Source organism: Equus caballus, chromosome 17 (genome assembly GCF_041296265.1).
Source record: "Equus caballus isolate H_3958 breed thoroughbred chromosome 17, TB-T2T, whole genome shotgun sequence".
Taxonomy (NCBI): domain Eukaryota; kingdom Metazoa; phylum Chordata; class Mammalia; order Perissodactyla; family Equidae; genus Equus; species Equus caballus.
Window position 1 is genome coordinate 93696634 of NC_091700.1, and position 72089 is coordinate 93768722.

At 35.8% G+C, this 72089-nt stretch overlaps 1 long non-coding RNA gene across 1 annotated transcript; it reads right to left on the reverse strand.

Annotated features, from left to right (window-relative positions):
- Positions 1–11197: 11197 nt before the first annotated feature.
- LOC138918566 (uncharacterized) lies at positions 11198–34336 on the reverse strand. The gene is made up of 4 exons (XR_011428082.1): positions 34130–34336; positions 29540–29639; positions 22176–22293; positions 11198–16608 (listed from the first exon to the last, which is right to left on the reverse strand). It is a non-coding gene; the product is annotated as an uncharacterized lncRNA (long non-coding RNA).
- Between the last annotated feature and the right edge of the window lie 37753 nt (positions 34337–72089).

A 72089-nucleotide genomic window follows, 5' to 3' on the forward strand; every position in this document is an offset into this window, starting at 1 on the left:
TTTTTTTTTAATTTGGTGGAGATAACTGGTTTTTCTGGGACAACTCTATTCTGGTAATTTTTGTCCCAATAGCATGCAATGGCAGGACAAGAAGAGACAAACGCTGGGTTCTTCATGTCCTTTATTTCCTCTCAAATGTTGAGCTGATTAATACTCAGACAGATCGATGATGCTCTCATTTCTCTTTCTCAAAGTGGGTATTTTTCTATTATATGGGCATCCTGAGATGAACATGGAAGTTCCCATTATTCCCTGGACTCACTAGCCTGTACTTCTAGAACAGAACGTAGACCTATGGCCCTTTCCTTACTCCTCTGGAGCAGAAATCAGAAACAAATTAAATGCACTGTCTACTTCCTCTTTGCTCATGTATAATTTGGAGAAAAGGATTGTACTAATCTGTTATTTTGGAGACATATATATCCATATATGTGTCTGTCTCTCAAGAGAGAACTAAGCGACAGGACTCACCTTCAATAAAAACAATTTCCATGATCCTGTAACACCTCAGTTGCCAGGAAAAGGAAAAATAACATAGTGTATCAAGTGCCAGAATTTTTGGCAAATTTTTATTCTACCAGCACTCCCCTCCCAATTTGGTTACTTAGAGAGTGAATTTATGAGGAAGAGTGGCCAAAGGACTCTGATTAGAGACACCCAGACAGGAAACCTTGACCGAAGGTGCTCATTAAAAGTGTAAAGTCTCCATTTGGGTAAAGAATGTAGACTGCCAAAACGATCATTAAAAAATTATCAGAAAATAAAATTACATAACTTTCTGGTGTTTTGAAAATGACATATTTTATATCAGAGTTTTCCAAAATAAACCTAATTCCATTTACTTCCTTTCTTACCAACACTTCTTTATTTATTAACTATGTCTTTGTTTGGTTTTACACTTGCTGTACTTCTCTAAATTCAACCTTGATTTTGTAAAAACACCATACAGAATTAGGCCAATTGCTTCAGTGCTCTCTACCTTAACTCATTTCTATTTTTGATTTCCAAGTATTCTTTGATAATTAATAAAGAATTTTAGAACAAATTCTAAACCAATGTTTATTAAGTGTCTACTTTATGTTAAGTACTTTTCTAGCTGGTGGGGCAGAGACAGTAAAAAAAAGAAAAACACAAGGTTATCACCTTCACCAGCTTTCCCCGTAGCTGAGGGAAACAGAATCATATTCTGTCAGATGGTATTAATTGCTATTAAGGAAAAGAAAACATTTACCGGGTATAGGTCATGCCAAGGTCGAGCCAGTAGGAAATGAGAGAGCAAGTCATATGGTCAAAGTTGAAAGAACATTCCATGCAGAGGGAACATCAAGTGCAAAGTACTAGGTGAGCTGATGCTTGAGAGACAGCAAAGAAGCTGACATGTCTTGAACAGAGAGAGGAGAGGGCAAGGAGGCTCAGAAACATGGCCAGAGTCATTATCCCTAGAGGGTAAGTATGCAGAGAAGGGTGCTAGTCCTAAAAGAAAAACTTGGCAGACCTCTATATAAAACCAAACATAAATAAAAACTAGAAATATGGGTAAACCAGAGAATTCAGTATCTGAAAGGAATGGCAGAGGTTTAGGCATCTAAATTTGCATAACAGAATAGTTTACATTACATACATTTAATGACCACAATTGTTTGACGTAGAGTATTATAATTTTCATCTTATAGCTGAAGGGCTACAAAATTTAACTGGTGTCATGAGGCACCATCTAAGTAATAACTACTGTGGTGTCCTTCCCAGCACCACCTCCATGGACCAATTCCTAAGGACTGGCCAGGCAGGTGCAACAAGAGACAGGGACCAATACATTCTTGTCTTTTTAGTTCATAATTCTAGGTCTGAGTATAAGACAGACAAACTTTGGACAGACACGTATTCCACGTTATTTCTTTTTTCTGTTAACATTTCATATGCTAGAGTGGGTGAGACGGATAGAAAGTGAGGCCACAATAGGGAGAGAGCCAAGTCTAGGCAAAGAATATCTGCCACTAGGGCCAGGAGCCATGATGAGTACCAATAAGTACCTGGAAAGACCTGGACAGAATTCAAGTGAGAACTGATGTTCCCCTGTGCTTAGAAGACGTATACCACACGCCCATCTTTGGAATTGCTCTCTGGGGATGGAGCACTAATAGCAGCCAACATGCCAGCCGATCATCATCCTACAGGAGTGGGACTCTACTCTCCTACACCACAAGGCTTTATTTAACATTCATCTGAGCCTCACAGCACAAACAGCTTCCCTTTCAAATCCGGGACAATGGAGAGTGCACAGAACAGAGTGGTAGCCTGCACACCTGGAGGCTTACTGGTGGAGAAAAGGGGAAATCCTCTGAGTGGCCAAGTTGAAACGAAATGGAAGCAGCTCAAAGTTCAAGCTTCCTCCCATCCCTACTCTGTGCCCGTTTGCTATAAACGTGGTAGACTTGAAATGTTACCTACAGTTTCCAAACCTTCTGGTCTATCCATTATGCCACTTGACTCCAATGATAAATTAATAATTTTAAAAGTGATAATAGAGATACAGAATATTTTCTCCACAAAAATTATACCTCTCTTTTAACTGGTTTTATCTTTATACTTTCTAACATGTATAACAATAGTAAAATAATAATAACAACAATAAACAGACTTTATTAAGCATGTGATATGTTAGGTACTAACATTTGTAAATATTTTACACAAATTCCTCATTTAATCACACATCATACAACTCCTCCCCTCACTTTCTATGCCTCAGTCACCTTAGGCTGCATCCAGTTCTTAGAAGGTGCTCAGCTCCTTTCTGCCACAGGATGAAAACTTGGCAACACAGTCTCCCTCCTTGAAAGAATACTTCTGTCAAGTTCTTCACATGTCTTTCTTGTATCCTTCTGACTTTAGTTAGTCAAATCAAAGTCACCTAATCAGGAGGCCCCTTCTGATGTCTAAAAATAGTCTCCTCCATTCTGATCACTCTATATAACATCACTCTATTTTACATAATATTTCACTGTCTCTTTGTCTAAAGATCTGTCTTACAGATAGTAGGTAAAATCATGTTTTTACCTACTATCTGTCTGTCTATATCATTTAGCTTACTCCACTGGAACAGAAATATCTAGAGAGCAGGAACAAGTATATTTTGTAGCCAGCAGAGAAATGCCATTCAAAGCCACAATGAGATACCACATCATATGCACTAGGATGGCTAGAATCAAAAGGAGAGACAATATCAAGTATTGGTGAGGAAGTGAGAAATTAGATCCCTCCCACACTGCTGGTGGGAAAGTCAAATGGCACAGCTGTTTTGGAATATGTCTGGTAGTTCCTCAAAAAAGTTGTATAGAGTAATCATGTAATTCTGAAATTTCATTCACAGATTTATACCCAAGAGGAATGAAAACCTATATCCACACAAAATGTGTGCAGGAATGTTTACAGCAGCATTATTCATAGCAGCCAAAAAACAGAAATGACCAAATGTTCATCAAGTGATGAATGGATAAATGAATGTGATATTCCATACAATGACATCGTATTTGGCAATTTAAAAGATACTGATACAAGTTACAGCACAGATAGACCTTGAAAAACTTATTGTAAGTGAAAGAAGTCAGTCACAAACATCACAAATTGTATGATTTAGAAATGTCCAGAATAGGCAAAGCCATAGAAACAGGAAGTAGAATCAAAGTTTCCTGGTGCTGGGGTGGGAGTGGGTTGGTGGATATGGCTGTTATTTTGAGGGTAATGAAAATGTCCTAAAATTGATTATTGTGAGGGTTGCACAAAGCTGTGAATATACTAAAAAACACTTAACTGCACATAAAATGAGTGAATTGTATGGTATGTAAATTATATCTCCATAAAGATACAATGGAAAAAGGGATGCAGAGGGTAAGTGGACTTTATTCTCAAGTCTTTTGCCCAAAGATAGAAGAATTTTCCATTTCTCTTTTGTATTTTGGGCTTCTCAAGGCGAGTTCCTTTCAAGGTGAGGAATCAGCAAAATGATCTGAAATGTAGTTAGTGGGAAGATTCTGGTTAAAGCATAATTAACTACTTCCTCATTTAATTTCAAAATGATGAATTAAAAATGACGTTTTTAAAGCAAGACATAGGTACATTATTTTGCATCATGTCCATCAATTTTCACGATTTCTTTAGATCACTGTTTATCTGCTTTCATCAAGGCAAGTCAGAATCTCTAGACTTCTATCCTACGGGGGCAAGTCCTCACTGTCCTGCAACCAAGTGCAAGCGGACACGCTGTGCTCCGTCTGCTGGTTGGTTTCACGGACATCTTGAACTGCTTTCGAACGCTTGGAGTCAAAGCTCTGAATGCCCTTTGTGGAATTATGTTGCCCTTGATTTTTACAACCTTGTGTATTTTAACGGAAATTTAATCCATATGTTTTCGGTTCATTTACATTTAAATCATCAAAACATGAATCCTTTAGAGTGATTTGATATCCATGAAGACTATTCAGACTTTCTGATAATCCTTTAGAGCATTTAGAAAAAAAAGAAACTGGGAAGTTTTGGTTTTCCCAGAGTAAAGGAAAATGGTGGAGAGTTCACTTTCAGCATGTTCTAAACTTGTACAAACAAGTTCTGTCATCTGTAAAAGGTAGAGAGACAAGGAAGGTGCTGACGCTATGCTCATATAAGTAAAAGTACTGCAGCCTTCTATGCAACATAGAGCACGTGTAATTCAGAGCACATTTTACAGCACTCATGGGCTTTAGACCTTTTCATCCTAATGGAAAGTTCTGGAAGTATTAATTCGCATTACTGTGGATGCTGCTGCTTGTCTTTTATGCCTCCATATTTGAATGCGTTACTACGTACTCAACATTATTAAGCATTTTATTGCAGTGTATTTGAAACGTGTTCAGTAATCATCTTAAATTTATTTTTCACATGGGGTGTAAATTTATTTTTTACGTGAGGTGTAAAAATAGTTGCCATGCATTTTATATATCACTGGTTCCATAAAAATGCTTTTTCCACTGGGTTGTATTTATAGTAGGTAAAATTAGTGCTAGTATTATAAAAGAAAAAAGAGTTGTTTTCAAATACTATATTTTAAAAGTGGTTTCAGCCTCTATTTTTTTCACAGTTTTGCTCCTGATTAAATATATATTACAGATACATTAAGCAACTCTTAACATCTCAAATTTTCTTCCTTTCCTCATTTTTCCAAAATGAAACCTTTAATCCTGTATTTACTTACTTTGGTCCATATGGATTGGTTACTATCATTTCATTCATAGTGTCCATTTGAAGATCAATTTCCCTTTTTAAAAAAGTTACTTGATCTGACAGTTAATGGACTAGTTTTGTACAACTATTTTTTTCTACAGAGATGATATATGGAGAGTTCCATGTGATAAAAGTTTATTTTCCTGAGGTATCCTCTTAGGTATTTTCTTGTTGAATAGCACCCAGAATGAACAGAGCTTCTGAATATATGTTTATCTTTGTATAATTTAAATTCCATGTGTAAAAAGGCAAATGGACTTTCATTTTTTTTTTTAGATAATTGAAGTATACATTGAATGTTCAAATGGATTAGATAGACATGAGTTTGACCCAAGTTGAAATCTATCTAATTTTCATGAAGTGTTTTCTTTGCAGTACTATTAGAGATGCTCCTTTTAATGAAAAGGACTTTTACTACTTGCAAATTATCAATAAGCTGAACATGCACACCAGTTAACCTTTGCCCTTATCTATGTACGACTAGAAAACATCACAACTGTTTCTCAAAAATGCACAGAAACCTTACACTGTGAATAAGAATCAACGCCCTATCATAGTCTAAAAGAGTAATTACTTCAACCCAAGAAGTTAGATCATTTTAATATTTTTTTAAGTGTGATAAAACCTATGATCATAGAAATGCATGGGATATCAAAGCTGGCATTATTTTTAGTTATCATAATCCACCAAAATTCTTCCTCGTATTTTAGAATGAAGAAGCCAGTCCATTGTCTTTAAACTGATAAGCCCCTAAGATATATTAGGAGGGTTTCGTTGAAACAACCATTTTTAATTCTTTAGTTGCTCAAGTGTGGCTTTTTTCATCATCGCACAAGATACTGATGCAATGGATATTTATTTGTATTCACTGGTTTTCTACTTTATTTTTGTACCACAAGAGCATGAACTGTCATAATAATGCAGTGAGGTGAGATTGAACGTCTGGATTCTTTTGGTCACTTTTTCTTTCTAAGTAGAATTTACAGTGTGAATCCTCAATTGAGTTGCTTAGGCTCAAAAAAACTGTTGACAAGGCATGTGGCCTTTGGGGAATATATCTTTCAATGTGCTATTTATTTTCGTTTAATGGCTAATGATGCTTCTGGATTTCTTCCTTTCAAAGGAAAGCACTCAATGCTGTTTGTCTGCTATTGAGAATAAAATACTGTGGTCATTTGAATGAGAAACATCTCTTAAATTCTTCACTGTTTGTCCATGTTTGGTAAAAGATAATTTGATATCATGTGTAGAAAAAATTATTTGAAAATGTTTACATGGACCTTAGTTGGTAGAAATTTTATAATGAGGAGGACAACTTAATTTTTAAGCTAAATAAGTATTTCTTTCAGTCCAAATGGTAACATTTACCAGTTACTGTGTATGCACGCAGATAAAGGTGAGACAATAACCTAAAATTATTTTAGATTCAAGATTTTTTTCAGAAAACATTATGCCCAAAAGTGGTTGAAAATGTTCCTTTTCCTTCTCTCCCTATATCTTTCTTTTTTCTTCTCCAAACATTTATTGATCAAATGCATACAGGATTATAATGTGAGAGATGAAGCCCATGCCTCTTTCTGAAGCCACTGAACAGTTATTCTTTAATTAAACTTTAATTTTACATTAATTAATTAAACAGTTAAACTTTAATTTTAAAACTGGCATTTCATTAACTTGTCTAAACTTCTATTGTGTACAATGAACAAATAATGTTTACTGGCTTTATATAAATAAATATTTATAAAATGGAAAATGCACATTTCATTTTATTTGAAGTGTTATCTCACTTAGAGATACCTGAAGAATGTTTTATTATTATATAACTACATAAATATTTATAAAGTTTTAACCTTTTGTTAATGTTTTTCTTAAGCTCAATATTAAACCAAAAGATACTTTTTGCATTATCTTTATTGTGGTATATTGGGAGCAAATTAATAAGAATAATGTCTTTATTTTACCAAAACCATTTATGTCCATATTTAAGAGCTTATCTAGCAATGAATTCTTAAACTGCTCTGTAGAAATAAGCTATTTAATTCTAACAGTTTTGCCTCTTCTGGCCATGCTTACACGAATGGATCTATATTTTCTGCAAGCTATTTGCAAATGTGCAAGCCATCTGCAGCTGAATGATTAGTGGAATGCAGGAATATGTAACCTGCATTTGGTCCCCATCAGCCATTTATTTCTGTTTTATTGTTTTAATTATAAAGGCTAATCTTCACTGTGACTGTTATACAGCATTTGCATGTTAAAAAGTAGCCTTAAATATTCATGTACTTTTAAATTGCACTATAGTTTTGAAAGATATTAATCTGCGATTAATTTGGGGTGTCACTTCCTGTTGTTGGGTTTTTGCTGCATAGTGGTACTGAAACTGGAAGTTACATTTCAATGTTAACTGACTGTTACATGACAAGTAAACAAGTTTAATTGTGTTATTCACCTCATTGACTTTAATGAGTCAATAATAGATGTAATAGGCACCTCAGGACCAGATGGCATAGGGTAAAAAGTCCCCATGAATACCATTTTTTCATCTCAAGTATCTGATAAATATGTTAACTTCCTGCGTTATGGCAATTGTTGAAATTTCTTAGCAGCTGGCCAGACACCCTACACTGCAGGGGCCATCGTGTGCTGTTTATAGCTTAAGTCTCAGCTTTATATTCATGGAGAGAGTGAGATTGAAAAAAAAACTGCCCTCTTTCTGAGCTGTAATACAATATCATAATTGAATAGTTGTATAAAATTATTCTATTCAATTAAACAAAAGTTTGGGGAATTACTCTGAAAAGGATCATATGATCAATCTGAGAGATAAGAGGAGCCTTCAGAAATGTTAAAATGTCAATTTCACAGGCATATTGTTAATCTTTTTTAACAATTTTTTCACCTGTCCTTTGTTACTTTCCTTAACACACACACATACATGCACGTGCACACAGAGTATAACTTGATGTTAACTGGGGAAGTAACAGTAGCATATATTGTGGAGGGGACCATCTTTAACTTGGAACAGTGGATTCGTCTTTATTCTTTATGTCTGCAGTCTGCTCGATGAATAGTACTTAGAGTTGTTCCTTTCTTCTTATGCTTAATAAAATTCTTTTTTTAAAATAAAAATTCCAAATAGTTTCCCCACATGTAATATCTAAAATCTCCTTCTCGAGTTAATGTTGAACTACTGCCTTGGCAACCAAGGAAATGTTTTCAATAGTTTTATATTCTATTATGTTTGTGGAAAGGCAAATAAATGTTCACCTTATCACCTTACTATTCTATCAAAATAGAATCCCTATTTCTTCTGACAAAACTTTAGAACATAGAAATGGCTCTAATTCATAGTCAGGAATTTACAGCACATGGAATATTACTGAGGTAAAATGAGAACAACCTATTTAGCTCTCTCCAGCTTACTTTAATCACTGAAGTTTATGCCATTTCCCTGTGTGTTTAATACTTAAAATTTTAATTGCAGCTCAGCACTATGCTGTCTAGGACACTTCACTCTTGAGCTGAATTGACAGCAAAATGGCAGTGGCTGATGCAGTGGCCATCAAAGAAAGGGCATCTTTGAGCATTTTGTGTATGAGAAAACACCTTTATATTAGTTGCTATCCTCTTTATTGCTGAATGAGGCTTTTTTCTCTTAGTTATGGTAGATTGCTGCTGTTTTTCATAAGAACATAAAAAAAAAGTTCTATTGTCCATAATTTACAATTTCACATTTGGCCCTAGAGAATAAAATTGAAGTCCTGGAAATGGCAGAATAGATAATTGAGAAAAGTTCCCTTCCTGTGAAAAATGAGAAAAATTAGATAATATTTTTTAATCTCTAAGAATATTTTGGGAAATTTTCAAGATGCAACATAACTGAACCGCATTTGGAACCTTTAAACCCTCCAGGGTCACCAGGTGATGCTGGACGATAATGTCGAGGTTTTGATAAAACAAGCAGAGTTTTGACAGTTCTCCGGTATTGTGAGACAAAAATATACGTTCAGGAAGCACTGAATATTGAGACAGTCTGACAAGGCAATCTAAATTTAGTTTGGGATCCTAAAATAGCTCTCCTAGTAAAGGAAGGGGAACAAGATATAGGAGCAGCTCCAGTGCTGACCAAGACCCTAGGGTTGCTTGAAAGAAGATAACATTGACCTGCCTTTCTCCCAAGGCTCCTGAAATGGAACAAAAATAATCATTCAAAGGGAAAATAAAACGTTTCCTTATATCTCAAGCTATTTCTCAATTTTTTATTAACAAAGTACTCTACCAGTTAAAGGGCAAAAACAGTTTTTTAAAACAGAAAAAAATAGAGCGAATGAAGACACATAACAGACATGTCACACATATAAATTTTGAAGTAACCATGTTTAGTATTTTCAACAAATAAAATTAATTAAGCATTAAGAATTTCCACAGAAAACTAGTAACTGTATAAAAAGGAACCAAAAGGAACGTATATAGCTTAACAATACAATAGGTGCAATTTAAAATACAGTAAATGCATTTGTCAGTGGAGTAGACACAACTAAAGAGAGAATGAGTACACTGGAATATCTGAGAATACAGCTCCCCAAGAAAGAACACACGGAGTAAAACATAGAAATTATAAAAAGATTTCAGAGACATAAGAATACAGTAGAAAAGGTTAATTATACATATAATTGGAGCTACTAGATGCAAGGAAACTGAGAATACAATAGTATATTTTAAAAATAATGATAGAAAATTTTGAAAACTAATGATAGTTATCAGGACACTAGTGTAAAAGCATTACAACCTCCAAGCAGATACACACACACAGTACATCATAGGAAAACTGCTAAAAAGCAGCAATTATGACAAAAGTCTTGAAAGCATCCATAAAAATTAAAGCACATTATATTCAAAGGAGAATAATAGACCAAGATCTTATTTCTAATCTAAAACAATGGCAGCTACAAGATAATGCAATCATATTTTCAAAGTGTTCCAAACAGACAAAAAAAAGTCAACCTGAAGTCCCATGCCCATTTAAAATATACTTGAAAAATATCTACACAAATAGAGAAATCATCACCAGTAGAACTATACCAAAAGATCTTTAAAGAAACATGTTCTTCAAAGTGGCCCAATATGGAAACTCAAAGACAAATAATGTGAGGAAGAGAAAAACTTATAAAAATGTAGGTACATTTATAAAAGGATATTGATTATTTTAAACAAAAATAAGAATGTAATTTTTAAAATATGCATATTAGCAAAATTTGGGCTAATAATAGCATATAAATCTGGAAATGGAAGTGTATTTAAATTGTTCTGAGTCCACATGGAATATTTACAAAAATTGACCCTTTTCTAAACCAGTGATCCTCAAGCACTGGAAATTTTTGCTCCTACCAGGGGACAGTTGGCAATGTCTGAAGACATTTTGAGTATCCTGCCTTGGTGGGGAATAGTGTGCTACTGGCATCTAATGGGTAATGCTCAGGGATACCATGAAACATACCACCACACACAAAACCACCTCCAGAAAAAAGAATTTTATCCAAAACGTCAATAGTGCCATAGTTGAAAATCCCTCTTCTAGACCATAAATCAAGTTGTCGTCAAATTCCAAAAAGTTGAAATTATACAGAATATACATTATTAAGTGTGTAATTAAACTTGAGAAAATAACACAAAGATAATTGAAAAATTCCCACTTGTTTGGAAATTATCCACTATCATACTTTTCAACAATCTATGGGGCAAAGAAAGGATATTGATAAGAACTGAAAATATTTAGAATTAAATATTGTTTAAAATTTAGATTTCCAAACTTGGGACACACAAAATAAGTTGCGTTTAAAGGAAAATTTTATAGTATTTTATGCATATAATTGAGAAAAATACGGAATTAACCAATTAATATTCAGAAGTTAAAAATGGAACAACAAATTAACTCAAAGAAAATAGAAAACACAAGCTAATAAAAAAAACCTTGATAGAATAGAAAAAATGTATGAATTAAAATCCATTTATCATAAAAAAAATCACAGCAAACTAGGAAACGAAAGGAGTTTCTTTTATGTGATAGACTGTCTACAACTGAGGATCAAGAAGTACTGGAAAGATGGTTTGATATAAGGAAGGAGGCCCAAATAACCAATACCAGAATTAGAAAATAAGACGCCATCACACACGCTATAGGTATTTTAAAAATGCCATATTGTGACAAACTTTAAAGAAATAAATCTAAAAATTTATGTGAAATGTGTAAATTCCCAGAAAACTAATAGCACGGTATCAATGCTAGTTTTATATTTTTGATAATCATACTGTGGTTTTGTAAGAGAATGTCCTTGTTTTTAGCAAAACCAAATTGAAATATTTAGTGATGAAGGGGTATGAGCTGTGCTGCAGTGGAGGAAGAATAACATGTATATGTGTGCATCAGCAAGTTTATCAAAATAAGACAAAAGATTGACAAGAACAAATATGTTGCAATTGGAAAACTTATCACTGATAGTGGGAGTGCACATTGCTATAAACACTTGGAACAATATGGAAAGACATCTACTAATACTGAGAATATGCATAACTTGATCAAGCAGTTTCACAACAAATTCAACATACATGTGTACACAAGTAACCCAAAAGACATGTCTGTTCCTGGTAACGTTATTTGTAACAGCTAAACACTAACTTGAAACGACTCAAGTCTATCAGGAGTAGAATGGCTAAATAGTTGGTGGTACACTGTAACATGGGATTATATATAGCAATGAAAGTAAAGGAACTATTGTTACATAAAATAACATGGATGAAAAGATGTAAACACAAAGGATTTCCTACTTTACTATCCTATCTATATGAATTTGAAAAACAGATAAACGTGGTCTATAGAGATAGAAGCCTGCAGAGAGGTGACTTTGATGGGTAGGGACCACTAATGATCCAGCAGTCACAAGGGGGCTTCTAGAGTGTTTCTGATGTTCCATGACTGGAACTGGGATGGTAGTTTCGGAGTTGCATTCAGTTTGAAATAATTAATTAAGCTATACAATCCTGTTTTGTGTATGTTTCTGTTCTGTCATTTTAAATAGAAAACTTTTGGAAATGGAAACAAAAATATGTACACAATTGGAATCAGACTTCTGAGCTACCTAATTGTAATTGACCCTGTGAATTTATCCTCTTTCGACTTTACTGAAAGCTAATCTCATCTAAACATTTAGTCACAATGCTTGTTTGTCTCTAGCAGACGCTCAAGATTCCTTCATCATGATCCTACTCCCTGACTGTTAAAGGTTTGAATTCAAAACCAAGAATCTCAAGGAGGCTGATTAGGCCATGCTTTCTGGGCCTGCATTATTCAAAGGGAGTGTGTTCCCTGTGTCTTTGGGCTTCTCTTCTCTTCCTTCAAAAAGCCCTGCTATTTAATGTTCAAATCATTTCAGAATGAAAACAGACTCAGCCAGCTGGTTCTATTTCTCTTTGCATACTCTCCTCCTTCTTCCTAAAAGTCAGCTAGACACTAAGACAAACTGGATCCTTGGTTTGGGGAAGTAAGGGGTTCTTGTTTACATTCTCTCTCTCTCCCTTCTCTTACATTCTTCCTTTCATTCTATCTCTAAGCTCCTATGTCTCCCCTCCACTCCTTTTCTCTGCCTTCCTGAAATAGTGCACAATTTGGTTTGATCTTAGAGATATTTTACTACTTTGGTTCAAGTCAACTTAGTCCTAATTATTTCTGTAAAAAATATCCTAGACAGGTTTGGGATTTGGGACTTACACGTTCTTACTTTGCATACCTTGCATATGTTCTACCCTTGAGGGACCAGAGGAGAAAAAGGTCATGGTAAAGCCAGAATACAGGTGCTCCTCTGTTCCTTCCTATAAGTACCGGCATAGCTTTCCCGTGTTGTGCTGAGGCTGACCTGCACTGATTTCCCTTACTGATGCTGGACTGAAATTGCTCAGGTCAGTTTGAAGAGCAGTCCTCTGCTGCAGGAACTCTAATCATTGGTTTTCCTAGTTCCAGTTACGAGCAAAATATCTTTTGTAAATTTCAAGAGAGTCCCTTGCCCATATATCGGATGACTAACTTAAAAACACTCTTCTCTAAAAATACTTATAGAAATCCAAAATTTAAGCAGTTACCTGCATTAATGAGCCTGAGCCTAAAATCTAACACTTATTAAATTCTGATGGTCAGTAAAGACAGCATTCCCTTCATTCATTAATTAATTTTTCATGTGCAACCATATTGACTTTGTCCTGAAATAAGCACTTTTCAAAGAACTTTGAATTGACTTTCGAGGATCCCTGGATCTTTTTAATGTTGCCCTTCCAGCTAGCATCACTGGCGTAAGAATCTGTAAACTCTACAGACTTGTCAATATGACAGAATGTGTTTTATTTTGAGGAGTGATGCTTATCCTTCTTTTTGGCGTTAGACCCAGAATGAATCTATTCTGTGCCTACGAAATTCAGGCAGATGTTCACATGAACTATAGTGTCCTGTGGTTACTTCACTATTTGGGATGCCTTTAAAATGTAACTGTGAGTGTTCTCAAAATGGTTTGAGAATTTTCTTCTTCAGCTTTTATAGGAAATAGCGATGGTAAAGTAGGATGAAGATATACATTTAAATAATGAGAAACTTTTTAACACATAAAAATAATTTGGTGGCCTCTCAGGGCAATATCTTAGACTTCAGTAAAAATAGATAATAAAATTTTAGGATGACAGTAATTTCGGAAGGAAGAAAAATAGGAAACAAAAAAATTCCAAAACAAAGTTTTACTTGGCAATGTACAATTCTCAGAAAATGCTCATTTCTATGAAATCACTACTACAGACTTCATTATGGGAGTAAATGGGAAGAAAACAGGTGAAAATAAAATTGTGACTTTTGCCTCTACCTTAGGAGAATGTTAAACTCCATTCAAGAAAAAGAAATAAAAACAAGTCTAAATGAACTTGTACTGCAGGCTGCTGTCTACAAAATAAACGATAAAATAAAAATGAAAAAATACCATCATTTCTTACCAAGTTGAAACTTATAATTCCTTTATAACTAAGCATTTATCCAAGGCAGGGAACCCTAAGAAGGAAGAGCATGGAGTAGTATTTGATTTTTCACATTTATATTTATAACAATTAAGACTATAATTTTTACTGCAGATTATGATAAAAAACCAATACCCATAATTACACTGCTAATATTATAGAATAATCTACCTTGTTCCATAAAGAACTACCAAAGGAAACAAAGCCATGTTGGAAGTCCCTTAAGGAACATAAACAGCATTGTAAACAGTATGTATACTTATGATTTTTTTTAAAAAAATCAACTATATATTACAACTATTCACAGATATAAATGTATATTCAGGAATTTTCTAAATGATTTGAAAATTAGTTTCAAAAGGTATTATGTAAGTAAAGCTTATGAAAAAATGTATATTAAAAAAGTTACTTAAAGGAGGGGAGGGTCACAAGTGGGTAGAGAAAGAGAGCAATGTTTCCAATGGGATATGTAATCCGTAAATCTGAGGGGTAGACAGTGAGCTATGCATCGGAAGTGTTCATTACAGGAACTACCCATCAATTCTTCAGCGGAGAGCACTGACAGTTTGTGCTCTAAGGGTCTTTGAATCTCTTCCTGCAAAATCATCACCTCTGTCCCTACCCAACCTTTCTCCACTGTCTCCACCAACAGCGCTATACTCAGCAGGTGTAAGAGTTGGAAAGTTGCAGAATTCTTTGTCTGAGTCATACTCATGCAACTTGGTGAGAGTATAGCACAATTTTCCAGTTTTAACATATTTTGAATAAAATGATATTGATTTAGAGCTTTGTAAGAGTTCTTCTGAAAAATATTCAAAGGCAGATTTCTTTTTAGGATTAGGGATAAGTTTTATATAAAATCATTTACTACACTTTAAAAACAATATGAGGGGGACGGCCTGGTGGCACAGCAGTTAAGTGTGCACGTTCTGCTTCGCAGGCCCTGGGTTCGCCGGTTCGGATCCCAGGTGCGGACATGGCACTGCTTGGCAAGCCATGCTGTGGCAGGAGTCCCACATATAAAGTAGAGGAAGATGGGCACGGATGCTAGCTCAGGGCCAGTCTTCCTCAGCAAAAAGAGGAGGACTGGCAGTAGTTAGTTCAGGGCTAATCTTCCTCAAAAAAAAAAAACAAAAAAACCCAACAGTACGAAGTTATACTATTAGCCAAAGAAATAAGATAAATGTGTGTGACTCGGGAGCATTTGGATGGGCTTTAGAACTTTGCAGGAAGGATGTGATTTTAAAAATGTAAATAAAAATTCAGCAGCAGGGTGATGGCACACGAGTTCTGCCATGGATGCACGCCAGTGTCCTGCACTTCATGTGTGTGTGGCATGCTGACACCAGCAAAACTTCAAAGCTGCCTAAAGGGTAACGTGGGTTTGGAATCATTCTATTCTTGCCACATGAATCTCCACTTTAAAACCAAAACTTTCACACAGGAAACCAAACATTTATACTTAACATTTTTGTTCCTTTTATTGCATTTTGGGGGAGCATTACCTCAGTTTATGTAGATTTATATAGTACATTAAATGCTGTAAATTACCATAAAATGAAACAACACATCACATAGTGATGTCGGAACCATAAATCATTACTATTTCCTGCTGCAAACAGATGTTCTTATTTTTAGACCCGTGTCAAGATTCATTTTGTTCTTCCAGATTGTTGAGCCAAACTTTAAATTTTCTTGTTATCAGAATGAACTATTATATTCACGCTGTCATTTATAAGCTGAGCAAAATGAGTTGCTCAGGCATTCAAGGTAAATCAAATTGCATACATCACTCTTCCACAATTGGCTTCCAATACGTCGGAATTTAAATCAGTAAAGATGAAACTGTGATAGACTTTAAATGATGATCTTATTTGACATCATTAAGTAAAGATGACATTTTAACTTCTATTGAAAGATCATTATATATGATTTAAGCAGTGACGGTTTTGCCAGAGGTATCACAGTTTTTGTCCACAAAATCTGGCTTGGTGTCTCTTTGTCTTTGGGAATGGTACGTCATTGATCAGAAAAGGGAGGCACTGGAGAATCAGATGTGTATGTTGCTGTTTACTCTTTCAACGCTTCAGTGTGTTTTTCTCACTATCCGTTCCTTTACCTTCTTCTTATAAAATTGGATCTTCATTTATATGACTCACTCCTGAGGGGAGCAATTGGCAGATTTGTAAATAGATAAAAGACTTTATGCCTCCAGGGAGAGGCTGGGTAGATGAGAAGGATGTATTTGCAAAACCTCAAAGGTGTTTGTTTAAAGATCCCTCTGAGGAAAAGCAGAAATCAACAGAAGTTCTGTGAAGGAAAACCAAAGGAACAATTGAGGCAGGAAAATAGGTTGGAAGCTTGTAACACCATATCAAAAAAAATGAATTTCACTTGTAAGAAGACAAACGTCTGCTGCAAAATAATCTACAGGCAGATAACTCAGCACAGAGTTTAATTGGGGTATTTTCAGTTTTCATTTTTGTGTTTTCCATGTTGATGAATATGAGATTAAGTGGAGTGTGTTTGAGAGAATAAGTATTTAATTCATAATCTACTCTAAGTAGAAAGATAATGTTTAAAATCTAATTCAGGTATTAATCCAAAAATGTAATATTTTTATTGTGTTCAGAGTAATAATTACTATGAAATAATTTATAAGGAAGTTTGTAAGGCAAAACGATGAAAAGGTACATCTTTCAATTGTCAAACCTATGGTCAGAAACTTCAGTTTTAGATGCAAACATGAGTTTTAAAATGTTAGTAAATATTTTGCAAAAATTTTTCGATTTTCCCCTCCCTCACTTCTAACATCATTTCTCTTTTCTGTCTCTACGCCCTTATACTTTTCTTCTCACTTTCTCCCCAATTTTTCTTTTTTCTGCTTTCTTCCTGGCTCCCTAATTTCTCTCTCTATTTTGCTACATGAGATAATCCTGTAACATACTTTTCAGATGGCAGAGTTAAAAGCTAATGCACTTTCTTCTACCTTTATACCAAAATAACAGAAGAAACGTTTCCCAGATAATTGTTGAAATTTATAAACTGAGTAACTAGGGACAAATTCTTACAAGTGGTATGGCAACAATGGATGGGTCAGATGTGTGTCAAATGTTTGTCAGCAGAGAACTGCATTATGATGATTAGAAACTCATAAAACAAAGGAAAAGTTGAATTTCAAAAGTATCAACCATTATTAGTATGATTATTAGCAATAGTGGCTCATATCAATTATTATTATTCAGAGAATAAGCCCTGACAATAATATATGTCGCATAAAGATGTTACATCTTAGAAGAAATGAAAGGCCATTATTCAATTTAACTTACTGTATGAAAATCTATTATCTTGAGATTTATATATAATAGAAGTCAAACAGAAGAATTCATCAAGAACCAGTTTGAATATGATTGAGTTTGTTTCCACTGCCATTGAAAATTATTCAAAGAGACTTCCAAGAAATATATTTGCATCACCTCGAAATAAAACATGCTTACAAACTAAATTCTTCTAGAATCATTAATTCTTTCAGCTTACCATAGAGTCCTAAATGCCCGGGAACAGCGCGTTAGTTACTGAAAGGAACTGATAAGCCCGCCCAATGTAACTAAGTTGCAACAAAGAAGTACTTTTAATCTTGTGATTCTACGTTGTGTTTTGTATAGAGCATGACATTAAAAAAATAATACTCATTTTGTTTACTTGGATGAAATGTTGAAGCTGTTATTTTTCCTGGATATTTCAAGGATAAGTGTATTAATTACACAAAAAGGAACTCAGAAATTGATCAAGTGAAGGGTAAAATAAAATAATGAAGGGTGTGGTTTTCCTCACCTATCCTAAAAATACTTTTATCCCCTGAGTGAGTGTTGAGTTCTGTGTATTGTGCAACTTCTTTTCACACTTTCTCTTCCTGTTTACATGAAACTCACCACAGCATCAAGAAACAGGCAAGTACTCATCTTCAGTTTCAAAAAGATAAAATTATGTAGACATTCAATTTGACACAATTATGTCCAAGAATGCATGCCAAAAATATCTTTGTGTTATATGAATATTAAAACAGAATAAAACATTGTTGATAATTGTAGCCAGAGCACCACCAATTGAGCATACTCCTTAATTTTCAGGTAGAGACGCCTTATTTTGTAAAAATTGGCAGTATTGACATGAAGAGATTCCTTGTTTCAAAACATGTAGTTAGTTCATAGAATCTATAAATAAAAAATATTTATCAGGTACTTACTGACATGATTGTTGCCTTCAAGGAGCATATAATTTGATTGAGATGACAACAATAACAAACAAGGAACACAGCTCAATACAAAAGAATGTGTTATGAAATGCTGCACGGCACCAGCACAGACTGAAATTTGCAGCTGCTCATGGAGAGGTGAAGAAGATCAGATGATCATGGAAGAGAGAAGACATGAAATGTCTATCAAAAGTTCGATAGGATCTGATGAGGAAGAGAGGCAAGTGAAAGTACAAGGGCAGAGGAAGTCGAACTCATTGTGTCAGACATTTGTTGGGACCACTGACTTGGTAAGTGAGAAATGACGAGATCACGGGAGTCTTAACTATACTTTTTACAAGTTTATAAACAACTTAAAAAAATTATTATAGGATTAGTGGAGTGGTTTTTACCCCTACATTGAGTGGGATAGGCATTTTAAATCTTCGATTTACCAGTTAGTGAGAACAAGATTATCATGATCTCAACCAGTATGTGAAGAATTGTATGATTTCCATAACCGATCTATACATGGAGGAACATAGAAGAAATGATGATCTTCAATCTCCTTAGATTACCAGTAAATATACAAATATAAAGGGCACTTAAGTAGCCTATTTCAAAAGTCACTTTTGTAATTCTGTTCTTCCTTGGTATTTATAGTTTTCAAGTACCTTGCACTTCTTACGCAGGATTGGATCACCACAAAGCTAAGCACTCTGGAGACGAATTGCAAATATGGAAATCAATTCTTGAAAAAAAATCACGTTTAAAGTGGTATTATTGGAAAGTAGTGGAAAAAAATGGGTTTGGTTTGTGAATCATTTTCATTTTGAAAATGTAACCTTTGATTTTTAGCTTCACACTCTGGGATTTCTTAGAAATTTTATCAATTCAAAGTAACAATAATCAATTGACTAGCTACTGAACTGTGCTCAGACCTGGTATTTTCTCTTCATTTTCTTATATATCTTACGTTAATGATGAGTTACTCTTAATTAATGTAAGTTACAGTGATTTATTTGAAATCAATGAGAGTATTCTGAATTATGAAAGGGATATTTTAGCATTTCATTAAAACAATATAAATAATAGAACTATATATTTCTTATCTTAGATTCCTTTTAATCAGTTGCTGTTCTTATTCTTTCTGAAACTTCTGGACTGAATGTGTACATAAAAACAGTCTAAATTCTTTCCTCTCTGACTACAGTAGGAAAACGCTCACTGCTACTTGTTCTTCCTTTTTACGTGTAGCATAAATATCCCCAGCTCACACAGACTGTGTATACAAACTTTAGTATCACTATTAGCGCATGCTTTTCATTTTAGCTCACAAAATCTGTACTTGGATTTCTTTCCCTTCCCCAAATACGCTCAGTTATTTCTAGGAGTCCAAGTGTATTGTGACCAGTTTGTCACCCATTTATGTCACTGCTGTGAATACTAGGTATGCCAAATGATGCTACGTTCAGTTCTCATTATGATGAAGGTGTATTGTAGTCAATGAGAAGCATGGGCTAAGTACTTCCTCCCAGCTGTATGCTTCACTGTGAGTCATCTTTAACATAATTTATTCAGTTCTAGCTCTTCCCAATAAAAACTAAATAATAATAGTATAATCAATAAGTCCAATGATTTTAAAGTGAATGGATACTACCATCTTGCTCCTACACACACATAAATACATATACTTAGCCCTTCCTTATCCCTAGACACTGTTTCAATATCATACACTATCCTACCAATCTTTTTACTCCATGAAGATGAGAACATTTCCCCAAGCAAAGGAATTTAAATTAGACACCAGTGTGGAAGTTACTAGCCCCAAAACCCAAACACTAATTTAAACTATGTTAGGAATCATACTTTTTACTGATTGAACTCAAATATCTAGAGGTGGTTACAGCTTTTTGAAAGTGAATTAACACCTTTTGAACCATTGGTTAAATCTGTCAAGTTACAAATGTTCTTCATACTTGAGTAAAATTATATCCCATGCCAATTTTATGACCTGTGTAACTCACCTGTTCTTTGTTCTATGTTATATACCCAGTCTAAACAGCAGGCATGACTATGGTCTGCTTGTTTTTACAATATCCAACCTGGAACTGGACTTCAGAACCTACCCAGTCTCACTTTGACAAAGCTATTGTGGAACAGTGTGGTATTCACCTTACATTTCGTTGAATTCATTCAAGAATTATTTATTGATCTTCTATTATATTTGAACTATTATAGTTGAGGCACTGTTTCATTTTGGTCCCACTGTATCTATGTTCTTCAAGTTTCACTTTGAGCCAAAGACATATAACATCAGAACATCATGGGGAAAGTAGAGAAAGACATTCATTCATCAATCATTCATCCCTTCCACAAATATTTGTTGAATAATCACTCTTGGTCAGGCACATTATATGTTCTCCACATGATTAAAGGCACTTACATATTTTGAGAACAGAAAGAACATGAGGAGAAGAATCCTGGGAGACAGTGAAGTAACAGGATTACAAGTAATCGAAGCACTATTTCCCAAAAATATAAGACTGCCTTGTAGTCCTCCTGATTCATTCATGAGTTCTCAATGATGGAGTGGATGGATGAAACAGGTACAATTCGTATCCCAATTGTACCCATTTTATAGGTGAACAAACCAAGATTTAGTGTGTTTTTGTAATTTTACAAAAGGCTAGTATGGCAGTGGCGCTCCAATGTGAACCAAGTTTATCTCACTTCAGAGAATTCTACCAGAACTAACGAACATATGAATGAATGACTAAAAAGAAATGCTTCTGTACTGGACATATCAGATAATAAATACATTCACACCTTTTAGATATTCCAGAACAGAGGTTAGTAAACTTTTTTCTGCAAAGGATCAGATAATATTTTAAGCACTATGGTCTATGCTGTCTTTGTGACAATTAATCAACCCTGTGGTAACCACTCAATTCTGACTTTTTAGCAGGAAAGTAGGCATACACAATCAGGACATAAATGAGTGTAGTTGTGTCTCAATAAAAAATTAGCTCTCAAATACAGGTGACTCACAAGATGAATTTAGGAAACACCCAGTTTGTTAAGGAGGAAAACTATGTTAAGAGTGTATTGTTAAATATTCTGTATGATACAGGTTGCCATGGGAGCCCAGAGCAGGTGCCTGTAAATGAGACAGCCCTTCCATTTTCAGGACTTCCTTCAATAGGTTCAAAGGGACTCTATCTCCTTAAAATATGTGATTCAGGTCTTTTGCTCGTAAATTTTTGGAAAAAATGGTTGTGTACACTTCTGGCACTCACTTGTCCAAACTAATGAGAATTTTATAATTTTGAGTGTTTTTTGTCTTCTCAGATCAAAAGTAATTCAAGTTGTAAGTATTTCTATGTTATTCCAGCCCAAATGTTGAACAAGCATCACTTTCTAAAGTGAATAGACTTACAATACAATATTCCACATCAAGAAATTTGGCAAAGCTCAAACTGTTTTGAGACTACATAATAATCTACTGTGGTTCAGGATCTGACCATATATGAACACTTAGTTTGTGAGATGTCAAGAGTACTAATATAGCCCTGGAAACTGTTGGGATGGTGGCCTTGTGACAATAAGACCAAAGAGTACTTACCCTATATGAAGCACTCACCTTTGAGGTCCATCAGTTATAAATAGCACAGTTGTTGTTTCAGTAGCTGGCCGACAGCCAAGAGAGAGGAAAACAGATTGCAGTGAACCACAGGAAGACGATCAAGGTGGGCAGAAGGCTATCCAATATGAAAGAGTCAAAGAAACATAAACAAGGACATTTAAGAGATGAACGCAGGAGGAAAAAGCAGGAGAAAAATCTTACGTGGTTACTATTCTATTAGGTTTCTCTGCAATTACAATATCTTTTCGACTACACAACCATCTCTCATACTTATTTAGAAAACTAACAGGAAGAATTAGATCAAGTAAACTACGAAGCAAATAGTAATCATATAACATGATTTGGCAATGAATCCCACCTTCCCTTTTTGGAATAGTAGCTCAGGGATGTAGAAGGACAGAAAGGAAACAGACAACCAGACATACAGCGGATCCGGGGGCACAGGAAACGCTTACTCAGTGCACATATGTTGCTGAATTTAGGGGACATCTTTAAAAAGTAGCTGAGTCTTCCCAACATATAACAGTGGCAACTCTAATAGGGATACCAGCATAGACAATATATAATTATGCTTCTTGAAAACTGCTGTTTTAATCATCTATTTTATCAAAAACAAAGCAAAAGGACTGTATTACACTTAAAGGCATAAATTTAATTAAACTTTCTTTGAAGTCTTTTTATAGTTTAAACTTGTACAATGCACAATAAATTTTTGAGAAATAAAAATATTTTGACTTGTCTCTACAAACAAATAGAAACCAACGTGTTGTAGATATAGCTTAGTTAATATTTATCCCAAAATTAAATATTTTAAGATCAATCTATTAACAGCTATCTTTGTGTACAAAGTACAGTACTAGATGCTCTGGAGATATATGAAGAAATCTAAAGACATCCTTCAGAGAATTTATAATATAGTGGATTAGTATGTTTCCACCTTCAAACAATAACAAAGTAATCAAATGTATAACTTCGTTGATTCTGTGCTCCATTTGTGTATTGGGTCCTTTTCCTACGAGTGTAAGAATTAACCCGGGCAACTCCAAAGAGAATGGTAACAACTTAGAGGATGTTTCTGGTTCAGAGACAATTTTTAAAATTCATAATACTTAGCACTTTAACAATTGAGATGGTTTCATTCACAACTTAGAAGAATAACAATTCAGAAGATAATTTTTTAGAGATTTCCAGAACAATATAATTCATTTTCCTCTACTTGGAAAATAATTTATTTTCCTGTTGTGTAATAATATTGAGGTATTACTGTAACTGATCAAAACAATGCATGGTGCTGTAGATACAAACTAATTTTTGCTTCTGAAGTATTTTCAAATGTATTGTGTCATCTGTAAATAGTGCAAAATACTCACTTTATAGTTTAGAAATAAATGTGCTAATATTAATTGTTCTACTCACATTTATAGAATAAATAAAAAAGAAAAATCATACGATTATATAAATAGATGCAGAAAAAGCATTTGACGAAAACCAGCACTCATTCGTGATAAAACCACTCAGTAAAGTTGGAATAGAGGGAATCTTCCTCAACTTGATGAAGAATGTCTACAAAAAACCCTACAGCTTATGTCACATTTACTGGTGAGAAACTCAAAGTATTTCTTCTAATATCAGGCACAGGTAAGGATGTCCCCTCTCACCTCTCCTTTGTACTAGAAGTTCTAGCCAATGCAATGAGCCATAAAGGAAATAAAAATTATAGGAATGAAGAAATAAACTGCCTTTGTTCATAGATAACACGATAGTCTATGTAGAAAACCTGAAAGCAGCAACAAAAATCTCCTGGAACCAATAAGTGATTATAGCCAGGTTGAGGAATACAAGAATACAAGTTTAGTATACAAAAGTCAATCACTATCCCATATGCCAGCAATGGACAAGTGGAACATGAAATTGAAAACACAATAACATGCTCATCAGCACTCCTCAAAAAAAGACCAAAATAACCTTAAGTATAAATCTAACAAAATATGTACAAGATCTATGTGAGGGAAACTACAAAACTCTGATTAATGAAATCAAAGAAGAACTGCATAAATGGAGAGCTATTGCATGTTCACGGACAGGAAGACTCAATGTTGTCAAGATGTCAGCTCATCCCAACTTGATCTGTAAACTCCATGCAATACCAATCAAAGTCCCAGCAACTTATTTTGTGGATACTGACAAAGTGATCCTAAATCTTATATAGAGAGGCAAAAGACCAGAATAGCCAACACGACATTGAAGGAGAAGAACAAAGTTGGAGAACTGACACTACCCTACCTGACTTCAAGACTTAGTATGAAGGCACAGTAATCAAGACAGTGTGGTACTGGCTAAAGAATAGACAGGTAGGTCAATGGAACAGAATAGAGAGACTAGAAATTGACCCCCATAAACATAGTCAACTGATCTTTGAAAAACTAGCAAAGGTAATACAATGGAGGAAAGATAGTCTTTTCAACAAAGTGTGCTGGAATAACTGGAGATCCAGTGTAAAAAATGACTGTGGACACAGACTTTACATCCTCCACAAAAATTAACTCAAAATGGATCACAGAACTAAATGTAAAATGCAAGAATGTAAAACTACTAGATGAAAACATAGGAGGGAACCTAGAGCACCTTGGATTTCACAGTGATCTTTTAGATGTAAGACTAAAGGTGTGATCCGTGAAAGAAAAAATTGATAAGCTGGATTTTATTAAAATTAGAAACTTCTCGGCAAAAGACAATGCCAAGAGAACAAGAAGGCAAACCACTGACTGAGAAAAAAATATTTGGAAAATATACATCTGATAAAGGACTGCTATCCAAAATGTACAAAGAATTCTTAAAATTCAATAATAAGAAACAAATGCAATTAAAAAAGATGCCAAAGCCCTGAAAAGACACCTTAGTAAAGAAGATATATAGATGGCAAATAAGCATAAGAAAAGATGCTCCACATCTCATGTCACCTGGGAAATGCAAATTAAAACAAGAATGAGCTACCACTACACATCTGTTAGAATGACGCAAATCCAGACCATTGACAACAACAAATGCTGGGAAGGAGGTAGAGCAATAGAAACTCTCATTTGTGGTGGTAAGAATGTGAAATGGTACAGTCAGTTTAGAAGATAGTTTGGCAATTTCCTACAAAATAAACATCCTAAGATGTCTTTGAGTAGGTGAATGAATAACAAAACTGTAGTACTCCAGATAATGGAATATTGTTCAGCACTAAGAAGAAATGAGACATCAAGCTGTGAAAAGACATGGAAGAACCTTAAATGCATGTTACTAGGTAAAAGAAGCAATCTGCAAAGGCTACATACTGTATGATTCCAACTATGTGACATTCTGGAAAAGGCAAAACTATGCAAATAGTGAAATGATCAGTGGTTGGCGGGGTTGAACAGGCAGAGCACAGAGGATTTTTAGGGCAGAGGAGCAATCTCAGTGTAAGCATGGACTAGGGGTGACAAGGATGCATCACTGCAGGCTCATCAGTTGTAGTGAAAGCCTCCCGAAGGGAAATGTTGATAGTGGAGGAGGCTATGTGGGGGTGGGGGCTGGGGCGGGAGTCAGGGGGGCACGTGTTACGAAAATCTCTGTGCCATCCCCTCAATTTTGCTCTGAACCCAAAATTTCTCTAAAAGAAAATAACAAAAAATAGTAACAGCTATATGGATGCTTATCTTTGAAAACGTTTCTGACAGCTCATTAACAAGTTTTCTTTAAAGCGTTTCTTCATATATGTCTCACTGCAATAACTTTATGTACTAGTTAATTTTAAAGGCATATTTTCTTTATGACTCTAGATTATTATCACACCAATACATGGGTTATTTAGATAGATAGGTAGGGAAGATGATATAAAGTAATATAGTATACATGTTGGTCTAGAAAATTGTAAGCTTGAATTCTAGATCCAGCTTTGTCCTAACTAGTTCCATAATCTTGGATAAATTGCCAAATACTTAGAGTTAACTTTTCTTATATTTACTGCAAATATGATTTAATCTACAACAGTTTAGAGACACACTTAGCTTCAAGTGCCAATATAGTGGCAATTATAAGAAATCAGAAATAAGGGAAAATAGAAAAACCTTGTGTAGAAAATTTTACAGTAATTCCAATACCTTCAAAAAATACAATAATGAGAGTTTCAGTGGGCCACAGTTGAACAAAAATTAGTGGTGAAATAAAAACTTAAAAGATACTAACAAGATAGCATGAACCGTTAATGAGTATTTTTATCCTGAAACTAACTAGAGTCACAATGCAGCTCAAGAGTCAACAAGAATAGGATAAGTAAGTAGAGACAAGAACAGGAAATACATGGTGCATGTTTATTTTTCTGTTATATTTATACTGTTAGTATGCTTTATTGTTAGTAATATATTTTATTGCTAGCATTAGTTTATCGTTGTTATTGCGTTAACTTAAAGTTGGCTCAAGAAAGTAACAGCAGTGCTAGTAGTATATGGTGTTACTACCAATTAGTCGGATAAAATGGCAAGTGCATGAGAACTAAGATGATGTAGCAGTGTGTCAATATTTCCAGCAAACGCAGCAGACAGGTTTGGGATTTGGACTAGGAAACACAAGTGTGAAACAGAAATGCAGCAAGGATAGGGTGGTATTACCACTTGCCAGGTGTTTTCCAATAGAAACAAAGAAGGATTGTCCTTATAAAAAAGACAATTAAAGACACACTTTGTGTAAGGCACTAGAACTCATCTGGGAGCAATGTGCAGTCAGGAAATGGGAATTTGGTGTGGAGGAAAGGGACATGGCACATTTTCCAATAAAATGCGTGCAGCCTTCATTATGCAAAGGAATACCCTATCTGTGCAAACTGCTCAACAGCTGGACCAACTTCAAGGACCTGGTATGAAAGTTTTTGAAGTTTTTCTTTTGAAGAAAAAAGGTGGATATGGTAACATTCTCCTAAATTATTATAACAAAGATTCTACGGTGGGTAGGAGAAGAAGGGAGAAGTGACGGAGACGTTAGGAACAAATGGGGAGAAATAAAGCAGACTGATTTCAGGCTGAAGTGAAAACAAAACGACAAGGAAAACATACATCACGAGGGAAGGACATGTTGTGCCGCAGGAGAGCAGCAGGGCGCAGATGGATCTTGCAGAGAAAAGGAGACAAAACCTGTCACAGGAGTCACTTTTGTCTACGGTCCTCAGATGCAGGAGGAAAGAAGGGGGGAGAATTAAAGTCAATGAATGGATGGGAAGCTAAATAAATGAGAATAGCAGGACCGTAAGAAGGACCACCTTCCCCACCAGGCTGAATACAGGAGAAGATAAATCAAAAAGAAACACAGGCAAAAAATAAGTGTACCTCAAGGGCACAGAGGTTAAAGGAAAGAAGTGCAAAAAAATACTTGAAGAGTTAACCACATAAATATAAGGAAAGAATAATGCAGCATATTGGAGGAATCATCAGAGTGTGTGTTTTTCCATTCACCTTCCATTATGAGAAAGTAAATGAGTCAATCCATTAGAAGTGATCAAAAAGTTAAAACAATCTACAGTTAAAAACAGAAAAACCCAGCAACCTAGGAAAGGAAGAGGAGCTGGAGGAAGGGTGGGGGAGAGGCAGAAATACAATGACAGTTTGGGTAAACAGGTGTGTTTTGTTTGGCTTTAGGAGTTCTGGGCTACAGTTTCCTTACATGTTAAGTGAGCAGATGGAACTTCAGGATGGCTGAGGTCTCCCTGTCCTCTAGCCTTCTGGGGGTTTGCCCTTCCATTCTGGCAGTGTGGAATACCAAATACAGAGAAGGTCAAAGACGCTGCTTCTGAGTCTAAGGAAGGACGCATTCAAGCAGCTCAGAAGAGTATTTCAGTTTCACACATAAGGATGCAGGTAGAAATGAGAGAAATCTCTTTAGTCCTAAGATTTGAGACTTCTTCTCAGTGAAAAATAAGTGAACGTATCTGTACAGGAGTTGGATTTATGACATAGCTCAGGTATTTAAAAGATTAGGAATCTGCATGGCGGATTTTATGATGTGAGGGAGGAAATTTCACCTGTCTTTTAGAAAAATCCAGATAAATTTGAATGTAAGCAAAAAGTAATGATAACGTCCAGTGCTCTAAAATCAGTCTGTTTGGAGGCAGCATAGAAGAAGGTATATTGAGATAGATGTGCTGATCGTCTGAAACAGAATTACAGTGAGGTCAAAGATACAAAAGAATTGATAGGGTGCATAGGGAGGTGAGAACTGTAAGTTATAAAGAGAGAAGTACCACTTTTTCTTATCATGATATTGCAATAACTAAAACTAATTTCACACAGTCCTGGAAATTTAGAAGTCATATAGAGGATGTAAAATTCTTCTGTTAGAACTGGAAGAAATTTAAATTTTTAACATAATCAGTGGAAGAGAAGGCTTGCTTTCATTTAAGATGTTACTAGTTGCCTAACCTGGTAAACATGCTATTAAATGTTAAGAAAAGAAACAGCAAAATAGATATTCTGTTTTTGCATTTAGTGACATACACAGATTGTTCAAAAGAAAAGAACAGGAAACTGAAATAGGACTAGCAAAAAGAAGTGGGGGTGGGGACAAATGACAGAAGACTACAGAGACAGAGTCAGCAGGATAACACAGAGAGAGATTTGCAAGAATGGGTTCCCATGTTACAGGGCAAGGAACAAAAGGATGGTTGTGAGGCGCTTAAGAGATTTAGGTGGTGCTGAAATGGAAGACGTGGGTAATGGAGCATGAGAGTCTACAGCGTGAAAGGAACTGTTGTGAGCTAACATCGCAGCATCACTCAAACTGTTTGAGTAAGCTGGTGAATATAGGGAAGTTCTACCTGATTGTAAGGCCTCGTTGCAAAGAAATTTAAGGAAGACCTAAACAAATGACAGACTTTGTTTTCAATGGCACCTACAATGGAGAAAGGGCATGCAAAAACAAGCATCACAGTAAAACAAGAACTGCTAGTAATACAGTATCTAAAAGGAGAAAGGAATGAATATAGAAGCTGCAGATCATTAAGCTTAGTAATCAGGTAGAATGGTACGGCTCATACTTTCATGCGCATACACATTCCTGGCCAATTGTGTTAAAATGTAGACTTTTTGCCACCCCCCACCCCCAGCCCCACTATGAACTCATTGGTTTTATAGACTCCGTGTATTTAAATCACAGTTATCATTGTGATTATTGTTGTTAGATGCTCAAATTACCCATCTTTGGCTGATTGGAATCCCTTCATCATGGCTGCACTGTCTTTTTGACATGACTTCATTAGGTTTTTCTTTTCTGTTTTTTGTCTTCCTTGCTTTCTGGCACAAAATTTCCTAAAAGCATCATGCATATTTTCTGCCCCACACTGGAATCACCTTTCCTTTAAGGAGTTCTGGTTCCTTTTGGTAGAGAATTTCGGGATAGCACACTTCTGCTGGATTGTCATTGACTCTCGGCCTTTAACAGTTTACAGAGCTAGTAAATATATAATTGAGAAAAAAATAAAAGAGCTGTTAGTGATATTTCCAACCGAATCAACTTCTTTGATTTTATACTGCAACTCAGTTTAAATAATTATTTTTCTCTGTGTGTATATGTCACCCACTCAGCACACTGCTAAGTTCATTCATTGTTTCATATCATATTTTGCAAAAATCTCTCATATTTTTTATTTAGATTTTTTGTATTGTAAAACAGTTGTGTGATATCACAGTCAAAATGATAAAACAAGGATTTCCAGAGCACCCTTGCTTCTATTCCTATTAACTCAACCTTCATCTTTATAACAAACTTAAATTCCTCATCTTGGCATTCATAGCCCAGTTGGCACCATTCAGCATTCCAAACTTATCCCTATAACTCTGACATAAACTCCAGCTAAATTGGACTATGCAGGACTTCAAAGACACCAAGACTACATCCTTGCTTTGTGATACTTCTTCAATGCTGATCCCTTTTTCTGAAACGCAGTTTCTGCCTCTGTCAATTTAAACTGTGTTCTTTCTTCAAAGCCCAGGATACTTAACTCTTTGAAGACTATTAGCACTATTTTAATCACTTTCTTTATAACTTATATATTTCTTTTAAAAAGTGTTGAGGTGGTTTATAATGAGGATATGTAATTCAGTTATGAATAGAAAGGGGAGAAAAGCAGAAAAGAGGTAAAAATAATAGAAATACAATATTTCAGAAAAAAAAGTAGTTTTATACATATGTGCTCTGTCTTCTTAGACTGCAAGCAGCTAAACTGCAGACTGCATCCTCAGTATGTGTTTGATAAATAAATGAGGACTAACGACCTCGGGGTAGGCCCAGCATCTGGAGTTCCTTGCACACAGTAGGTTCCAAAATTACTTGTGGTTTTTCTAGGACATCAAGAACTGTAAATAGGTATTTTTTAGGTGACATTTAAGCAACTTTAGAACACAGATTGCTAGATTGTGTGCAAAAATTTCCTGAATGGCTTTTTAGATAATGTATTCTCAGTATGATATTCACGGCTTTGTATGTAGATCAGGATCTCTAGAACACGACCCTAAGAGGGACTAAGTTTCTCTGGGTGTGGTTTTAGAAGCCACACCTGCAAGGGAGAAAGAAAAGCAGGTTTTGGGGAAGGGAGAGGCTGACCCATTGTGTGAGAGCAATTGTAGCTCCACCTTATTCTACAGTGTGCTCTGGATTTGGCATGCCTGATTCAAGAGTTATTGGCAATCAGACATAGGTGCTGGGCATTGACATCCCATATCAGTCAATCACTGGGTGTGATCCACCCCTCGAGAGAGGGCTTGGCCTGGCCTCCACAGTTCACTGCAGCCAAGAGCAATGACCAGCAAAAGACTCAGCTGAGTCCTCAGCAGTCCACATTCCAAGCAGACAAAAATTGGAAGCATCAGCTCTGAAGAGGGCATGTGGGCAAAGCACTGTCGTATCCACTACATATAACAATCTTCTATCATGGTGCTAGAAAGACAGTGTAATGTCATGGAGAAATGTTTTTTTAAGTGCAACATTTGAAAACAAACTGTCCAGGTAGTTTGTGTATTAACACTCTCTAGGTTTCCAAATATATGTGCATGAGTATCTCATGCTAATTAGAAAGAAAAAGGCAGGAAAATAAATGAACATCATTACAGTATTATTATCATCATTATTGGTGTTGTTTGATTTTTACTATTCGGAAATAAACATTATAAATTGCAGAAAAAAAATCCTTTGAGGAAAAAAAAGACATGCCCCAATAAGGGGGAAAGAAGCTATCTAAATTTAAATAAAAACAAATTAATTTTCTCACAGATGTTTTATAACATAAATAAGCCAACGTGTTAAAAAAGCATTATTTTAAAAGATTTTTTAATTCCTCTGGGAAAAAAGCATAACAAGCTTATTTTGAAACTGCTAATTATGAATCTTCTATTTTTTTCAAATAAAATACATCCGCTTGCTGTATTCTTATTTTAATGCCTACTTTATTTAAAATTGTTTCTTATCGCATCCTCTGGTGAAATGAAAATATGTGCTCATACGTGAAAGATGGTTGAAGCGTCGCTGGATTACATGACTATTACAATGGACTCCCCAGATGTGTGGAACTGCCCCCCCTTGGAGCTTTAAAAATAGATATCCCTCTGTTTAGAGCAAGTTTAATAAAAGTATTCCTCCAGTTTTGAGTTCTTTGAACTCTCCTTTTAAAAAACAAGCCCTTGATATCTTACCGAATTTTTTTAAAAAAGGAAAAAGAAATCCTTTGGCCTTAATTTTGTTTAATTTATTAGTGTACAAAGAGGTGTTAGTTTGTTGTAAATTGTTTTTAAGTAGATGTTTATAGCCAAAATATATTTCCCACTAGATTACTTAAGTCTAAAGTAGGGCACCTTCTGGTTTAAATTAAGGATGATGTATCCTTTTTCTTTTTTTCTTTTTAATTTTGGATTTCGGTTTAACTGTGATTTCTAGGATCAAGGACAGAAAGTTTATTCACCAGAAAGAAGTAAATCATTGGAAATCAGGTTAATGAGGTAGATAACATTTTAGTGAAAACAAGGATTTTTATTATGTGTGTTTTTTTTCCTTAATACTTTATCTTCAGCCAGTCTGTGGTCTCTATTCTTGAAATCCGACTTCTTACTTTCATTGTTTCTGCCTAATGTTCCCAAGGCAGACAGTGGGAGTAGTGTTGACATAGTGGGTTATTGTCAGTGGACATACCATGACTCCATATTGTGGGGCAATTGCTATGACATTGACACTTTTTAATTAAACATCAGAGTAAATATACTTCACGTAATCTTTCAAGTGTGTTTGTGTAAGATGGGTATGTTTATGTGTGTATTTTAATCTGACATTAGGTAAAAATACAGTTTCCATAGAAAATATTTTTCACTTTCAAGACAAATTTATAAGATATAAACAAGGACAAATGGCAATTTAATCCACCTAGTTAAAGGTCAATTTTGAATTTTAAGTACAAAAAAAAGGTAAGGTAAAGATTTTCAGTCTCATACAGTGGCTGATACATCTCATATCATGATAATCATGAATATGCTTACTTCATTCTAATATTTTCCCCTTATAAATATATTCATATTGGTCTAAATCGAATGAATAAATAAAATTCAGAATATTCATTGTGTACTGTGGACTTTTGAAAAACCTAGAACTATGTTAAGGCTTATCTAACTATCTTTTACCAACAAAAGTTTCTGTCTAATCATCATTTTTTTTAATATAGTTGAACGGCATATTGATCCTTATTTGATATAAATTACAATATAATCACATAACGGGTTTGAGCATAACCAATTGGAAGCAAATGAGGAGTACATGATGAGACAAAACATGTGGATTTCAGTGCTCAGACCTTATGAACACTTGCACATGTTCAGGAAAGCCCACTGGATAAAATTTATGTATTGCTAATGATTTTTATTGGCCCCTTGGCCCAAAGTAGTGGCAAGCTGCCCAGGAATCTGAAGGAATCCTGTTTTTGGTTAGTAGTCAGAATGCAAAGAGTAATAAAATTCAGAAAAGGCATGGTCAAAGCTAAAATACATTTATCCAGGTACAATGAGACCAGCCAACCTTACAATTGTGATTTCTTTTACCTCTTTTTTTTCCTGAGGTTAACGAAATTTTTTTTTCTCAGGGTATCCTTGTTAAAGGATCATTTTAACAAAGTCTTGAAAAGTGCTGCATTATCTGTTTGTCTGTGTATTTGTTTATATTTTATGCCTGCACGATGTCATAAAATGGATAATATGATCCATAGCTTTCTTTTTCCTACTGAATGAAGGATCTCTTATATTCCTGACGGAATTTCAGGCAAACCACTTTGCTTATATTAAAAACAGGCATTTGGATAATCCAAAAGTTATATGTCGTTGTACATATGATCTTTCTCTCTGAAGGTAAGGGAAAATTTCCTGCTGAATCGCATTCACACAGCCACGAGAAAGAGATGATAAGGTTAAAAGCAGCACATCAACTTTCTTTTTTCAACCTGCTTATTTGTGCTTCTCATTGCTAATTAAAAATTCAGTTTGCTTATGATTATTTCAATTTTACAAAAACATATTTATAAAATGCATTATGGTTGACTGATTTGAACAATCAACTAATGGCAGTGTGGAAGGGTATTTGGGGAATTTGAATCAGTGGCTGGACAAGTGATGATATAAAGGAATTGTTAATATTTTTAGAGGGATGATAATATTACAATTATGTTAGAAAATAGAGTTTTAGTGTAGAAATACATAATTAGGTATATAAAGATGAAACTATGTGTATCTGGAATATTTGCTTTAAAATAATCAACTGTAGAGGTCAGGAGAGAGAGAAATGGTTGTGGTTGTAGATGAAACAAGGTTAGTTATGAGTAGATGTATTTGAAGCATTCTCCAAAGAATGAAACCAATAGGACATATAGAGATGTGCATGTAAGAGGAGATTTATTATAGGAATTGACTCACATGGTTATGGAGGCCAAGAAGTCCCGCCATCTGCCCTCTGCAAGCTGGAGACCCAGGAAAGCCAGTGGTATAATTTAGTCTCAATCCAAAAGCCTGAGAACCGGGAGTTGATGGTATAAGTCCTAATCTGAGTTCAAAGGCCCAAGGACCAAGAGTGCTGATGTCTGAGGGTAGGAGAAGACGGACATCTCAGCTCCATCAGAGAGAGCAAATTCTTCTGCCTCCCCCTTTTTATTCTATTCTGGTCCTCAACAGATTGGGTGATGCCCACCCACACTGGTGAGGGTGCTCTTCTTCACTCAGTCTACTGACTCAAGTGCTTATCTCTTCCAGAAACACCCTCACGGACACATCCAGAAATAATGTTTTACCAGCTCTGTGAACATCCCTTAGCCCAGTGAAGTTTGCACAAAATATTAAGCATCGTAACAGACGAATGTTGGAGGTGGGCAGTGCGTATACATAGAGATTATTATACCACGCCTCTTATTTTTGTATATGTTTGAAATTTTCATGGTAATGTTTGTATTTTTCCTTCCTTTTTTATTTTTAGTATCTTTTTAAGACAGGGAGAAACACTGTTTCATCTGTAAGTTTTGCTACAAGGCAGACATCCTGAAGTTTCAATCCTTATGCCTGTGATGCCTTGGAGATTTCTAATTTAATCTCAGCTGGCTTCCATCTACACAGGTAATCCAGTGCGTAGGAAAGTTGTTCTTGAGTAGAAGTCATACACAGGGTTAACAGTGGGAGAGAGCTAGTGATCTCTGTTTCCAGAGATGTGTGAATTGAATCAGGATCTAACCAGCAGTTATAAGTCCAGGAAGCAATGTCCAAGTACAAGGGCGGAAGAAGAAGTTTGCTCTCAGGACCTAAGGAGGGAGTACTGCATTATAGCGAAACTTGAGTATAAGAACCAGTCTCCCATTCTAGTAAGGCACACAGGTACCCAGGCACAGGCACACACTAGTCATAACAGAGTAGGAGACCAGCATCTGAGCTATCAACCGTGGCAGGTCCCCCATGCAGCCAAGACTTATGCTTTAATAACAAGACCAGTACCAACATAATCCAATTCCCTAGTGGTGGCAATCATCTTTTAATATAATGTCAGGAGTAGTTAAGATTATCCCAGTGACTGTAAGGAGTTGGGCCAGCAGTATGAAATCCTTAATACATACAAGCCTTTAGGCTAATACAAGTGAGGCTAGTCAGTTCCTGTTCCCTGACATTTGAGAAATCATCCTCAATCTGTCCATTACTTTAGAGAGCACCCTGATCAATGGCACGCCCTATTTGAGACCCAAATTTCACGTGTTAGCCCAATGTGTTCATTATTTGCAACTGAATGCATCAAATTCTTCCACATATTGTTGGAACCAAATCAGTAATCAAAAAATAACAATAGAAAACTTATGCAGTAGAAGTAAACAAAAGCAAATCCTAAATGCTTCTTTGTGAAATCGTCACGGCCCTCTTAAAACTGAACTGTATATGCCACGTGGCAGAGCAAATGGAAAAGGGATCCCCAAGAGAGAGCCATTGAACATATGGCCGCAAATACCCTACCTAAGCAGGGAGAAATAAAGTTTGAAGAAATAAAAGCTAGTATTAAAAAAAAAAAGGAAGCATGCAAAATAAGGGTGATAAAGCAGCAAACATGATAGTCATAAATTCCCAGAATTTACTTGAATGTGCAGAAAATTTAATAAGCACAGCCATTATCAAAAGTGCTGAGGGTAAGCAGGGAGGCAGCTCCGGGGAGAGATCCTTGAAGGGGTGGGGTGCCGAGCTCCGCCAGTGCACAGAAGCACAGAGGTGCAAATGAGAAAAATGACCTTTTAAAATAGATACAAATGACCTACCTGGAGGGCATGGAAAAGACCTAAGTTTGAAGAAGAACTAATAGGAGAAGCTCAAATAACAAATAGTAAAAGCCTGAAATTATAGACAAGAGCCTACACCGTGGAATGAAAAATCCCAGCAGGTGTACATGCAGGCTGTTGTTGGTATGTGAAACGGCTCAAAAAAGAAGAGAGGAAGGAGGGAAAGAACAAAGGAAGGAGGGAGAGCGGGAAGGAAGCAATATTCCCCCAAAGCAATAGTTCTAATTGTCTTTCAATAAGAAAAGTATTCCCTTAAAAGATGCAAAAACTGCAGATAATACCTGAAGATGAGTTTCATCACAAGCGGCACAAGAGATTGACGAGTTTACTAAATATGGAGTTACCGTGGGACGAGCCCTGTCACCTAATTGTTGAGAGACCTCATGAAGAATATACATCCATTGAAGAGGCTTTGTTTTACCATCAGTAAATGGGGACAATCATACTTCTGGCCTCTCTATTGGCATGGGTCAATAAAAAAGATCGTATCAAGCAACATAAGCAACATGTAAATATTTGGTAACATTTCTTTCAGATATGTTTGTTGAGCATTTCTCTAAGGAAAGCTGCAGAGGTTTGCGATGGCTGCTATATCAAAGTACCAGAAATGGGCAGCTTAAAGAACAGAAATTTATTGTCTCACAGTCTACAGGCTAGAAGTCCAAGATCAGGATGTCAGCAAAGTTGGTTCCTTCTGAGGCTACGACAGAGGATACGCCCAGTGACTCCCCCAGCTCCTGGTGGTTGCAGGCAATCCTTGGCGCCCCTTGGACTGTAGATTACTACCTTCATCTTCACGTGCCATTTTCTCTGTATAAGAGCCTGTGTCCAGGTTTCCCCTTTTGATAAGGACACTAGATAAATTGGAGTAGGGGCCCACCCTATTCCAGTGCGACCTCATCCTAACTTAACTAATGATCCGCTGTAATGATTCTGTTTCCAAAACACATCACATTCTGAGGTACGGGGAGTTAATATGTCAGCATATGAATTTTGAGGGGCTTCATTCAACCCACTACAAGAGGTATATGTTAGGGTTGCCAGATTAAATACAGGATTTGAATTGAATTCCAGATAGACAGCGATTATATATCTGTATATTTGTATAAGTATATTTCATGTAATATTTGTATAAGTATATTTCATGTAATATTTGCATTTTTAATTGCTGAATCTGGCAATCAGTCGTTTCAAGACTGTGATTGTTGGTGAACTTCAAACAAGACAATTACGTAACTGTTAGTTAATTCCAACTAGACTAGAAGCTCTGAGACAAGGTCACTGCTTCATTCCTGCTTGTTGGTGTGAGCAGAGCAAAAAGCAAGGTACTGAGCACACAGTATGTACTTAATTTTAGTAACTTTTTAAATAAATGAATCATTTCTATATCTATGTTTCAAAATTACAGCGTAGGTATTACATTAACTAGCCTTGTTGAAGAAAATTAATAATTCATCTCAGCATCTGATAATTTACTATATAAATATAGGCAGTCTAAAGATAATGTTTTCCAATTTATGAATTTAGTTACATAATATTTGTGGGCGTTACTTATACATTGGGTGAAATTTTTTTAGTGTTCATTTTGATGGTTGTAAAGAATCATGATAAAAGCTTAAATATACAATACAGATTATTTTGTCTTTCAACACTGGCCAAATAATTGAGAAGAGTAACATGTCTCCATTTCAAAAGGATCAACATTTGTCAAGCTAATACTTCTAAAATATGTGTGACTGATAGGAAAAAAAAAAATCTTCATTCTCTTCTTTACATAAAATTCAACCCAGTTGGAAAATGAACATATAATACGAGTGGATACAGATCAAAGTCCTTTCAGAATTAGGGAATATAAAGCAATGGAGTCTTGCTGTTATATTCCAAAATGCTTAATGTAGTAGGAAGTCCTTCAGCTAAAAGGAACATTTGGAGATAAAATTAGAAACTGAAAGATGATGCAAGAGTCACCTGCTGAGTCCTCTAAGACCGGTCAGATTCTTGTGTGTGCTAGCAACACTTTGACACTTCCCAAATCCAGTGTGTCTCATTTGACATTTGCATTGTCTCTTAATCTTCATGTATTGTTTCAATCTTGTATCTCCAACCGGATTATAACCTCTTGGATGACAATTATTAGGTTGATATTCTTTTGTCTTTTCAATATTGCTGTCAAGTATCAGGTGCTAAATAAAAAATAGCTAATTGAATATGAATAAATCCATTAACAGATCAATAATAAATGTGTACCAATACTACACATTGAAAATATAATGGTTATAGTAAATATAATTTCTCCACTGATTAACTATTACTACATTTTAAAGTAAGTACCTTGGAAGAGAGCATGCTCACTAAATGACCCAATTGCCTGAAAAGAGTACAGCAGCCAAGTTGCTGATTAATGACAAGGTCACCATATACATAGCCTCTTAGGAAATTAGACTTATAAGTGAATGCTAGATTTATCAGGTATCTATGAACCTCTGCTCTACTCCTTATGCTGGGTGCAATGGATCTCTGTCTCTGGTTAAGACAGTACTGGGCGGAGCTGGGTTGGCTGGAGTAGCCACTAAAGAAACCGATGATGGATCTACAGACATGAGGATTAGAGTCTGGGAGTCATCCTGGAGCAAGCCAACACTGAATGATGGCCTGTATCCTCAAGTAGGCTAGATATAAGCACTGAGCATAGAGAGGATATGGCAGCAGTTTGTCAAAGATGAGCAGGGTAAGAAATAATGATAAAGAAGGGAGTGGTCAGATAAGCATGGATGGCTTTCACTTAAGGCTTTCTCACAATCTAAGAGAGCAGGAAAACCGGAATTATTTACAGGGATTAGACCCAAGATGAAGACTAACTCAAGGAATGAATTCAGAGACAAACAAGTGCAATGGTTGTTTACTTTTTGTTTTCTCTTAAATTTAACAGTCCTGATCTTTAGTATGGTAAAAGAAAAGAAAAAAAACAGATACAATTTGTCATAATTATAGGTACATACATATTTCAGTGTTATGTTGAATTGTTTCCTGTGTATTACATGTCAAGAAGCACATTCCAAAAAATTTTTATGGGAAACTTTTTTTAATACTCAGAATTTGCTGTGTATTGTAAACTGACAATCATCATCATCTTGTTCATCGTCATTGCATCATCCTCAAACTCTCCTTGCTATTTCCAAATAGTCTACAGGAAAATATTATTTTACGTTGTGGGACAAAATAACATTCCTCAACTTACACTGAAGATCAATGACTGCAAATAAAAATACAATTGGAAATTGGTACCCTTTCATGTTGTTGTACAAAGTTCATCACTTTCTATGTGGACAAGATGTCAGTCAAGACCAATCATCAACTATTATTAGCAATACATAAAAAGACTGAGAGAGGGGCCAGCCCCATGGCCGAGTGGTTAGACTTCCATGTGCTGGGCTTTGGCAGCCCATGTTCCCAGATTTGGCTCCCCAGCCTGGACCTACTCCACTCATTGACCATGCTGTGGAGACATCCCACATACAAAATGGAAGAAGACTGGCACAGAATTTAGCTCAGGGTAAATGTTCCTCATCCAAAAAAAAAAAAAAAGACTCAGGGTATGACATCAACAATGTAGCGACAGTTACTAAAACAACACAGGCTACCTACAACCTCAGTCTTGGAAAGAAAAATACAACTTAGGAGGAGTGGATACACTGCCACGGCCTTATATGCTGAGAAACAGCAAACAGGAAAGAGGAGAAAAGCTAAATAGTAATTGCAGTGTCATTTCACTCTTTTATTCTTTCTTCTATATAAGCATCATAATATACATTACATACCCTAACACTGGGAAGAATCTTATTTAACTGTGAAGCAGGTACAGCTTCACAGACCTTTTCAGTATTGCTCTTGCATTATCAGCAAAAGTATTATGAAAAATTACTATCATATTTCTCCCTATCCTTTATTAAGCATTATGACAAATTTAAAAATCATATAATGTTTTATTTACCCTTTTACTGCGAAGTATATTAGTATTACTTTCTGTATGAGAACAATGAAGTACAGGGTTGCAGCTGTTTAGGTTTTAGCTCAGAGAAAGCAGAAGCAGCAGAAGAGTCCTATTTTCTATGCCAAGCATCTAAACCACCTTTCTTAGTTTTCCAAACCTGGTTATTATCTCGCCTATCCTTAAATATTTTGTAGACACACTCCAATAATGCACATAGAAAAGTCATTTCATTTATAGCAAGGTCATGTAATACACATAATGTGCTCCAGATTTTTCTTCTCTTCCTGTGAACTAGTTACTCCTATAGGTCAAAAGTTTGGCAATGTCTAGAAATGACCTCTTGATCTACAGCAGTGACCAGCTTAAAACTTTCTCTTGCATAATAGTCCCAGGCTGCAGATTTTCTGCTAGATTTCTATTCAGTGAATCAATCTTTGCATTGCATGGATAAAGGCATCAAGATGGTGTCAACACCACACTGAGTAAAAGGGAGAGAGAGAGAATCCAGATCTTTCTGTAATTATGACTAAGAGAATATACCACAAGAAATTTATATACCTACTACTGGTCCATAGTAGGTATATATTAAAGATGTAATTGCATTTCTCACAAGAGGTAGGATTTTCCCTGGAGGACTCTGCCAAGATTCTGGAGGCTGGATGCAAACCAAGAACCTGGCATATCCCTATAGGGTAATATTCACCTTATAAAATAAAATGTATCTATTTACTTAATTATGCCATATGATGCCCCTTCAAATTTATGGTCAAAGTTTAATTCAACTAAATTTGTTTGTAATGAGTGTACCTCTCAGGCTGAATGAAAGAATTTACTCATTTTCCAATCACGAATGAATCAAAAATCGATTAAATGTACATTGACCTCGTGCCACTGATAGTTAAGAAGGAGGCCGCAATAAACCATTTCTAGGTATAATCAATACTTTTCCTTCAACAGGTATTTAGAGAACAAAGCACCAAGGCATGGTTAAATCAATAATGTGAGACACTTTTTATATGTAGAAGAGTACTAACTATTTTCATTGTTACTGAGCCTGGAACTAATGGGTGAGGCTGTAATAAAAAGCTTGAAGCAAGACTATTATGGCATTTCCTTCTTTTGAAGTTTTGAATAACAGGTATAATTTTGACCTCCAGTCTAGTGACTGCATCCAGAGAACTGTTAATGAGGATTAAAAGTGCTAGGATGTTCTTGCAAAATAATTTACACATGTATATACATACATGCATACACATACACATACACATGTACATATATATGCATTAATTGTGCTAATAAGGAGAAGTCACAAAAACTGAGGATTTTGTTGCTGTTGTTTTGTAGTTTTTTTCTTTTTTTCCTTCTCTAAATATCAGAGAACATTTCCTATGGCCTGGATTCCCACTTCTTGACAAGTTCCATATGATTGGCTGCATTGATGACAACCATTTAGAGTTAGGATTGAAAATGACATCCTCTCTTGGACACTGCTCAGGCTCTCTGCCTTCCCTCTCTAGAGACTACTACTGTTAACATAATTTTCTTAAAACTCTCTCCCTACCTAGTTTCTTCCCCCAGATGCTATTTCAGGGAAGGATTCTGCCTCACTTCCAAATCATGACAGGAAAATTTAATGTGGCATCAGAATTTAGGATTGATTAGATAGAGCATCACATTTTCACACAGGTAATCTTCCTGTGGAGCATCACTCCAGGGCCAAAATCCAAATATTAGCTGGCAGGAGATGCACATGTCTTCCTGGGGGAGTGTCATCACTCACACCAGTGAGGAAGGCAGTCGCCATTGGGCTTTTTCAGATACCGAGTGGTAGGCGAGAAGATAGAAGTCTGAAATGTTGAGACCTTCGTTTTTCTTCTCCACCTCCTCCTCTCCCCGCTCCATCCCCTTCCTCATCTTCTTCCTCTCCTTCAGCTTCTTCTCCTTCTCTTCCTTTTTCTTCTTCTTTTTCTGAGTGATAAAGGGTAGATTGACTAAATACAATCATTATTTAGCATAATACACTAATGAGAGGTGGAAAAGTTAATTTTTTCTGCAATAATGAAACTAGGGAGATTGGATTTCCAGGGAGAGGTCATGGTGAGAAGACAAGGCACTGGGGAATTAGGGAATCTGGAGGGAGACTAAAGTGATTCACTTGGAGATTATGAAGTCTATCGGTCAGCACAAACCTTCAGAAAATTCTTGTACAAAGTTAATGTAGCATTTGTTGCATTTAAGATGAGGGTCTGTGCTCTATCTTTGAAGTGTCATAGTGTGATGTAAACGGAAAGAGCAAGTGGAATGGCCAGCCAGAGGCCATGGAAGCAGAAGATTAGGCACAGAGCCCCCAGGGAATAAGGAAACCCTCTCCCCCAGGTTTGAACTCTCCTTCACTGCCTGAATCTTAGGAAAAGAAGTTGGAGTGGCAGGGATCGGCCATAGCATGTGGAAAGGATTAGAGCAAATTTCATTTGAATTTCAAAGGATGGGATATTGCAGTTGACATTAGAATTGTATGTGGGGAGAGGTCACTTAATAGATATTGGGTTTATAAGAAAAATATGATGCAAAAATTACCATACTGAATTATTAAAACTTGCTTATGTAGAATTTTGGTCAGTATTTTTATGTTCCTTAGTTCATTATTTTTGATAACTACTGTGCCATAGCTGGACATCTATTAATTTTGAATGTGATTTTGTATTGTTGTTTCTAAAGGCAACTGGTACAAAAATATAGTGAGTTTTTTAAGTAGTAGAAAATTCTCTCATATAAGTATGGGTATGTGTGTATAAATAAATATATATATATGTATATATATATAGTTTTCTCTCCCAAATTTTGTGTTGATAGTATAACAGAACATATAAGGTCTTGCTGTTTAATAGTCTCAGGTCAATAGTTCAGTGTTTATGTTGTTTGTTTATGTTATGTGTTAATCATATGCTGATATTTTACCTTATTAAAAGTAAAGACCTCATAGTCTATCTTTACTATAGTGGAACCTTCTCCATCTATTTTTTCAGTTTCTCTCTCTGTCCCTCAATCTCTCTCCTTTCCCCCTCTCTCTCTTTCTCCCTTTTTCTCCATTTTTTTCTCTCTATATCATACACACTATGTATTCTAGGGAATGAAAATAGGACCTGATATTTGTAACTTTATAATTACCCCATGTTTCTCCCCTAAGCTCTAAAATGCACATTACCCTTCTTAAGAATTTGAGTACCCTTCTCCCACAGTCACCTATTTATAAGGAGTGGAGCTTGGAGCATCCTCAGGGTCTGGAGTGGGCAGGTCAGGTAGGGAACTGATGAAAAATCTTAGCTGTTAGTGCCCTAGTCCTGTGGCCGAAGAAATTAACTTCAGAGAGGTTAAGTGACTTACCTGAAGTTAAATAATTAATAAGTAGTAGAATTACTAATAGGTAGCAGAATTAATAAATAGAGAATTTTGTCTCTAAAACATATTGCAAGAATATGCTTTTGCCTACGCTGGCACCTTTACTTATCATTCAGAAAACTGTACTTTAGAGAGTTTGAGTGAATTTCTGAAGGTCATACAGCTGCTTTTAAAATATATGCGTGCACGTGTTCAGAAGTTATCAAGCAATTTTCTGTTTTGTAATTGATGAACCATTTCTTCAATTAGAAAGAGCTAACACTATTCATAGGCAAAGGGTGAGGTATGTGTGCATGTGTGTACATACTTCAAAAATAACTTGCCACCAACCTACCCACCCATCCCCATGCTTACAGGACAACTCCAAGAGTAAGGGTTAGAAAACTGAGCTCTACACATTATTTGTTGCATTATTAGCGTGAAAATTTTATATAATTTCCTGTGTATAAATATTATATATTCTATAATTTCATGTATAATTTATGTATATATATTTTGAGAAAATGTTTTCTCTTAGGAAAGAAAGAAAAATATGTTTTCTCAAAGGTGTATACATAAGAACCAAAAATAAGTTTACTTTTGATGGAATACACAGATATTAGTGGAAAGGAAGTTTAGGGGAAAAAATATATGTCTTAAATAATACTTTAATAGGGTTGATTTCTTCTTAAGAAAAATTGTCGTTGGAGAAGCCTTAAGTTGTTTTATATGTGTTTTTTTCTTCTTTAGGTTTTCTTTGTCCTAGGTCCTCAGACTGTTAAGGAGGCTGAAGAGTGAAGCTGATGCTTCTCTGGTTTAGGCCAGAGATCAACAAACTATGATCCTTGGACCAAATCTGAACCCCACCCACTTTTGTATATAAACTTTTAGAGGAACACAGCCAAGCTGATTAGTTCACGTACTGTCTATGGCTGGTTTCTTGCTGCAAAGCAGAGTTGAAAAGCTATAACAGAGACCACATGGCCCACAAAGCCATAAATGTTACTATCTGGTCCTTTACAGAAAATGCTTGTCAGGTTAGGAGTTCACAGCTCAAGAAATAGGGTCTCCTGTAGCCCTTCTCAAGCCAAATGCTGGATCCAGTTATTGAGATGGAATAAGACAGAGTCCTCTTCCAGGGATAGGTTATATTGCTCAATTGCAAGTTGGCCAAAGCCAACTTGTTAAATTTTATTTTGCCATCATGTATTATTTTAATTTTATTAGAACAATTTAGAAAAGACATTTAAAATAAAGTGACATTATCTTTCATCATGCATAAAAATCAACTCAAAATGGATTTAAGACTTGAATGTAAGACCCAAAACCATGAAACTTATAGAAGAAAACATAGGCAATACACTCTTTGACATCAGTCTTAGCAGCATATTTTCAAGTACCATGCCTGACCGGGCAAGGGAATCAAAAGAAAAAATGAACAAATGGGACTACATGAAACTAAAAAGCTTCTGCACAGCAAAGCAAACCATCAACAAAATGAAAAGACAACCTAACAATTGAGAGAAGATATTTCCAAACCATATGTCAGATAAGGGGTTAATATCCAAAATATACAAAGAACTCATACAGCTCAACAACAAAAATACCAACGACCCAATTAAAAAATGGGCTAAAGATCTGAACAGAGATTTCTCCCAAGAAGATATTCAGATGGGCAACAGGCACAGGAAAAGAAGTTCAATGTCATTAACTATTGGGGAAATGCAAATCAAAATTACAATGAGATATCACCTCACTCCCATGAGAATGGCTATAATTAACAAGACAGAAAACAGCAAGTGTTGGAGAGGATGTGGAGAGAATGGAACCCTCATATACTGCTGGTGGGAGTGCAAACTGGTGCAGCCACTATGGAAGTATCCTCAGAAAATTAAGAATAGATCTACCATATGGTCCAGCTATTCCACCGCTGGGTATTTATTCAAAGAACTTGAAAACACAAATGCATAAAGATACATGCACCTCTATGTTCATTGCAGCATTATTCACAATAGCCAAGATTTGGAAGCAACCTAGGTGCCCATCAAGGGGTGAATGGATAAAGAAGACGTGGTATATATACATAATGGAATACTGCTCTCCCATAAGAAATGATGAAATCCAGCCATTTGTGAAAACCTGGATGGACCTTAAGGGTATTATGCTGAGTGAAATAAGTCAGAGGGAGAAAGTCAAATACCATACGATCTCACTCATAAGTAGAAGAGAAAAACATCAACAAACAAACGCATAGCAACAGAGATTGGATGGGTGGTTACCAGAGGGGAAGGTTGGAGAGGGGAGGGCAAAAGGGTGGATTGGGCTCACATGTGAGGTGGTTGACTATAACTAGTTTTTGGGTGGTGAACATCATGTAATCTACACAGAGTTTGAAATATATTATGATGTACATCTGAAAGCTATATAATGTTTTAATCCAATGTTACTGCATAAAAAATAAAGTAAAATAAAAAATAAAATAAAATAAAGCAATAAAAGATACATTTTATTTCTTTAGCTATTTAATGTTTTAAAATGATAGTATAGATCTTCATTTATATTTCTACGTCTATATCTATATCTATATCTGTATCAATCAGTCCAGCTAAAAGTTTCTAAGGGTGTTCTTGACCTCCATTTCATCTATATGTCACTCTCTACTGGGCTACCTATGGGCTATCTAGTAGTCTCAGTTCTGTGGATAAAATTCAGCTGCTTTTGCCCCTGTGACAGGAACAGTATTTACCTAAAGATAGAAATATCTGTATTCCCAAACTCTAACTACCAGAAGGTTTTGCATAATAGGAAATAGAAATAAAGAAGTGCACTCTAAGCCAATTGAAATAAATGACTCCCAGAAATAGGCAGGACGATAAATACATATGATAACAGGCACAAATACTGCCATTTGAACTAAGATTTTCTTCAACTTTATTTTCTGATACAAAATTTCAGAATGGACTCAACCATATATTAAAGAAGCATGAATTGAAAATGACATAGAGCTTCCTGTCATCTGTCCTCTTCTCAGCCGGTAGCCTGGTTGCTGTGCTTCCTGTGTGAGTAGGAGTCAGTCAACATTACTTTTTAAACATATGCCTAGTTTTAGGCAGAATAGATGTGAAAATATCCTTGAATTTGGGGGCCAGCCTAATGGTCCAGTAGGTTCCAAATTCTATCTTGAATAATGATAACAAAGGGTTTTTGGTGGAATGAGTTCTCCAAATTGTGACTATTATTACATGCAAAGGTGAATCTTTTTCTAACATAATGAATGCATATTTTGGGCATGGTAAATGCGTTCAAATGTATCCAGTTTTTCTTTGTCACTACTGGAGCAGAAGCTTACTTCAAGATCATTCCTCACATACTTTTCTCCTCCATATTTTCAGATGAAAACATAAACGCTGAAGATGGGTCGATTACCTGGACCAGCAGAAGCCTTGGAAGCAGGAGCAGTGAGTTCAGCACAGGCACAGCCAGCCTGTGCACCTTCGGGAAAAGAGGATGCATCTCAAAGTGCCCGCACTTGAAGACAAATGATGCCATCTGCCTCCCAGGATTGAACTGAGGAGAGGTGGACAACTTGCTGGTGAATGACTTATGCAAGGACTGGAAGACATATCAATGTGCAAGATTTTTGCTTTGAGGCCATTGGAGGTACTGGAGGAGAGGGGTGACTTCAAGGAGATACGTGTCTTTCTGTCTGACTCTTCTCTCTCTGAGCCTTCACTTCGTTTATGCAGAACTAACTGCAGTTCTCTATACATGACAGGCTCTTCCAATTTCTCTCTTGTGCACAAGCTGGTCCTCTGACTGGGAACACCTTCTCTGAACATATTTATAGCCATGTCCTCCAGTGCGACACAGCTATGCTTTATTTGAGCAACCGAAGTCAAGCATAGCATCTGCAAGAAACATAAAGGGTGCCGCTAATTGGACTTGACAATAACTTTAAGATTTAACATGCTCAAAGAGAGACTCCCGACCATCTCTCACAATCCCTTTCCCCTGATAGTTTTTCCATCTCAGTAACTGGTGTCTTAATTCTTCCAGTTCCCCAGGTGAACATTTGGGATCAGCATGGACTCTGCTTTTCTCTCAAAGTCACACCCAGTCCGTAAATAAATCCTGTTCATTCTACTTTCAAAACATGTCCAGAACTGACCAACTCTTGAAACTCTGACAGCGATCCCTCTCATTTTCCCGGAGAGAGCCCCCTAGCAGGGCTCATGGCTCGTACTCTTGCTTGCGTCCCGTTCGATCTCTACTTATCACCCTGAGCGTGCATCTTAAAGACTTAGATTGTTTCACTACCCTTTCTAGAGCCCTCTAATGTCTCCTCACCTCACTCAGAGTAAAACCAAAAGCATTTCAATGATATAGGAGACGTTATTCCTGCTCCTCCCTCCATGCACAGCAACATGATCTGTTTCCCACTATTCTCTTCATAGCTCACTGCGTGTGGGTGCAGTGGAATTGCCCTCTGCCAAGCACCTGCCCAGGCGGCATCTCATATGAGGATGTGTGTGCTTGCTCTTCCCTCCGACCAGAACGCTCCCTCCCCACTCACATATACCAACAAAGGAATCCGTTCCTCACTTCTTCAAAGCTTGCTTAAATACCTCTCTATCAGTCAGAAAAACAGAAGCAATAGGATATTCCTGTGTAGAGACTTTTTTTGGAAGGAACTGGCTCACATGATTGTGGGGGCTCCAAAATGCATAGGGCAGGAAGAGCGGGCTGGAGCTCGGTGGCATGAGCTGAAGGTCCAGCTCTCAGTTGGAATTTCTTCTTCAAGGAAGCCTCAGCCCTGCTCTTAAGGTCTTGCCACAGATTTATCAGAACTACGCAGGTTATCTAGAATAATCTCCCTTAATTAAACTGATCATAGACTTTAATCACATCTATAAAATACCTTCCCAGCAACACTAGATTAGTGTTTGCACAACTGAGACTACGGCCTAGCCAAGTTGACACACACAACTGACCTTCAATTCCCCTTCTCAGTGTGCCTTCTCCTGGTGGTCCTGGTTAGAACTTGCAACAACCTTCCCCTCCCCCACCATGCCATAGACAGCATGTGTGCTTCATTATTTAGATACTGGGCAATTTCGTATCTCCTAGTTACATGACAGCATTAGCCAGCATAGAATAAGTACTTAAAAAATTTTTTTGAATGACTGAATAAAAAGGAAATAAACATATGTAAAGCCAGAGGAGGAAGAGAAGAAAAAGGTAAAGGCTTTGCATATGGCAGAAATCCCTTGAGGTTTTCCAAAATAAATTGGAAAAGTTTTCCCAATAATTCAATACAAGTATTATCAGATACTATAGAAAAGTCAAAATAATAGCATAATAAATATTTATCCCCTTAACCTAGATTATATATAAATCCATAATATGGATATTGTAACAATTCCCTACTAAATATTTCAACACGCATCTCCAAAAAACATTCTTCGAAAAATTACAATGCTATTAGCTCATATGAAAAAATTATTAATCTTGTACTATTTTATACACATTCCATATTCAAATTCCATCAAATGTTTATCTTTTATAGTAGGCTTTAAAGCTGGAATTTACTTCACAGCATTTTTAAACCTGTGTTTGATCAAACTTCACTCATTGCGCTTGGTTCTTACATTTCCTTACTTTTTTAATCTAGACCAATCCTCTCACCTGTTTTTTCATATTACTCTGAAGCATCAAACCAGTTGTCTTAAGAATAAATCGTATTATGAATTTGTCAGAAAATGCAGTGTCATTAAATTTATCCCTCTATCTTCTATATTTCCTGTAAACTGGGAGTTTAATTTAGATTTTTAGAGAAGATCCTTAACATGTTGGCTTTTTTTTTATCCTACGTGTTCCATCACTTTGGCCATTGCACCCCCTCAGCGCTTCCTGATTAGGAATATCGTGTTTGAATAGGGATGTTTGACAGCTCTCATAATCCCTATTTTACATGCCAGGCCGCCTTGGTTTAGAAAACATGCATTACATACTTTGTGTCTAGCCCTCCACTACTATTTGTAAAAATATGTACCCTTATGACAATAGCCACATTGTGTTGTTTTCCAGAAAAAGAAAAATTGCAAGAGTCTTTTAAATATGACTTCAGATTTGGCCTCAAGAAAGGCAATAATGTGAAAATAACGTCTCCTACAGACTCAGTAATAAAGAACAGAATAGGTGGAATGTATCATGTGGTAAATATTGAATATGTATGTTTACACTTTATTTTATCTATAAAATTTTTACCAGGGAAGTAGTCATGTTGTATCTATCTTAATAAATAGAAAAGTGACAGATGAGTTTATAAAGCAAAGCATGGTTAATTTTTAATACAATAAAATGTTATTTTTAACACATTTAATATACCTTAGGGCTGTATATGTATAGGTATATCTTCCATGTTTTATCTACAGGTAGGAGCGTGTGTGTGTCCACAGGTAAGAATAAAGTGTTCTCAGATAGTCAGCGTATCATATCAAATTTCTTCTGATAAAAAAAATTTTGAGAATGAAAGTTTATAGGAAATAGTAATAATCCACATTTGATTTACATATTGTTTTTTGAAAATTTATTTGTAAATTTATGGTTTAGACCCCAACTCCTGTTCCTATTGTTAGAGGCCATTTTGCACTCAAAGAGGTTTGGCTATTTGCGCAGTGTGGAAGCAGCTGGCTTGTTCTCCCTTCTCCAGGGTACAGAGCTGCCAGATGAAGCCCACAGCTGTAGTATCCCTTCTAACACCACACACTCTCCTCCAACCAAGTGTGCATCCTTCCTTGGTTCTCTGGGTGCTTTGAAATTGGAGGCTCTGTAGATATCTTTGTTTCTGAGTACCTCACACAACCTTGTCAATTTTGTGTGTCCAAATATAACACAATCTCCTGTCTTTCTTCTTAATCTATTTCTCTGTCCTTGAAGTAAGCAAAGTAGTTCCTTTGAAATTTCTTAGGATTTTTAAAAAGATTTAGTTACCAGCAGCAAATGGAAAGCTTTGGAAACTTGTGCATACATGTGCTTGCATATGTATATATGTTGCTGTTGCGATCGTGGTACCTATGGTTACGGATGTGGTTATTATTGTTGTTGATTAAGTTTCTAACCCCCTTACTTAATTAGAGAGATCCTACTGATGAAGACAAGGGCATGCAGAGAAATAATCGTGGTGGAGGGTGATGGTAGATATAGGAGATGTTTTTTGGATAACGAAAGAAATGCAAATATTTCTTGGAGGGTGTGATAGCCATAGCCTACAGGATTAGCACAGGATTTCAGACACTCTGGCAATCTCTACTAACCCTCCTTTAAGCTATAGTTAGGAAACAGTAAGGTCTTCTTTGCATCTGTCATAATGGTTTAAGCAGAGTAGATGTTCAATAAATATTTGGGATAATTAAAATTGGTCTTTGGGTGGATGTGGCTGCCTCTGATGTAATGGAATCTCATATCTAATGTTTCTCCATGGAGAATCTTTCTTTGGGGCGGGCTCTAAGTCAATTGCAACAGGTTACAATTCTGTGGTCAGCCTGAAATTTATTTATTTATTTATTTTAATTTTTCAGATGTATGTCATATTTCGAATTCTGTATAGATTACATCATGTTCACCACCCATACACTAATTATAGTGCATCCCCTCACATGTGAGCCTAATCACCCCTTTTGCCCTCCTCCCTCCCCCCTTCCCCAATGGTAACCACCAGTCAATCTCCAATGCTATGTGTGTGTGTGTTTTTTTTTGTCACTTTTTTCTTCTACCTATGAGTGAGATCATATGGTATTTGACTTTCTCCCTCTGATTTATTTCACTCAGCATAATACCCTCAAGGTCCACCCATGTGGTCACAAATGGCTGGATTTCGTCATTTCTTATGGCTGAGTAGTAGGCCATCGTGTATAAATACCACATCTTCTTTATCCATTCGTCCCTTGATGGGCACCTAGGTTGCTTCCAAGTCTTGGCTATTGTGTATAATGCCGCAATGAACATAGGGGTGCAAGTATCTTTATGCCTTTGTGTTTCAAGGTCTTTGGATAAATACCTAGCAGTGGAATAGCTGGATCATATGGTAGATCTATCCTTAATTTTCTGAGGATACTCCATACTGCTTTCCATAGTGGCTGCACCAGTCTGCACTCTCAACAGCAGTGAACAAGGGTTCCCTTCTCTCCACACCCTCTCCAACATTTTTGGTTTCCTGTCTTGTTAATTATAGCCATTCTGATCGGGGTGAGGTGATACCTCATTATAGTTTTGATTTGCATTTCCCTGATAGCTAATGATGTTGAGCATCTTTTCACATGCCTGTTGGCCATCTGTATGTCTTCTCTGGGGAGATCTCTGTTCAGATCTTTAGCTCAATTTCTAATTGGATTGTTGGTTTTTTTGCTGTTGAGCTGTATGAGTTCTTTGCATATTTTGGATATGAACCCCTTATCTGATATATGGTTAGCAAATATCCTCTCCCAATTGTTAGGTTGTCTTTTCGTTTTGTTGATGGTTTCCTTTGCTGTGCAGAAGCTTTTTAGTTTGATGTAGACCAGATGGCTTCCCTGGTGAATTCTACCAAACATTCAAAGAAGACTTAACACCTATCCTTCTCAAACTCTTCCAAAAAATTGAAGAGGAGGGGAGGCTTCCTAACTCCTTCTATGAAGCAAACATTATCCTGATACTGAAACCAGACAAGGACAACACAAAAAGAGAAAATTACAGCCTGAAATTTAAATCTAATCCTCTGTTACCAAATATTCTTCTACCAGAAAATTAACTAATGTCCCTCAAAAACATACACAAATGTTAATATTAAAGATATATTTAGAAATAGGCCAAATGCAATTATATACATAAATATGTATGTAATTTACTATTTATCTAAATATTTCTTAAAGTTTGTATATGTAGGCAAGTTTGTATTTAACTTTCTACGATGATGTCATTCTTAAAAATTTATATATAGACTTAATTTTCTGCTCTTGGGAATAATGGCACTTGTGTTTACATGTTTAAATAAGATAGAGCAAAAGAATGAACATATTTAAAATACTTTAAATCAATAAAGCCAACATTTTGGCAAAAAAAAAAATGATGAGATGTATATTTTACTCTAAAATTTAAAAAATCCATGTGTTCTCACATTCAAAAGGGAAATTATTATTGGTTTCTGATTCACTAAAATGGGAATTTGTGATAAAAGAATAAGACAATGCGTGTAATAGAAGCTATTTCAGAAGTTTTGAGATCAAGCCTTGTAATGCTATAATTGATGCCAAACTGTGAATTACATTTAGATTCATAAATATATCCACTCGAAAAATATTTAATATATATTTGTTAATATAAGAGACCAAAGTGGATAGATATTTAAATACATAAAAACTTTCCCCAAAAGAAGCAACAAAGGATATTCGCAGCAAAAGCAAGACTATACAATGATTTACAGCCGTTGTTTTTTTGGAAGAACTGGTTTAAACGCTTTACCCTTCAAAAACAAATGACTAAGTGTCTTAGAGGAAACTGTATTATATTGTAGGACACACTGTCTAGAAGCTTGAAAGAGGAAGAGAAAGACAACTGAAATATTAGAAACGAGACTTAAAATTCTTCATGTGGCCCTTGGGATCACAGAAGGCAATGCTGTTTGAGGCGTCTCTGAAGACTCTGTGGGTACGACACAGTGAATGCCAATATTTTACTAAAAATCAATCTTACGCAGCACTGATTCTTTCAATAAATGTGTACTGAATATTTCTGTTCTCTCAGGATCCTTCACAATTTGACAAACCACAAGATACTAAAAAACAATTCACCCTCCAAAGGCAGGGGTACCCCACCAAAACAGGAGTCCTGGAAGCCACTTTGTCCCACAAGCCCTGAAACTGCCTGCCTTCATTGAGAGGCACCAGCTCGCAGGCTGTACCAGCTAGTAGAATCTTGCACAAGAAGTAGCTGGGACCTAGAAGCCGTTTCATCCTTGTGGGCTAGAGAATCTCTTCTCAGTCTGGAAGCTCCAGGCAGCTGGGCCTGGAAAGCTCCTTCTGACCTCTCAGGTAGCAACAGTAGGGACTAGTGGGAGCCTAAGCAGAGAACGATAAACCAAAGAGCCCAAAATACCCCAAAAAGCCTTTGAAAATGAGATTATCAATGGAATCCCAGCCCACCAAAGTAGGCTAGGGTCTGTGTGCCAAACCTAAATAAGGTGACTGCCTGCTGAAACAAAAAATGTAACAAGGATGCAGAGTTTCCTGCAATAATAAGACAGAATGTCTATGATACAAGGGAAAATCACCTATTGCAGCAAGAACCAGTAAAATCAAAACTTGAATGAGAAGATCATCAACTGCCACCAACAAAGAGATGAATTAGATGTTGGAATTATCTGCTAAGAATTTTACAGAAGCCATCTTAAAAATACTTCAACATGCAATTATAAACTTTCTAGAAACAAATAAAAAATAGATCTTACCAAAGAAATATATTATATAAAAGACCAAATAGTAATTATGGAACTGAAAAATAAGACAGAATTAAGTTTGAAAAAAAACCCCATGGTCTCAAAAGTTGAGTGGAGATGACAGGATATAATCAACGAACTTGAGCACAGACCAATTGAATTTACCCAATATGAACAATAAAGAAAAAATAAACTACTAAAATAAATGGACAGATTCTCAGGAGCTTGTAGGACATTAACAAAAGGTTCAACATTAATGTCATTAGAATTCTAGAAGAAGTAAAAGAAAGTAGGATTGATAGAGCATTCAAAGTAATAATGGCTGGAAACTTATGCAATTTGGTAAAAGATATAAATATACAGAAGGAAGAAACTGAATGGATCACTGAAAAGATAAGACTAAAATATCCACTCCAAGACACAACATAATGTAACCTCTGAAAACTAAAGACAAGAAAAACATCTTAAAGGCAGAGGAAGAGAAATGACACATTATCTATAGACAATTCATATGGCAGCAGATTTCTGATCTGGAACCATGGAAGCCAGCAGGACATGGCACACCATTTTTCAAATGTTGAAGGAAAAACTTCAGGGAAACTTTCTTTCAGGAATGATGGAGAAATAAAGACATTCTCAGATAAAGGAAGATTAAAAGAAATTCTTGCTGGTAAACATACCTGTAAAGTATGGCTAAAAGAAGATCTTCAAACAGAAAGAAAACTGTAGCAACAACAAAAAATTCTCAGATCATCAAAAAGGAAGAAAAGACAATGGAAAGAGAAGAAATGAGAGAACATAGAATATCCTTCTCATGAGTTTTATAAACCAAAGTTCATGACTAAAACAAAAATTATAATACCGTTGGATGGTAAAGTCAATGATGTTTGTAATTTGAGAAGCTGGAATGATCTAAGTAGAAGTAAGTCTTTTAAATTTTGCTCAAAGTGGTAAAAAAAGGCTGCATATAATAAGGCCTTATAAAATCAGGACAAAATGATCAGAAAAAAGGACAGCCAAAAATCAACAAATGAACATCCCAAAGATATAACCAGGAAGATCTATTTCCAATATTTTACATTTGCTTACATATTATTTAATTATTTCCCCATCAGAAAATATCTCTACTTATTTCAGATACTTCTGATGTAGAGCATTGTTTATTTATATGTATTAAAGATCCTCTTGTTGCTAAATCAATATATGCTTTCAAAAACAACTACAAAATATATTTGGAGAACTCTTTAGGAAATTTGAATATGAACTGAATATTCGATATAACTGGGAAACTATTGCTCATCGCATTAGCTGTGCTAGTGGTATTTTGATTATGGGAGAGAACGTCCTTACTTCTAGGAAAGGTAAGCTGAGTTATTTAAAGATGAGGTGTCCTTATAATTTTAGTTTATCTTCATATGGCTGTGTTTACACACACATACACAATCTGGATGCAAAAAAATGATAAAAATGTTAGTGATTATTGGAGTTAGGTGGTGAATATCCAAGTGTTCTTGTCCTAGTATTCAAACTTTTCAGCATGTTTGATTTTTTTCTTAAAAGAGTTAGAACAAAACAAAGGAGAAAAAAAGTGCAGAATCGCTTTCTTAAATTAAAAACAAAGTGGTGTATAATGCTATCCTAGTTAATCTGAAAATAATTCTATGCTAGAAATATTATATTCAAGTTTGTCTCATTGTTTTAAAATTTCAGGTGTTTTTTTTCTTTTAAGATTTTATTTTTCCTTTTTCTCCCTAAAACCCCCCAGTACATAGTTGTAGTTTTTTTTTCAGTTGTGGGTCTCTCCAGTTGTGGCACATGGGACACCGCCTCAGCATGGCCTCACCGGCACTGCCGTGTCCGCACCCAGGATCTGAATCCGAACCAGCAAAACCCTGGGAGGACACAGCAGAGTGCACAAACTTAACCACTCAGCCACAAGGCCGGCCCCTAAAATTTCAGTTTTAATTGATCAATGTATGTTCACTTCTAGTCCCAAATAAATTATTTTCTAAAACACTGATTTCTTGATGCTTTTACCTCAGACTCAAAAATGTCAACAATAAATAATTTCAGAAGCTATTATAGGAAAAAGAGGAAAAAATTTGACCTAACCACACCAATAAAAAAGGTTGTGGCTTAAAGAATGAAAATATAAAGAAATTCAGAGTGATACATATTCAAAAACTTAACAGTGGAAATTGTTCCAAAGGGCAGTAGGGATATAAGACATGCAGATTTTGTTTTTTATTGGCATGAATATGGCTTTAATGTGGTCGGGGAAAAGGATGTTAGACACAAGAAAAATAGTCAAATAGTCAAACTGAATTTAGGAGGAAATGGGGCTCAGTGGAATTGCTGAAGATTTTCTTTTCAGGAGTTCTGAGAGGTGACATTTTCCTTGAAGCAACTTAATGAAATGCATTGGTAGTTTAACATATTAATTAATTGACATATTCTGAAGCTAATTCATAAGTGTAAAGAGTTATAGAGTAACTGATCTTAAGAAATCAAGTAATTTCCAAATGCAACACCATGTTTGGAAAGTGTGGCAATTTCTGGGCTCAGTGCACACTGGGACAAGGTTTTCCAATCTCACAGGATCAATAGTGCATTCAGAGGAAACAAAAGGGTTGGGACACAGCTGCAAGAAAGAGCACCACTCATTCAGATGGAGAGACCAGTGGCTCCAATAGCAGCCTCACGCGCTGTCTCAGGCCCATCCGTGGCCCTCTGTCTTGTATTGATTGAACTTCAGCCACCTCACTTCTGTCTAAACCCTCCGCAAGAATCAGGTACAGGGAAACCACACTATTGGAGTAAGGAGAAATCTGAAATGAAAACTTGACTTAATCCACAATAATCCGTTCTTAATCCCTACCTCTAAAGTTGGGCTGAAAATGCATGGGAACGTGCGCTGAAAGCTATCGACAAGTCAAAAGACAATTATGTTTTTTCTTTTTCATTTTGTGCTGACACCTGAAACCTCTGGACGCCTGATAGAGGATCAAAGGTAAACGCATTCTGGCTGCAGTCATATGCTCCTTCTGTGCTTTACCAGCAAACTGTCCTTAAAATTAACCAATAAGACTTTGGTGAAATTAGGACTGGAGTCTTTTAAGAACATGTCCTCAAGGATTCACGGTAGTTCCTAATTTTATACGTAAGTGCTTACATAAAGGGACACTTTGTTCTATCCATGAATCTTGGCCTTTCAGCCACTAGAATAGTTATTCTGTCTCAGGAATTTTGAAACTGACGCATCTACCACATTCATACTTTCATTCCACACATTTGGGTTTCAACTGTGAGTGGCTTTGTCTAGTTTTATAGTCTTACTTCACAAGAAAATAGTACATACACTTTAAACATAGAGAAAGCGTGATCAAACACAAGTTCTGGGCTATACCCTTTTCCTAACAATTAGCTCAAGTTGACTAAAGTATCACCCTCCCTTAGAGACAGTTGGCTACTGCTATAGTCTCAATTTAGAACTGCTTACTCAACTGAAGTACAACGTTCGGCTCAGCTGCTCCTGGGTAGGTGAACTTTATCTTCCCCTCATTTGGTTAAAGCATATGGTGCCTTCCTTGTTTTGAGGTAAAACGGTCCTGGGCATTGCTTCCTTGCCCATTAGAGTCTTTGAAATACATATATAATTCAGGCTGACTTTAAAAAGTTCACAAGCAGTGGTGAAATCAGAGTTTATTATAACTGGGTATATTATAACTGCCTTATTTAAAATGTGAAACATATTTAAAAATTATTATGCACAGTGGCAACATATTAATACTGACTTTATTAGCTCTGGATTGCTATGTACAATGAGTTACATAAAAAGTTGATTTTGCTCCTGCTGACATTGTTCCCACCTTGCGGTAATGTGAGCTGCAGCAAATCACGTATAACAATCTGGGGGTCTCTGAAACTCAGTCCCTTTTCATTCCCTTGGAAACACATTTTAAAAACTGGTGTATTTTGCAAGATGAGGATCGGATGTCAGCATTTTAAGGAGCCTAAGAAAGTTAACCACTTGTCTGGATAAATCTCAGGTTCATTTTATTAAATAAATGACTTTGCTTAAAGAATGGACATTTAGTTAACAACTGATTTCATCTTCTGGAATGTGATCATGAAGAAAAGGGAAAGATTAAAAAGGAAAGGGCAAACAGCTTGAAAAAAAGTAGATCCATATGAATTAAAAACAAGCACAGACGTTTGGAAGAACTTTAATTGCCTGAACCATAGAATATTTAGACTCTATTACTTATAATAAAACTGTACCTGAGATAATCAGTTCTTTATAAGAGAACAGGAAGTTTTCCAAGCAATTCTTCTCATTTCTTAACGGTGTCAGTTTTGATGGAATGCAAGCAAGCAGTGGCCAGTTACAGTGACATGAGGGAAAGCCCTGTTTAAACACACCAAAGTCACATGTTGAGGTAATAGAACCTTAAAGAAAGGTGGTTTTAATAAAGAATTCTTTTTATACTGGACGCATTTGTTTAGATTTATATTCTGTAGACTCTGATGACAACTCAATAATGATTGCTCCAGACCTCTGTATTAATAAGATTTAATATAGTAAAGTTTCCAGAAATGTGTTTTTTGAAATATTATGAGTCAGGAAATATTCCTCAGAAGCTGAATCTCAGCAACAGATTTTATGAGTTTGAATTCAAAGAATTATATATAGTTTCGAAGAAAAAAATGACCCCAAAGCAAGCAAATTAGTTAACTAGTCCTTATGCATGACAGATACGTTTGCTAGAATGCAATACATCTTCTATGAACCTTTTGAAGTTCACATTTTTGGAGTTAAGAGTAGAACAGAATTCATTCTGTTTGCAGATGTATTTCATTGTAATTGCCAAAGGTCTTGGGCCGAAATATTAGTTCTTTTAAAACGCACCACAGATTTTGAAATTTTAAATGGGCCTCTTAGATCATTCAAAAGAGGTGAAAAATTACATGTTGGAAATACAAAGAATTCAGTATGTACGCAGTAACTTAATTTAACAATGAGGATAAATTTCCCATATATTAAAATCATTTTAGGATGTTTTCATAAGTACAGCTTGATGTTAATGTAATTATTTTATGACCAGAAAAGAACATTTGGAATAGACATACTTGAAAAAATATTTTATGTGATTTATATGGTTATTTCACTTACTCTGAGGAAACTTATTACTTCTATATTTTAATCTCTTTTTTAAATTTAGGAAAAGTACTCTTTTCTAAATTAAGAAAAGTACTCTTTTCTAAATTTAAGAGAATCCATCTTATGTTATCAATGAACTTATTTAATTTTTAAAATTCTTAATACAAATGAAAATAAGTTCCTTTTGCAGAGTAAATTAAAAACATTAGAAAACCTGTATAAATTCTGAAAATAATTATATTTAAATTACATATTTTGTTACTATATTATATTAATTGTGTATAATACATAATTATATATCAATTATGCATTATGTTATGTTAAATATTAACCCCAAGTGTACTTGGACACCTGCATGCATGCAAAAATTAAATGTTCAATAAAAGCAGCCTTGTTTTCTATGTCTCTAAAAGGAATTCTATATGACAATTAACAACAAAAAAACTAAAACCAAAATTAACCCTAAAATATTGCATCCAACCTCTACAAAATATTTTCATCTTTCTTGTCATCCCGAAATTATTCTTTTCTTTGAGTTCAGACTCCTCTCAAGATAATAATCCTACCCCAGGTCACATATTGAAGTTTGATTACTTGGAAATTAATCACATAAGTTTATTGTTTTTTAATATAAATGGTTCACCTATCCATTTGCCTTAATTTATAGTGACTCTTGAAAAATGTATAGGATAAAATGTCATTCTAGATACAGCGTACAACAGTAGTCAATTTAATAAAGTCATCCGCACAATCAGCTTTTTAGTATTATGCAGCTGGAAGTAACGTGGTGAAGGCCATTTTCCAAATTTCAATCAATTTGGCAGAATCATCAAAATCGACATTATTAAAAACAAAACGACTTTATCTCAGAAAATCATAAGCACATGAAATGCAATCAATAAAGACAGAATGAAAACATACACAAGAAAGTGATTTTTAGCGAAATTTGAAATTAACTGTTTAAAAAATAAATGCCTTATTGACTGCTAAAAGTACTGAACCTATGGGTGAAATTCTTCCATAACAACAACAACAAAAATGGTTTCCAATGAACTTGTGATTGTCAACGTGACATCACACTGAAGACTGTTTGACATTTTATATTTTCTGCCTTTTAAACTACTTTGATTTATAGAAGAACATCAGAGATTTTCTGACACTGTAAATGTCATTATAATAAGGACGTTATTTCAAGAAGTGTTATGTTTTGTCAAGGGAAAATCCTGCATAGTAACATCGATAGTAACAATAAAATTTCAAAACCAGATTCCTCTAAAGAAATGTTTCTGGAAAAGTTTTTATGATGTACTCTGATTTTTGTGAACAGAATTTTCCAACTGAAAAATGTCTTTCATGGTTTGTAGTCAGCCAAATGGTCTGGCTGTTGCTGACCACCCACTTAAGAAGCAGTGATCTGGGAATTATTAGTTTTGATCCTTTTTCTTGGAAGTCTTGAAGTTAACACTCTTGTACTCCTGCATCCTCTCAATCATTGAGCTGTGTGCATGTGTGCATATGTATATATTTGATCATTCTTGTCATTATCTCACCCATTTTAACATTTTTGATAGATCATTTACCAGAATCACAATTTTGATCACATTCTCTTGCTCAAAATCCTTCAGCATCGCAGCATTTTTACAGCATTAGTTAAGCAATATTTCCTACATAATATTTATGTTTCTTCATCATGTTATCACATGCACCATTCCTGCTTTATTCTCTATTCTTTTATTTCTACTTGCCTTTCACCAGCCAGATAGCAATACCTTCCAACAAAATTCTAAAATACTTATGAGCAGGGCGATTGTGCATAGAAATGCCTTCTCTCTCTTTTATGGTACTTGTAATGGTGCAAGGACAATGCTCTCTTATACTCATCTTTGGTATATAAGTGCTAAACGAATATTTGGATTCATGGTTGACGACTAAAGCAATCAAGGAGCAGTGTACTTACAGTGCCTAAATCTCCATACTGGGGTTTTAAGTGTTCTTTCTTATTAACTTATTAAAAGGAGTATCCAAAATATCATGAGATTGAACTGGGGGAACCTTATGTTTTCTGGAGCCTTATGATTCTAAATTTTTAAAATGTGTTGCTCCTTATAAAGGGAGAAATATTCCACCCCATCATCACTACTATCACACACAAATATATGTGGTGGAGCACTAAGTTTGGTTCAGTATTTGAGAATTAGTCAATATAATGTAGGGAGGAAAAATCATTTGATCATACCAATTGATGCAGAAGAAGTGTTTGACAAGTACAAATCCATTAATGATAAATACTGTCAGAAAAATAACAAGACAGGGTCACTTCTTTAACTTGACAGAAACATTCTACAAAAACTTACAGCTAACATACTTAATGCTAAAATTATGAATTATTTGTGCCTCCAAAAGAATCAGGAAAAAGGCAAGGATTTCAGTCTTAGCCTTCTTATTCAATCTAGTGCAGAAGTTCTAAATAGTGCATCAAAGCAAGAAAAGAGAATAAACTGGTAGTGATTGAAAAGGAAGATATAAAACTGTCCCTATTTGCAAATTACATAGTTATCCAGGTAGAAAATCCTAAGGAATATACAAATAATTTTTTAAAAATAAGAAATGAATACATCAAAGTCACAGGATACAAGATAAACAAAAAATATATTAAATTTCCATATACCAGTAATGAACATCATGATAGTAAAATTAAAAATATAATACCATTTACAATCGCTCAAAACAATGAAATATTTAACTGAGGGTTTAACAAAGCATGTATAGGCTTGTATGCTGAAAACTACACTATGCAGATAAAAGAAATCTGGGAAGATAGAAATAAATGAAGAAGCTACCATGTTCATGAACAGGAAGATTCAATATAATAATGATGTCGATTTCCCACAAATTGATATGCAGGTTTCATGCAATTTCCCAGTAATAATTTTCTTAGAAATAGTCAAGATTATTCTAAAATTTATCTAGAAAGGCAAAGGAATTAGAACAATACTATTTTGAAAAAGAAGAATAAAGTGAGCGGAACTGGTCTACTGAATTTCAAGACTTATTGTATAAATATAGTAATCAAGGCAGTGTGGTATTGGCAGAGAGATAGACACATAGATCAATAAGACAGAAAATAAACCTCAGAAATAGACCCACAGAAATTTGCCCAACCAGTTTTTGACAAAGGTACAAAAGTAAATCAACTGAGGAAACAGTTTTTAATAAATGGCGTTGGAACAATAAGACATCCATGGGCAAAAAAAATGAACTTCAACTTAAGTCTCCTATCTTATACAAAAAGTAACTCAAAATGGGTCATGGTCTTAAAAGTAGAATGTAAAATTACAAAATTTCAGCAAAAACTACAAAAGAAATTCTTTTAGATATAGAGCTAAGCAAAAAGTGTCGAAGTGACATCAAAGGCATAATCCATAAAAGCAAAAATTGTTCAATTGGATTTAATCAAAATCTAAAAAGTATTTTGCTCTAAGAAAGACTCTATTAGGAGAATAAAAAGAAGCTACATGGGAAAAAGACATGAATACACATTTCACCAAAGAAGCTACAAAGATGGCAAATAAATGCATGGAATGATGATCATCATCATTAGACATTTGAGAAATGCAAATTAAACCCACAATGAGATACCATTACACAGCTAGTAGAATGGCTAAAAGAAAAATCAGTGATGACACCAAAATGCTGGTGAGGATGCAGAGAAACTTTATTACTCAATATCTCATTGTTTGTGGGTATTGTAGGGGAGGAAAACATTTCCTCTACCCTCTCTGGGTTCATTTGGCTGGAGAACGAACTAAATTCACAAGAGACAGAATAGCAGGAGAAAATTAAACAAAGCTTTATCTAAAATCTGACGACCATGGTCTGAGGCCTTTCTTCCCAAAGGAAGAAAGGGCACCAAAGAAGTGGGGTACACAGAGTGGTTATATACCCCAAGACAGGAGGTTTCACATAGGATTGAAATGTCCCTTTTATAATAGTCATGAGACTGCTCTGTAGGCACAGCGATTGATGGAAACACCAGATAGGTCTGCTGTCTCAGAGAACACAGCAGAGTGGCAGGTCTGTTGTCTTGAGCTGGGTGGTCACAGGTGAGCTGGGTCGTCAAAGGTGAGTGCAGCAATCAGTTCCTAGCCTAAGGAAAGATGCTTATCCTTAAGGAAATGCCAATGGGGGGCGGGGGGGGGGGAGTTGCACCTTTATCTTAAGGCCGTTTGTTCTTGCCATGGTAAATGTTTAAAGCAGATATACAATTCGTGCTCAACGGCCACAGTCAGGCCCTTTTGGACAAAAGCAAAGTCAGGCTGAACCAGGCTTACACCAAATGGCCTCCTCATGTACTCCAATATTGCTTGCCATTTCCACATGTCAATGTATACATGGGAGAGGCTCAGGCAAGCTGAGAAACTTGCCAAAATGGCTGAAACCACCACGTTAAATATCACATCCAGCTGAAGACAAAGGAGGATGTTGAGGGTGGGGGGAGTCAGTTACAGGAGGTTACCAGACAAGCACAATAAACAAATGCAGATTTAAGTCCTTGCATTCTGTATTGATAGGAGTTTCTAGAGATAAAGTCATCTCCCCTTCTTCCTGGTACAGAGAGGGAGATGTCTTTACAGATGAAGATCTCCTTTACAATGTAAATGTTTCTTAACAAAGAGTAAGTAAATTCTACTTTTCAGTTGCTTTCCTGTCTACAAAGTAACCAGCCTCAAATAATCATCATGCCAAAGAGACATATCTTGGAGTGGCCAATTCCAGGCCCCCACAGTATGTAAGGTAGTGCAGCAACTCTGGAAAACTGTTTTGCAAATTTAAAAAATGTGAATAGCATATAACCCAGAAGTTGTACTCCTTAGTATTTATTCTGGATAAATAAAGACACAGGTTCACCTAAAAACCTGTACATATATGTTTATAGCAGCTTGATTCATTACAGCCTAAAAGTAGAAATAGCCAAATGTTTTAATGGCTGAATGTTTTTAAAAAGAATAAAATAGGGGGTGCCCCAGTGGAGTAGTGGTTAAGTTTTAGCAGCCTGGGGTTCACTGGTTTGCATCACAGTTGCAGACCTACAGGGCTCATCAAGCCATGCTGTGGTGGCATCCAATATGCAAAGTAGAGGCAGATTGGCACAGATGTTAGCTCAGAGGCAATCTTTCTCACCAAGAAAAACAAACAAACAAAACAGCTGGTGCATCCATATTATGGAATAATATTTAGCAATAAAACCAAACCAACCATTGATGAATGTGAAAATGACGAATTAACAGAGGATTATACTAAGCAAAAAAAACAAAAGGCTAATACTGTATATGCATTTATATGGCATTCTTGAAATGACAATAATGTAAAACAGATTAGTGATTTTTAGGAGTTAAGGAGGTGATGGGAGCAGGAAGATATGGCTATAAAAGGGCAATGTAAACGATGCTCATGGTAATGTGAATGTTTTGTATCTTGACTAATTCAGTGTCAATATCCTGATCGTGTACATTATAGTTTTCTAAGATATTATCCTTGGTGGTAACTGGGTAAAGAGTATACTGGAGGTCTGCATTATTTCTTAAAACTGCTTGTGAACATGCAATTATTTCAAAATAAAACATTTAATTAAGAAATATGTGACACAATCAGAAAAATGTCAACACTAATATTTGATGTTGTGAAAGTATAGATTTAACGTTTGTAGGTATGGCAATTATATTGTTTGTGTTTGTTTGAGGTTTCTATCGTCTAGCAATATACACTAAAAAAATGCGTAAATGATATCTAGGATTTGGTTCAAAATTAGCTGGGAATGTGAGGGTGAGAGCAGTGGATGTGGGTAAAGATTGGCCATGAGTTATAAAGGACTGCTACTGGATAATTAAAACGTGGGCATTCACTACACTCTTCTCTCTAATTTGTACGTGCTTTACATTGCCATTAATAAAAAATTAAATATATTAATTTTTAATATATGTATGGTAGGGGAATGTATATATATGAGAGATATAAGTACATGTTGACTAATTATCAAACAGAAATTGAGTTCAAAATTGATTGGGAATTATAGATTAGAAGACGAAAAGTGTGGTAACACAATACTCTTAAGGAGTCAAGTGAAAAGATGGAATTTAGTGGAGAATTGTTGAGTCTGTTTTTAGACATAATACACACTACTATTGCAGAGATTCTTAATCAGTTTTGTTGTGGTGGTGGTTGTTATTCCATGTAGCCCATTTGGCAATCTGGTGAAACTTATGCACTCTGGTTAATTGGTTTAATGCATATAAATACCTAGAATTACAAAGAAAGCCAATTGTATTTAAATGCAGTTGTCAAAACATTAAATATGTGATCTAGTAATATGTGCACTTTTATAATACATTAAGAGATTTGACGTTTAAAGTATAGACAAGTTAAAGTTGTATTTTATTTTTAAATGAGATCTGTGAATACTGTTTATCATCATGTAGAATATGAACATTAAACTCTCAGGAGCTCTTTGACCCACCTCCTTCCATATATTGTTCAGAAAATAGTTGTAGAGAGAGAATAACACAAGGCAATGTAGATGCCTGGGTCACCAATATGAGGGCAGCCCCCCATTTAATGGAACAACTGCTAAATGCAGAACACACTAATGGTGGACAAGCCAGGACCCATGATGGTCTGGTGACGTGAAGGTTGTAGTCATGTGCAGTAGTATAGTGACAAGTAATTACTAAAGTAATCACGATTTAGTAACTATTGTAAATGACGTTTTTATATATTTGCAGCAACCATCATTTACATGGAAATATCTATGTGTTTTCGATGTCGGAGTTATGGGCATTGCTAATACAATTATGATTTTTAAATCACATTTAATTAAGGAAAATACTAAACTTGAGTTAGAGGTTAATGTAAATAAAGATGTAAATTTTTCCCATCCTATCAGACTTCTGCATAGGAGTTCTCTGTGGACCTCGTGTTAAGCACCTCAACTAGAGAAAAATTTAATAGTAAGTTTTAACTGAGGTTCAGGTAAGGGTAAGCAGTGGAACAGATTCAGAGATTTTCAATGTACGGGGAGATAGTAGACTTGGAGTTAATGGTTTTCTTAAAGAAGAGCAATTTAGAAATATAGAAGAGTCATGGCCATATTCAACGGTGCCTATACTAAGGTGGCATAAGAAAGAAGACAATAAATAGAATTAAATTTGGCACATAAATATTTAATATATGAGTAGAGAAGCAGAGATTCAGAGAGAAGCTAAAGGAATTTTGAAAAACAGCATCTAATTGGGTCAAAGGGCAATCTGGCTGACTGAGAGTAACATAGTCCAGCTAATTGTTCCAACACTCACATTATCAACTAACGAGAAATGCTGGCTTACTAATAGGGTGAGATTTTGTGAAAGATGCTGCTTAAAGCTTATGATAGGCAGAATTCTAAAGATGTGTTCTATAATCCCATCACCTGGTTATTCAATTGAACACTACTCTAGATGCTACTGTGAAGGGGCTTTGCAGATGTAATTAAAATTACTATAAAATGACCTTAAAATCAGGAGATTATCTGGGATTATCAACAAGATTCCAATCTAATCACATGAGCCCTTACAAAGCAAAGGTCTTTCTCAGGCTGGAGTCAGAGACATGTGGCAGAATAGGAAGGCAGAGAAAGGGAGGTCAGAGAATGCGAAGTATGAGAAGCACTCACCGTCCCATTGCTGGCTTGATGGCTGAGGAAGGGGGCCTTGGACCAAGGAATACGTGCAGACTCTGGTTGCTGAGAACCAGCCCTGCTAACAGCCAACAATCTCAATCCCACAGCCACATGGAACTGGACTCCACCGACAACCTGAATGAGCTTGGAAGTAGATTTTCCTATGAATGCTCCAGAAAAGAATGCAGCCCTGTTGACGCCTTGATTTTGACCTTGTGAAATGCAAACCCCACTGTGCTTGGACTTCTGACCTTCAGAACTATGAGACAATAAATGAGTGTTGTTGTTTATCTACAACAGACAGAAGCAGTATGTTAAATATTTGTGTGTAAAGTTGACACAATCTATGGCATCCGTCACTGGGTCACACAAAAGCATTCACACAATGACAAGTTTCCGAGGTGTAAATGGGGATGGTAGACTTTTCTGTAGTTCGCTTTGCCTAGCAATACACTGATAGCCATGTATTCCCAAGTAGCAAACCAGGACAGGATGGACTCCAACTGGGGTCATTAGAATTAGTTTCAAATCCTTTCTCTCCAAATCACTAAATATTGGATTCATCACCCCCTAAAACAATAGCTTATATGAAATACCTTCATTTTCTTAGTGCCATCATGAATTGCTACAGGATAGTGAATGCTTTAAAAAAAACTGTACTGTTATCTAAATCTTTCCCTACAGCTCTTCATACTTAATTTTATTTTGGTTCCGTAATGTTTTCAAATGTCTTAAAAACTATAATTTGTGTGCCTTGTCTTACAGATAAGAAAATACACAGTAAATTTTTAACAAAAACATTTAAGGTTTTCAAATCGTATTTTCATGTTGCTATTAATTTGAAAATGCAATTTTAGCATGAACACTTTTTAAACTTTCTTTTGTTTGCTTCTTATTAATAAAAGCTATACCATCAAATCAAACCAAGATCAACATCATTTTGATGCACAATCTGGGTATAAAGGAATATGGTGGCTGTTTTCTATTTCCTGTGTAGTATTTACTGTTTCAATTTTCACATGTAGTTTCTTAACTATGGAGGGAAAACTAAATTATTATTTTGGAGTTTAGAACTTAATTGAAAAATTGAAAGTGAAGTTACTTAGAATTTGCTGCCTGTAATATAGATCAGAGGTTAGCCACACAGTATAAAGAAATCAATTTATAAATGTAGTACTTCCTTTATATTCAGATTTCTGTTCAAAATTAAACAAAGGTGACAAAAATGGTGGAATAAGTATAAATGAGTATCTCTTGCACTGAAAGCTTTTAATAAATGGATTCATTTGTAGTGTGATCAACGTTGAATGGAGGGCTAACAAAAAGTCCAACAAAACAGAAAGCCTAGAAAAAGATGAATAATAAGATAAACATGCAAGGATAAAGCTCTTTTTAGAATGTATTTAGAGTCCTTTAATATGATATATTGAAGAGACACTTTCCTTTTATTTTGCCTTTTTAACCAGTAAATTCCTCTTTAACCTGAGAGAGTTATCCATGGAGACAGCACAGACAAACATACGAAATATTCCCAAGTGCAATTTGCAAAATATTAAAACGATGACTCTCATACAAACACATAGTGAGCCCGTGTCCAAGATTTGTTTAACTTGTGATGAAGGCATCAGCAGGATGGTGAACCTGGTTGAAAAGATAGTTTGAGGGACTGAATAAATATTTCATCATTCCCTGAAAGAAAGAATGCTGGAATATAATTACCAGGTTAATACAAAGACTAGTTAATATGCCACAGTAAAACCATAATTTTTGTTGTTATCCATCTTCTCAGACAGAAATACTTGTAAAAAAATCTACAAGTTAATATGCAACATTACATGGTCTTGGCTCTAATCTACAGTAGATACTAAAACAAAAGTTCATTCTCTTGGGGAATTAAATAAACCCAAAATGTGCCCATTAGACAATGCTCCAGCATGACACTGAAAGGACAGCAGGTTATCCTTTCCCTTATTTTTAAGCATTGCATATTTTTTCTTAATATTGGGATGTTAAACTTACACTTTTTTCATTTCTTTGACCTGCAAATGATGCTTCTGGACCTTAAGCAAGATACAGCTTTAATCTCAATGTATTCAGACTGAGGGTTTATTGATTATGAAGTTAATTCAGTGTGTCAAAATGATCAGAAACAACAAGAGTCCTTTGTCATATTACCTCTTAACAACAACAATTTGGCAGTCATCCATGGGCAGAAGTGTCTTTGTGGGAGCCACGGCATCCAGCACCATAGTAAAGGGAACTGGGAGGAGTATGGCTCCTGGTGTGTGGGGTAATAGATGTAAGGACCTCAGTCGCAGCTGAGGACCCTGCAGTGGCCCTCAAAGCAGTTCCAGCTCTTCTCAGCTGTGGCCTGAGAGCCTGGAGAACACTGTCTTACACAATCACCCATGCATGAGAGACCCTTTGTGCAAGTCCAGGTTTCCAGCAGAGAAGTTCCAGCACACCATTGGAGCAAACAAAAAACAACAAAAAATGTTTGGATGGGGGCCAGCCCAGTGGTGTAGTGGTTAAGTTTGCATGCTCCACTTTGGTGGCCCAGGGTCAGCCGGTTCAGATCCCAGGTGTGAACCTAGTACCAGTGGTCAAGCCATGCTGCAGCAGCAGATACACATAAAGTAGTGGAAGATTGGCACAGATGTTAGCTCAAGGCTGATCTTCCTCACAAAGCCAATAAAATAAAATAAATAAAAATTTTAAAAAAGTTTGGATGCATTGGAGAGGGCAAGAGGACCACTTTAACTTTAACCACATCACCTCTCCCCGCAAGGTAGAACAGCTCAGTGCCATGTGAGACCTTCTCAGCCTGTGATTTCTCCTGTGGGGGAAAGTTAGCGCGTGTGATTGAGTGAGACACTGACAAAGAGGCCCATTTCTCTCTCATGTCATCTAGAAGACTGAGTCATTAGAAGGATGTAGCTCCTACTAACTGTGTGGAAGACTCGACAAAGAATCCTGCCCATGAGCCTCTTGGGATGTCTCGGCCACTCTGTATACCCCAGCTGGCCCACAGACACCCCAGTGTGCCAAGCGTCACTCACATACCACCTCCCCACCACACAGGCGCACACACACACACACACACACCCCTGGGGCCAGCTCTCTGTGCCAGCTCCTGACAGCGGCGAGAGCAAGCTTTGGCAAATGGCTAGTGAACCCTCTCAGAAAGCCAGTTCGAGTCTGGGGGCCAGGGAGAGATCACAAACTAGAGCTTTAGTCTTGTCCATGGGAAAACACAAGGGAGGCTGTCAGCACATGGCCTGGTGCATTGCAGGACTGAGAGAAGGCATACAAGCTGAAGAATTCTGCCACAGAGGGAACAGGAAACAGGGAGCAGACATATCCACAGAAAATCTGTGAAGGCCTCAGACTCCCTAGCAGGGCTGATGGGAGGTATTTCTTTCCCAAAGTCAGTTGGTAAAGACAAGAAGAGGTGACCACTACTGCAAATGGGAAGACAGCAAACCAAGACTTCAAAGAATGTGAAAAATCAAGGAAAATGACACCAGCAAAGGATGACAATGACCTTCTAGGAACCGAGGCCAAGGATGTGGTGACCTGTCATTACCTGATAAAGAAATTGACCCTTTTATCAACATGTAATGTCTTTTTGGCTCATGTAACAGTTTTAAAGCTTTTTTGTTCTCATTTCTTGTATTAATGCCTTCTTTTGTCTGTAATTGATTTTTGTAGCATTGCTTTTTGATTCTATTCTCATTCGTTGCATGTATATTTTTAAATATATTCTGGAGAAGGCAAATGTGATTGTGGTTTATCTGACAAGAATTACTAACTTTACAATCTTCACTTACTTAAATTCCCTGAGTTTCAATTTCAGAAATTGAAAAACAAAATTACAATTCTTGTGAAGAACACAGGAGAAAACGTCTGGGAAGTGTCTTTCATTGTGCCTGGTATAGAGTAAGTGCTGAATTAATGGTCTTCTTTCCTTTGTCCATCTATTCATAAGTCAAGTTTATTATAATAAAAGATGACAAGGTATACGAAGAATTCTGCTATGTACAGATTTGTTAATTTTTTTTTTTGGCAGAGAAGAATTTGCCCTGAGTTAACATCTATTGCCAATCCTCCCCTTTTCTTTTCCTCCCCAAAGCCCTTCAGTGAATGGTTGTATATCTTAATTGTGAGTCCTAGTTCTTCTATGTGAGCTGCTGCCACAGCATGACAACTGACAGACAGGTGTGGTTCCAAGACCAGGAAACTAATCTGGGCTTCAAAAGTGGTAAGAGTGCTGGACTTTAACCACTAGACCATCAGGGATGGTTCGGGATTCTTTAATTTCGAGGCTCCTCAAATCAGTTTGTTTTATAACCCAAAGAGTTGGTCATCTTCCTACTCCCTGAATAAGTTCTTCACTTGCAGCAAAATACATAAGTAAGTAAAAGAAAAAAAGAAAGAAAGAAGGAAGGAAAGAACAAAGGAACAATAGAAGCAAGAAAAGTTTAATCAGTACTTTATTCCTTTTTCTTCCAAGGTGTTAAGCCTGTAGATCAAAGATCATGACATAAACCTTCATATTTCCAGTTACGTTTAATATGACATTATCTGCCTTATAAATATCTAGTGAATAAACAGAGAAATAAACAAATAGATAAAAAATTAATCTAAAAATATTATTTTTGAGTTTTTAAAAGATCAGATTAAACTAAGTGTATTCAGTATGCGATCACCTGGAACTTTCTATCTTATACTTATCAGAGTGCTGATAAGTGCTGTGTGTGATTACTCCTAGCCGATAAAAATACTCTCCTTGCAAATAATCGTAGGTGAATTAATTTTTTTGACTGTAGTTTTACAGAAACATTTTATTCATGGAGTTACAAATATATATTGTAACACACATTGTAAATCTTAGAGAGAATGGTTAAATAATGAGAAGATTCTATTCCTTAGCCATGTTAAATGACTGAACATGTACACCCCATGGAGTCAGCAAGTGTCCTTCAATTATTGTTTTGTTGCTGATGCAATAATACATAACAGTGTCAGGCAGTACTGAAAAGGGGATCTTTCCGCTGCTCGTCTGCAGGTCAGCCCCTCCTGAGGCTCACAGGGACGTTCAGTATCTTTATTTCTCCCTCTGAATTACAGAAAACTACTCAGCCTGCTTGCCCATCACTGTAGCAGCTTTTCAAAATCACTCGTGTCCACCGATGCAGCTCATCCCAAAATAACTAGAAAATGGAACGCAAAGTGAAATTACCTATGTTTCTCACTGTTTGCTCCCTAAGAAAGACAGATTTTGCTTTCATTAAAATAATCTTTGGGGTTCATATGGGAAAAAGAAAGGAAATAAACATAAAGCACAGAGAAAAAATACAAA